We start from the raw sequence: 54,192 nt of genomic DNA, 5'->3' as shown, positions 1-54,192 counted from the left end.
ACCCAGAGAGAAAAGTTTCCTCCCACAGCCTGGGCTAGAGTTCCAGCTTCTAGGCATCCATCTGAGGATGGAGTCAGATGGAGACTGTGGGAAGCCAACTGTAGTGTGTCTGAGGTCTCAAGGCTGAGGCAACTTGCTAAGCAAATGACAAAGTGTGGAGAGGTTGCTAAGGCTGGATGGTGCCATGCCAATGGTTCCTATGAGCTCTGACCACTGGGCCAGGGCCATCAGCTTGCCCAGCCACAGGGAAGCTGGCCTCCCTTGGCCAAGTCCAGGAGCCAGAACCTCATGGGGCTCGTTCACATTTTATTGTGAAGTAGCTTGTGCTAACCACTGGAGCAGCCAGGTGAACAGAAAGGGGGTAGGAAGGGACAGATGAGCCTGGGTAGGCCTCTAGCTTCCTCACCTGCAATACTCTCTCTCACCACCTTTTTGTTTTTGTTTTTCAAGTTTATTTTTTAGTAATCTCTACACCCCACATGGGGCTTGAACTCACAACTCTGAGATCAAGAGTCACATGCTCTTCTAACTGAGCCAGTCAGGTGCCCCTTTCCCTACCTTTTAAAATATTTTCATTTTGAAATGATTTCAACTTAACTAAAACCTTGAAAAAATAGAACAAAATATTCCAGTGTCCTTCACCCCAGTCCCCCAACTATTAACACCCTATCACTAGCTCTAGTAATATGATTACGACCAGGAAATTAGTGTTGATATAATACCACCAGCTACCACCTACTTTGAATTTTTTTGTTTTTAATTTGAGAGAGAGGAGAGAGAGAGAGAGAGAGAGAGAGAGAGAGAGAGAGAGAGGGAGGGAGGGAGGGAGAGGGAGAGAGAGAGAGAAAGGGCAGAGGGAGAGGAAGAGAATCTTAAGCAGGATCCACCCTGGGATCATGACCTGAGCTGAAATCAAGAGTCAAATGCTCAACAGACTGAGCCACCCGGGTGCCCCAGATCTTATTTGAATTTTACCGGTTGTTCCACTTATATCCCTTTCCTGAGTCAGGTTCCAATGCAGGGTCATGATCCCACATCACACTTAGTTGTGTCTCCTGTAATTGAAGACAGCTTCTCAGCGTATCTTTGACTTGAATGATCCTGACACGTGAAAAGCACCTGCCAATTTTTTTGTAGAATGTACCTCATTTGGGTCTGATCTTTCTTCATTCAGGTTTTGTCTTTTGGGTAGAAATACCCACAAGTCAGTCATGCGTGTCCCTTCAAGAGGCCCACGATATGTCCCTTTGCTGGTGCTGACTTTTGTCTTTATTTTTATTGAGGTTTCATTAGTATACCACAGAAGGTACATTTTAAAAAATGTTTTATTTATTTTTGAGAGACAGAGAGAGAGAGAGAAAAAAAAATGCAAGTGGGGGAGGGGCAGAGAGAGAGGGAGACAGAATCTGAGGCAGGCTCCAGGCTCCGACTCTCAGCAGAGAGCCCTACCTGGGGCTTGAACCCACGAACCATGAGATCATGACCTGAGCTGAAATCCTAAGCTGAAGTCGGATTTAACGGACTGGGCTACCCAGGAGCCCTTAGAAGGTACATCTTTAAAGTGTAAATTTTATGTTTGGAAGTGTATACATTTGCTGGTGATCTCTTTCATTTGGCTAGGTGGTGTCTCAGGTTTTTCTCCACTGCAGTTACTATTTTACCTTTGAAATTAGTGTCTCGGGGAGAAACTTTGCAGCTCCGTAAAACAACAAAAAAAGTCCGTGCCAGTTCTCACACTTTTGCCTGCTATTTTTAGCATCCATGACTTTTGTCTGCAGGTTTGTGCAGGCTGCCAAAAGGGAGATGTTCTATTTCCATTTATTCACTGGAATTCTGGTCTAAGGATAAACTGTCTCTTCTCCCATTTTACTCATACCCTCCCTTTTCTTAAGTTTCTGAAACGGTGTGTGTTATTACCGAGTGGAAAAATGCCGGGCAGTTTAGCATATGTCTTTTTTTTTTTTTTTTTTTTTTCCTAATGATTATGTTTAATGGTTTTAATTGGAGACGTGTAATGCCGGTCTGTGTACTGTGTCGTCCGCATTATCTAACAAAAAATTTTTAACGTCTATTTATCTTTGAGAGAAACAGAGTGAAAGCGGGGGAAGGGCAGAGAGAGAGAGACACACACACACACAGAATCCTAAGCGGGGTCCAGGCTCCGAGCTGTCAGCATAGAGGTCCACGCGGGGCTCGAACCCACGAACCGTGAGATCATGACCTGAGCTGAAGTCCGAGGCTTAACCGACTGAGCCACCCAGGCGCCCCCATTTTTTTTTTTTCGAATGTTTTCCTCCTCAGGATCTAAAGCAGCTAGGCGCCCTGTGCTCCCGGCGCTTCCCGCGCTCTCCCGTTCCCGGCATCCTCTGTGCTCCTCCTTCCCCCGGCATTCCCTGCGCTTCCCGCGCTCTCCTGTTCCCGGCATTCCCCGCGCTCCCCGTTCCCGGCGCTCCTCGCGGCCGCCGCCCTCCGCACGGCGAGCCCCGCCCAGGAGGCGACCGTTAGCGCGGCCGGGGCCTGAGCGCCTGGTTCCGCCCACGCGGCCGCGCTATTGGGCCTAACGCCGTGGCCGCTAGCGCTGCGCTTCGCAGATTGGCAGCCTCCGCAGCCCGCTCGGCGGTCCCCCCAATGCGGGGTGGCCGCGCGCAGGGATTGGCCGCGAGCCGCCAAGGCCCTCCCTCTGCTCGCCCCGCGCGGCAGGCGGGTCCCGCCGACCGGAGAGAGCTTGGGCGGCCTTTCTAGATAGCGGTATCCGTGGCGGTAGCGGCCAGGCCGTGAGGGTCTCCCTGCTTTGGTCGGGCTGCGGGCAGCTCGGGCAGGCCGCGGGTGCTGGAGGTAGGTGCGGGGCGCGAGGGGCGCCCCGCGGGGTCGGGGCGGGCGCTGCGGCCTGCGCGAGGGCGCGCCCTTCCCCTCCCTCCTTCTCGGGCCGAGGGCTAAGGGCCCGGGCAGCGAGGCGGGGCGGGGCGGGAGGGCGCGAGGCGGGGCAGCCACGCGGAGTCCCAGCCTTTGTGAAGCATCATGGCCGCGGGCCTCAGAACGCGAGGCGGAGGTCCCGCCGTTGGGGGTGGAGGGGGGGCGGGCCCCAGGCCCAGGTGACGCCGACTCCGGTCGCTCTCCCGCGCGGGTAAACAGCCCGAATGAAAAGAGGCCCCTTGCCCTGTGGGCCCGAAGGTGTAGCGTCGCTTTCAGGCGGGAAAGGGATGAACAAGAGTAGTGTTCGCCCAGGACCCTGCCGGGTGTAACAGTTTGGGAAATCTGAAAAGTCGCCCAAGTCTTTTTCTCCACCAAATGCTCATGGATTGAGTGTCACGTAGATGGACGGATTGTGGTTGTGTTTTAACAATGGTCGTGGTAAAAATAAACGGAGCGGGGCAACCTGTTGATAGTGATACCTGTCAAGTATCATTCGATGGACTTGGGTTGCTCATGGTAGGAATTTGATTTGCTGTTCTGCATGCTTGCATGTACCTTGTTATCTGATGCACGGCAGTCCAGGCTAGGGCTGGTGACTGTGAGGACAACCACCAGGTGGAGACCCTCTGTTTCCTGGCCGCAGACTGGACTCCCAGTCACGGGGCTTTTGGCAGACTGGCCCAAACCCTGCCGCAGGCTGTCACTCACCAAAGAGAGTGAATGGCCAGTCAGCGGTGCGCCTGTGAGTACAGGATGTGAGGTCTGTTAGAGGATGACAAAAGGAATGGATGAGGTCATACTGCTGCTGGGTTGGGCGGGAGGCTGCAGTGTGAGAGGCTTGACCGAAAGGCAGCAGCCCCAGCATTGTACATCATAGCTGCTGCCTCGATGGCCACCCCAGCAAGTGGACTTCAGTGAAGGGTGTTATCCAAGCCTGTTGGTTTTACCCTATGTGCCAGGGATCCAGGGGAGTCTGCTGCGAGTCTCCTGATGGCTCACAGTCCACTTGGCAAGCAAGGTTTACGTCCATGTGTTCAGTCAGCTGAAGCAGTAGTGGGGCCGATGGCAGGAGTCACTCTTTGAGCCCCTTTACGGCCAGGCACTCTGTAGGGCACTTCCTGGGGATGATTTTATAATCTGACCATGACCTTGGGGGTAGGAAGCCTGAATTTCACTGGTTTGCCTGGTCTTGGTCCCTCATAGTAGTTGCCCTCCCCTTTTTGGTGGTCTCATCCAGGTTCCTGGCATTAATGCCCTCTTCCTGACATCTCCCATTGCCTTCTCCAGCCCAGGCCTCCCTTCTGAGCTGCTGCCTCTTCCATGTCTCCATGTATTACTTTGATGTCAAGTAGCCACGTCCAAAAACCAAACCCTGATCTTCACCCACCCCACAACATTTCTCATGCTGCCTTCATCTCCTCAATGCATGACAGCTTTGTTCTTGAGTTTAGAGTCACCTGGATTCCTCTCTTAGGCTTCCGTGCAACACTCAGGACCATTTCTTAACACCTCCAGCTTATCATGCTACTCTGAACTGCCTGGTGAGCCTCTTAGTTCTTCTCTTTGCTCTCACCCTTGCTCTTCCCTCTACTCACCCATGGTAGTTTTTCTGGACACAGAATGGTACTTTTAAACTGTAAGATAGTGTAAAACCAAGGAAGTGAGGAGGGGAGCCACCTAGCCTGGGTGGTAAAGCAGCTTCACTACTTTCTAGCTGTGTGACCTTGAGCAAGTTGCTTAACCTTTCTGTCTAACCTCTCTCCGTGCTTTGTGAGAATGCCTAACACTCTTAGAACAGGGCCTGGCTGAGGGTTGGCTGCCACTGCTGTCCTTGGATCATGTGACCTCACTGCTTGGACCCTCCTGTCCAGTAGCCCATCTCTCAAGATAAGGGCTACAGTTCTTGTCTCACTCCACCCTTCAGCACACTGCTTTTACCTGCACTTCTGCCCCAGGGCCTTTGTTCTTCTCTGTTACCTGGAACATCCCCTCCTCCCACCCACCTAGCTCACTCTCTTCTGCCTACAGATGGACTCTGGCTGTGCAGCCTTCAGTCTGCCCTTTCTGAAACTGCTTCCCCTCCCCCAACTCCTTGCTTTGTTTTCTCTGGAATACTTCTCACGTTTTCTTGGTTGTTTGTCCATCTCTCCTGCTAAAATGTGAGCTCTGTGGGGCAGAGATTTTGTCCATTGTGTCCTTAGCATCTAGAATGGTTACATGTGCCACATGGAAAGCATTCAGCAAACACTTGTTGAATGAGTAGAACAAGCTTACTAGAGGAAAGTAAGGAACTTACCCAAGACTGCTCCATTGTGAGCTCTGAACCTTGAGCTGCTGCCCGCCCCCTCCCTCCCCGCCCCCCCCCCCCAAGGGCTGGGCAGGCTATCCTGATCTCCCAGGGAAAAAAACGGTCTCTTTCTCTACAGCTCTCTGACTCCACCTTCTGTACGTCTTCCAGGGTCATTATCATCTTTGCTTTGTGCTTTGATCCTGGCAGCTGCTTGGCCTTATAACATGGTGGCAGGTGTCCTCGTCCTGTACCACCCATTGTTTTCAACCCCCCTCCCCCCGCCATTTTCAGCCCCGAGAAGCACAGATTGGTTCTTGATCTGTGTTCTGTAGTACTGAACATGCTGACCTGTCTGTCCTTCTCTGAAATGATCTTTGTTGGTTGCCAGGAGACTGGCCTTATTACACTTGGTGCTCCTCCTGCCTGTTCGGTTGTAGCCTCCTTAGCGTTTACCGCAGGTCTGTGTCTTGTTATCCACATGCTGTATTCCCTTGATCTTTAGCACCTTTAACAGATACACCTTTGGGGGAAGTATCATTAAATTTCCATTGAATTCAGAAATGTAAGGACATCTTGGAATGTAGGAAACAAGAGTGACAGCTCAGTGGTCATGGCCCTTCCAACTGCATCCAGGCGGTGGGGACCTTGTTTCTTGTTCGTGGTAGTACATCCCTTAGAGTAGATGGCCAGTGAATATTGATTGAATGAATTAATTAAATCTGAACAAATCTCTGGTTTTTACGTTGCATCACCTTGAAACTACAACCACCACGCTCTAGTCCTTCACTGTAAACTTCTTAAATGTGTGATGTCTGCTGTCTTCTGTTCTATCTGTGCAGCCAGTCAAGCTGCCCTGGGTGGGCATGGGCATGCATGTGCATATCTGCACCCATATGCATGGCATGTTCATGCGTGTGTGTGTCAGCATGGCGTGGGAGTGTGTGTGCATACACATTTGCGTCTGCACGTGCTTCTCCTGCTTTGATGTCTGGCCCTCCCGCGGACCTCTGGGTTTTTGGATTGTCCCTCTGACCTGCCTTTTCATGTCATCCGTTTTGTTGTCCTTTCTCTGAAGGGAAGCTTCCCAGAGTGGCATCCTCAACCCTCTTCTTGGTCTATGTTGCTTCTCTGGGCAGCCTCTCTCCTGTGATTTTGGCAACTACCACCTCGCTGATGTGTTCTGTCTGGCCTTCTGTTTCTGGGCCAGTCACAGTTGCAGAGCTGCCTCCTCAGACCTGTTGGACAGGTCTGCCTGGAGGCTCCGTCCATTCTCCTCTGCAGGCTTCTGCCTGAATACTGGAACACAGGGGACCCTCCAGGGGAGAAGCCTCATTCACCTTCAGTTCCCTCTTGTCTCTGCTCTCCACCTCTGCACGGTCAGCAGTGTGGTCAGTTCTGTGTCTTCACTGTTCTTGAGGGCTCCAGCCCTGTCAGCAGAGCCTCTTTCACACCTTTGTCCTCTGGCTTGGAGGACTGCCTTGTATGCCTTGGGCATAGGCACTGGGCCTGGCACAGCAGTCAGTCCTCTTTTTCAAATAGGGACTGAGTTGTGGTGTGTGAATCACTTGACCCTTGGTGGCTCCTTATTGCCCCCAGGATGGAGCCAGGCCCCAGATGGCACCCAGGACTTCCTGTGCCTTGGCTCCAGCTGTCTCCTGAGGCTCCCCCGACCGACCCTGGCCAGGTTCCCTTCCCCACAGCCACCACCCCCTCCTCTACTGGGAACAGAACCATGCCACCTCTGGCGACCTCAGCACGCTGCATCACTGTCCCGGTCCACGTGCCACCTTGTGGGCCCAGGAGAGCCCTGGGGTCCCTGGGTAGCAGAGCGCCTGGCCGTATCTCTGAGGCCCTAGTGCCGCAGAGTTGAGCTGAGGGTCTCGCACTCGCCCTCTGACTGACCCAGCCCTAGCAGGTGAGTGGATCCATGTCGCTCTGATGGCCAGAGGGAGGCCACACACCTTATGTGTATTCTGGAAAGGGCAGCCTTGCACCGCGAGCTTGCTTACCTAATAAACTGAGTTAGGGGAATGCTGCGGTGAAGTTTAGCCTAGTTTTTTAAAATCTTTTTTGAGTGTTAAGATAATACTGTTTTTGTGCTTCTGAAGTAGGAATTACAGTGGACAATTAATATATTTAACTTTGGACTTAAATTATAATTTAGGTTTTGAAGGAAAAGCATAGAGCTAATTTGTTTCGAAGCCTAGAAGGTTCTCTAAGGCAGTAGTATTTTAAGTTCTTTACTACACTGTTAATAGCACTTGGTTCTCAGTGCCAGTGAAGCAGAAGGTTTCTGTCATTTTGTGACGATGTTTTTAAATCTCTTTGCAGGTGGAAGAAGAAAGGTGCCATTTTGGCATGAAGACAGACTCGCTTAGTCGTCAGTCATTTAAGCTGAGTGCATTGTGATTTCCAATAATTGAGGCAGTGGTTCTAAAAGCTGTCTACATTAATGAAAAGAGCAATGTGGCCAGCTTGACTAAGCCGCCAGCGTGTGCAGCGCGGGCAGGACGGTACCCGGGTCTCAACGGACTTGTGCATGTTAGCTGTATAGATTTATGTAAGGTTTTTTAAAACTCTGGTCTTTTAAAATAGTCTTAACCACTTTTACTATGGAGACATATGAGAGTCCCTCTCCTCTCCCGCGTGAGCCCGCAGGAGAAGCAGTGATGGAGAACCGAGCTTGCCCCCTCCAAGCGCTGCCCCGTGAACAGTCTCCACCACCTCCCCTGCAAACGTCCAGTGATGCAGAGGTAATGGACGTTGGCTCTGGTGGTGATGGACAGGCCGAATCCCCTGCTGAGGACCCGCTCAACTTCTACGGAGCTTCTCTTCTCTCCAAAGGATCCTACTCTAAGGCCCGCCTACTCATAGACCCGAACTGTAGTGGCCACAGCCCGCGCACCGCCCGGCACGCACCTGCGGTCCGGAAGTTCTCCCCTGACCTTAAGTTGCTTAAGGATGTAAAGATTAGCGTGAGCTTTACCGAGAGCTGCAGGAGTAAGGACAGGAAGGTGCTGTACACAGGAGTGGAGCGCGACGCTCGCGCAGATTGCGGTCTGGCCCTTAGCCCTGTCAGTGGAGACGTGCATGCTTGTCCTTTTGGCGGGAGTGTTGGGAACGGGGTAGGCGTAGGGGGTGAGAGTGCTGATAAGAAGGATGAGGAGAATGAGCTGGATCAGGAAAAGAGAGTGGAGTACGCAGTGCTCGATGAGTTAGAAGATTTTACTGACAATTTGGAGCTAGATGAAGAAGGAGCAGGCGGGTTCACGGCTAAAGCAATCGTGCAGAGAGACAGAGTGGATGAAGAGGCCTTGAACTTCTCCTATGAGGTATGTCGGCGACCCCTCCTTTGGAGCACTCTTAGCAAAACCCAAAGAGAGGTGTTGGGAACTGCAGCATCTTTTGAAAGCTGATGTTGCAGAGAAAAAAAAACAAAACCCGTATGAGGTGGAATGACGTTAATGTGGAAAAGAAAAAGCCGTAAGAAGTCCAGGTTTTTAAGTTTTCCAAAGGTTTGGCTGAGCAGTCGACCTTGTACTCTATGCAACCTGAGTTGGAAGGTGCTGCTGAGAAGCACTTCCTGGTGGGATGTGTACCTGTATCAAGCATCAAGCATGTTGGTTGCAGTTGTCAGTTTCATCCTGTTTGTTTTTCAGATGATCACGCAACATAAAGGCATACCGAGGCCCCACTTGGGAGTGCCTCATTTCTGTGTCTGTTCTCACTAATGCTGTTAAATTTGCCTACGGTACAGGAACGCGGGCTCCGGGGGCCATGGTGTCTGAACAGCATGTTTTGCAGGATGATTTTGACAACGATGTCGATGCTTTGCTGGAAGAGGGCCTTTGTGCTCCCAAAAAGAGGCGAATGGAAGAGAAATATGGAGGAGACAGTGACCATCCGTCTGATGGAGAGACAAGTGTGCAGCCAATGATGACCAAGATTAAAACAGTGCTAAAAAGTAAGTCAGCCGGTTAGAAAGTAGTGTGTTTGCGGGACAGCAGAAGTGTAGGTTTGAGAGCCCTCGGGTGCCAGGTGGTGGTCTGGGCAGTGGGCACTTATTTGATGGAGGACGGCCATGTCTGATGAAGGGGAAACAGATAAGACACAAGGATGTAACAGATGCATGACAACCCAGGGGCAGGTTGGGGTGTCTGCTGTGGATACACACCACAGAGCGGCTGGTGTTGTGGAGAGGAATGGGGAGGGCACTTCTGATGGGGTGAGGAGGAGGGAATGTTGTATGCTGGGAGATGACAAGATAGGCAACTAGAGGGTGTGGAGGCCAAGGCCAGAGGCAGGTACAGCACCACGGCAGGGGATGGTTGCAGTCTGGGTTCTGGATTCAGTAGAGGCAAAGGTATTCCGAAGCCGCACTTGGTTTTTGAGGGTGGTGGAGGGAGTTGGGAGGCACCCAGTGACATGCTTGTGCTGCTGCTTTGCCAGTGTGGTATAGGTATAAGAGAAGTCGGTGTCAGTTTCTAGCTTTCCTGGCCTGGAGGTACCTGTGAGTGTCCAGGTGGAGATCAGGCAGTGGAAAGGGGCTGAACAGATGAGTGGGGACTTGGGCACACAGTTGAGACCTTAGGCTGGGGGCTGGGTTGCAGAAAGTGGCCTGGTGTGATAGGAGGAAATTGAGGGGTCGGTGGTGTCCTGTCTCTGACTACAGAGTGGACGTGTCCGCAGTGCTGGCTGCTGGCACGTGTCTGCCTGGGTTAGCTAGTGGTTGGAACAGGATGGGTGTTGGGTTTATCAGCTGTAGATGGGGATAAGCCTAGGGCCTCAGCTTCTGGGAAGAAGGGGTGTGGGGGCAGTCTTTACTTCGGTGCCTCCGGAGATTTGCTTTGTACTCTTACTGTGGTTTCAGCAATCTGAGCAGACAAAGTCCTGTTCATCCTGAGTGGCCCACAGGTTCACAATATGCCTGTGACTGCAGGCATGCCACTTGGCCTGCCTGCACTGGGCAGTCCTGTACCTTTCTCTCTGCAGCCTTCTCCACCTCACCCACCTGGCAGCCTGCCCCATAGTGCAGCCTCCCAGGAGCTGCAGCATGGGCCTCATGCTCACAGGCGGCGTGTGAGCTGCATGTGAGCTCTTCAGATGGCTGGGCCAACTTTATGACTGCTGGTTGTCACAGATGAGTGATCCAGGTGCACCTGCCAGTAGTGCCATGTATTGCCATGTTCTGGTATCAGGTCAGGGGTTAGCACTGCCGGGTGGGGACCTGGCACTGGGATACCACTCCCTTTACCATGAGAGTCCCTGGTGCCATTTTATTGTATGTATATTTTTTAGATTTCATTTGCTTTTTTCCTTTTGTTTCTAAATTTCTTACTTGCACCCAGTACCTGTAAGATAATTAAGTTTCCGTTGAATCTTTGTGCTTTTCCCAGTAACCAGGCCTGTCAGTGGCAGATGTCAAGTGGGTAACAAGTCTTGAGTCTTTTTCTATGACTGCATGTTTACATGCTTTAGCAAGAACTGATTTAGAAATTTATGAATTGTGTTTCACATGCTAGTGAGAGCATGCAGCTTAGGTACAATGAAGGCATGTTATCCAGTCACAGGGAGCAGTGGTCGACAGACATGTAATTTATTAGCAAAGCTAACCCAGTCCCTGGGGTGCCTCTGGCCACAGCCAAGGCAGGCAGTGAGGAATTAATGCCCTTGATGCCCACAGCTGTGCAAGCAGCAGCTGAGGCTATGACTTGTGTCTTATAGAATCTCATCCCAGGCTCCTTCATGCACCACATGCTGTTCTAGGTCTAAGAGTACAGCAGTGAACAAAGTGGACAGCTTCCTGTGTTGAGGAGGAACTTAGGTTCTATGGGTTAGAGCTATGTAAACACAACAATTGAGAGCGGAGTTTCATGCATAGGAGGTGCTGAGCAGCAGATGGGGCTGGGACAGGCTCTGAGGAGGGCAGGGTACTCCCCTACTCTCCTAGTTCTTAGAGGTTTTTTTCAATACTTGGTTGGCTTTACTGTTCTCATCTGCTTGTAATTTTGAAGACTTCCATAACTCGGAGAGTTTTTGAAGTGATTGTGGGATGTTCTTGTCTTTATGTAGGTCGTGGCCGTCCTCCTACGGAACCGTTGCCTGATGGATGGATCATGACATTCCATAACTCTGGAGTCCCCGTGTACCTACACAGAGAGTCTCGGGTGGTCACCTGGTCCAGGCCGTACTTCCTGGGAACGGGAAGCATACGGGTAGGGGATGCATCAGTCATGAATTTAGTCTTGTAAGTTTGCAGACTGAACACACACACGTTGCACTTGCATCGTAGCCAAGCAGAGGCAGGTGGAAGGCATCGGATGTTCAGACCTTTGGGGTCATCCTTGTAATCTGTGTTGCAATTTCACTATCCGCAGAAACATGATCCTCCTCTGAGTAGCATTCCCTGTCTGCATTATAAGAAAATGAAGGATAATGAGGAAAGAGAGCAAAGCAGTGAGCTTGCCCCCAGTGGGGAAGTGTCCCCTGTCAAGCCGCTGAGCCGATCTGCAGAGCTGGAGTTCCCCCTGGAAGAGCCTGACTCCATGGGAGCTGACTCAGGGCCCCCTGATGAGAAGGACCCGCTGGGGGCTGAGGCTGCCCCTGGGGCCCTGGGGCAGGTGAAGGCAAAGGTCGAGGTGTGCAAGGATGAATCAGTTGGTAAGTTTCCTTCCTTCCTTGTTGGTTGGGACCCATCTGCAGGGATGTGGCTATATTCCGCGCCTTCCCTTCAATTACATTCCTACTGCTGAAGGCCACTTGTTCCTAGTTATGTTTGTGAGAAAGGGGCTTCTGGGGACCTGTGTCCACTCTTATGTGGCTAGAAAGGTGCGTCTCCCTGATCTTAGAACCCACCTGGTCTGCAGGCCCCACATGGCCAGTGCTGCCACAGAGGTGGCTACAGTCAGTGCAGATCGGCCTTTTTCTCCAGTCACTTTTGTGACCTTTCCTGAAATTCTGGTTTTCCAGCAGGATGTGCTCTCCTGGCATTGTTTTGATTTACCTTGATGGGCTCAGAGTGAGCTTCATCAATCCATGGACTCAGCACTGGGGGATGACCACTATTCTGTGGACATTTCCTGCTTCAATCCCACTATTGTTTTTGGCTGTGTTGGTGTTTCTCTTCTTTTTTTGTGTGTTTTTTAGCCTAGGCCTCCCCATTCAGTTTCTTTTTTTTTTTTAATGTTTATTTTAGAGAGAGAGAGAGAGACAGAGAGAGAGAGACAAAGTGAGAATGGGGAAGAGGGAGAGAGAGAAGGAGTCATAGAATCTGAAGGAGGCTCCAGGCCCTGAGCTGTCAGTGTAGAGCCTGACGCGGGGCTCGAACTCATGAACTGAGAGATCATGATCTGAGCCAAAGTTGGCCGTTCAACCAACTGAGCCACTTAGGCGCCCCTAGGCTTCCTCATTCAACTCTTAGTTTGTCTCTATAGTGGTGGCAGATCTGTTTCAGCCCACCTGCTGAATCTCATTTCAAGGAGGACTTTGTGTTTTTGAGGATTTTTGGTAATTGCTGTTTGGATATTGTCAGTATTGCTGCCCAGCCTGTCTTGTAACTCTTATGTATGAGGAGCCTAGAAGAGCTGGGGTCAGGGGAGCACCACTGCTGAAGAAGGGGAGGGTGTCTCAGAGAGGGGTGGCCTCTGTGGAGAGAGGTGTCTGGGGAAAGGCAGGGTGTGTCACTAGCCCCCAGCTTCCCCAGTGGACAGACTGCGTTCTCCCCACACCTGCCTGCTTGCTGTCTCCCTCCTTATCCACGTCAGCCTCCCGTGTCTTCTGTCCGGGTGCTGGAGCTTTTCTCAGGACCTGGCTGAAGGGAGCTTTTGCTTTCAGCCTTTATCATAGAGGTTTTTTTCTTCATACTATCTTTTAGGCACACATAACACCTGAATGTGTTCCTGTTTTTTTGAAAACACCTGCCTTTCATTTCTAATTTCATTCCCATGGGAGAGGTTGACCACTTGTACTTGTTGGCCGACTCACTTCCCTGCATTCACATGTAAAGAAATATGTGGTTGTGGTGCATAATTAAGTAGGTGCAGGTACGTTGTTTCACAGCTTTGTGTTTTAACCGTATATTCCTCAGTCTTCACACATGGAACTCCTCCCTCCGCTTCCACCAGCACTGCTCTTTGGGCTGGCCATGAGCCATGACAGTCCCTGCCTCAGGGCTTACACTTGAGTAAGAAACCAGTTAGGCTGACGTGATTCTCTAGGATGTCCTGGGAAGGAGAGGGGTAGTGGGTGCAACAGTAAAAGCAGGAGGCCCCTGGGAACTTCACTGAGTGGGGTGGGTGGTGAACAGTGGGGATGGGCCAGGGACTGTGTGGGGCGAGGCATGACCAGTGCCAAGGCCCAAGCCACCTGCTTGTGTTGCTGAGTGTGCTTGGGGCCAGGGTGCCGGAGGGGAGAGTGCAAGGTGTGCACTGGGTGCATAGCGCTTTGGCTGCTGTGGTACCTGTTTTGATACAGGGAAAAAAGGCTTGAAGGCCATCTGATTTTTTGTTTTTAAAACTTTTTCTTTTTCTCCTTTTTTCTTATTGTTCTTGTTCCAAATAAACTAAAAGAGCATCCTAGAGGTTTGTAACTTGAGTAATTTGAGGAGCTGCCAGAGTGAAGGGACCTGATCCTTTGCTTTCTTTGCTCTTTGAAAGGAAAAGTGAAAGAATGGGGATGGTGTGGTGGGACCTGTTTGATGGGCAGCCCGTTGCTGCCCTACTCAGTGGGCAGAGAAAACATGACTCTTATGTTGGAAATTAGCAGTTTTGTTCTCTGGTAAATCCACACAGATCTTGAGGAATTTCGGAGCTACTTGGAAAAGCGTTTTGACTTTGAGCAAGTCACTGTGAAGAAATTCAGGACTTGGGCTGAGCGGCGGCAGTTTAACCGAGAAATGAAACGGAAACAGGCAGAGTCTGAGAGGCCCATCTTGCCAGCCAATCAAAAACTCATCACTCTGTCTGTGCAGGATGCACCCACAAAGAAAGGTGAGTTGGGGCTTGTAAATTTTATCATTGGCAGATTGATTATACTGTTGTTTTTCACTTGATGGTCTTAGAACATATGCTTTGTGTGTGAATTGCGTTTACTTCAAAGCTTATGTTTACCCTATGAATGCAGAGGTGCACTGTGTTCATGGTGGTGAGCCCCTAATTGTGAGTGAGTCGCTAACTTGGTGGTGCCAGGTCCCAAGTGCTAGCTTGCGGCAGGTCCTCATGCTGTTGCTGAGATAGGCCTTCTTGTCACAGAGTTTGTCATTAACCCCAACGGGAAGTCCGAGGTCTGCATCCTGCACGAGTACATGCAGCGAGTTCTCAAGGTCCGCCCTGTTTATAATTTCTTTGAATGTGGTAAGTTTGACCTCCCCCATCTCAACCCCGAAGAATCCTACACCTTGCTGGGGTCATGGCTGGGAGGCGGGAACCGACCGTTAGCCCCACTCTTTGGGATAGGAGTGAAAAGGCAGGGCAGGGAGAAGGGCACTGCAGGTGGGCAGGTCATTTTCACAGTAGTGTGCCCCTTCTGAGGGCCAGTGCTTCTGCTTCCCCTTCCGTTATCCATGCTCCCTCCACCCCCACCTTCCGTTCATTCCTTGCTCCAAGGAAGGCCTCCCTTGCTGTGTTTCCACCTGCCCCCAGGTGGATGGAGTGGCCTTAGGCCTGCACTTCCCGCCAGCTGTCTCCTGTGGCCATCCTCATCACGCCTTTGTGAAAACCAGTTTGTCCTTGGAAGTCTGAACCCAGGAGTCACGCATTATTTTTCATGTTGTTTCTTTGACTTAACTGCATCTGTGTGTCTCCGCTGCTCACAGCCCTCTGTCCATCTTTCATAGACATTGATCCCTATCCCGGCTTGGCCTCTGGCCTCCTATTTCCCCTCCAGCTTACGAACCCGTAGTCTCCCATTTCCCAAAATTTTCCTGGCATGCTCTTTTTCTGCTGACCAACCCTTGGCCCTGTCTCCATGCCTCGGGAGCCCCTGTCTCTGCCCTCCAGCAGCAGCCCTGACCCTGCCTTGTCTTTTGGTGCCAGCAAATTGTATGTATACGTGCGTGCATGCTTTTAATGTCTTGGCAAGTGTTTTTAAAGCAATAATTTTAATTTTAAGAGAACCCAAGTGAGCCTTTTGGTGCCTCGGTGACCATTGATGGTGTGACCTATGGATCCGGAACTGCAAGCAGCAAAAAACTTGCGAAGAATAAAGCTGGTAATGTGCCTATTTGGGTGTCAGAGACCTATGCTACCTACTGTGTCTGCCTCTCCCCTTAGCTGGGGAGGGCTGGGGGTAGAGCAAATCCATTTTATTTATGTAATCATCTACCTTGGTTTTTTAAAAGTATGTGCTCTTTGGAAAAGACTCAAGTAGAGGAAGTAAAGTGTGAGAAATAAAAGTAGAAAATGCAAACCTCTGCTCGGTGGAGGCTGGGCCAGAATCTTCCAACCTTGTCCCCACCACTCACAGAGCTGACTAGGCTGTGCCTAGCACGCATACTAGAGCGGGTTTGTATTTAAACTGAGCAAAACGTGGGCATCTTAGGAGATGACAAACAGGTGGAAACATATGCAGTCAGCATTCTCCTTGAGTGGTTTTGACATGTGCGAGGACGATTTCCTGAGTCCTTCAAACCGCCATTCATTGAACATAGCCTGTCAGATCCCTGGGAAGGCCTATGTTTCTGGTTAAAATGGAAACCGTTCTGCCTCACCATTAGGATTACTTGACCTCTTCTTGGGAGTAGAGCACATTGCATGGTACATGTTGGGTGTACCCAGACACTGGCGCCCACAATTCCATTCTTGAGGTTTCTCTGTTGTGTCTTCCAAAGCATGAAGCATGTTGGTTTATCACATTCTCACCAGGTCTCGAGGGTGGTGAAAGTGCTTTTGCTCACGTGACTCAGAATTTCCTTTGGAGTTGCTTTCTTTGGTGATGTATGCTGAGGATGATTGGGAGAATACGTTACTTTCTATCCTTTCGTCACGGGTTCTCCCTCAAGGCCTGCTGTCCATTTTAGGCGGAAAACTGACAAAAGCCTTTTTCAGCTCAACAAACTGGTGCTGCTAAGGTCATGGGGCACATAACCAGCAGAGTGGGGCTCATTGTGGGAGTGGAAACGTCCTGGCAGTGGGGCTCTGCTCTCCCCATGTGCAAGGATCCACTTCTCTGCCCAGACCCCAGCTGCTCTCTTGATACCTCACTCAGATGTCTTGCCAGCACCTACAACTCTACAGGGTCAGACTTTTGCCCCTCCCCTGTTCTGCAGCACCCCCCACTTCCCCACCCCAGTGGTGAGTGGCAGCCTTGCTCACGCAGAAACCTGTGCTCAGCATTGAGTCATCCCTCTGCTCCATCCTGCAGATGCTTTCTCCAAAGTATCTGTCCAATCGCTCTGCTTTTCCCTGCCACACTCAGCAGCCTGCTCACTCCTCAGGCCTCGCTGCCTGGCCTGCTACAAGTACCTCAGGGAAAGAGTACACACAGCTCGGTGTGGCTTACAAGGCTGCCCACAGTCTTAACGCTTGTCCCACGGCCTCCTTTGTTTAGGATGTGCACCTCCCGTCCTCTGCTCTCCCTGCCTGTGAAGTGCTGCTTGCTGTTCTCCAGGGCCCTTGCTTTCCTCTGAGGCGTGGGTACTCTGGCCCTACACAGGAGTCAGCATGTAGCTTGCTCTGGAGTTAGGAAGCAAGCTGGGCCTGAGCCCTCACCCTTGGGGTTTTTCTTTTCATAGCCCGAGCTACGCTGGAGATCCTTATCCCTGACTTTGTCAAACAAACCTCTGAGGAAAAGCCCAAAGACAGTGAAGAGCTTGAGGTGAGTGTTGTGATCCTGCCCTGTTTGGAGCTGTGGTCCCAGTGCGGTGTCCACACCCCACCCTCCTCACTAGTGCAGGTTATGCTTACGGATTTAGTCACCCAAGCTCTAGGTGATTTTGTTTTGTTCATATTTTATAAAAGGGGAAACTAGCTTGTCTTTGTGCAAACAGGGGGAAAGGTGTTATTTTTGTCAGAGATTTTTGTCCCGTGTCTTGCAGTGAGTGGTAAAGAATGTGCATAATAAGTGTATACGGGAGTTCGTCAGCTCTACCCTGACTGGAGATCCATGGTGAGAATGAAACTTTGAGACTGTCTGTAAAAGTTATGTCGTTCTTTGTATTAAGAACTACTTAAAACTACTTGTGAACTTTCTTGGGTAAATATGATAAAATGGATATTTGTAGTAAGGGCTTCTCAAATTCTGAGGAAGGTGTTCTTTTTTATAAGTTCATTAAAAATATTTTTTTTTAAGTTTATTTTAGAGAGAGAGGGCATGAGTGAGGGACAGAAAGGGAGAGAGAGAGAATCCCAAGCAGGCTCTGTGCTGTCAGTGCAGAGCCCAATGTGGGGCTCAGACTCAAACCATGAGATCATGACCTGAGCCAAGATCAAGAGTCGGATGCTTAAGCAACTGAGCCACTCAGAAGCCTCTCTAACAGTTTTATTGATATGTAATTTATATACCATGAATTTTGCTCTTTTAAACCGTACTGTTGAGTGGATTTTTGTGTATTCAGAGTTGTACAATCATCGCTTGCAGTGTTCTAATCTTAGAATATTTTCATCTCTCTGGGAGGAAACCCCATACCCATTAGCAGTCACTCCTAATTCTCCCTGTTCCTTGCCCCTCAACCCCTGGCGACCACTAATCTCCCTGTCTTGATGGATTTACTAGTTCTGGACACTTCATACCAATGGAATCATATGACATGTGGTCCTTTGTGACTGGCTTCTTTTATTTACCATGCTGTCTTAGCTGTAGGTTTTATCAGATTGAGGAAATTTCCTTCTGCTCTTGGTTTGCTGGGAGTTTTTTTTAGGAATGGATGTTGGATTTTGTCAGATGTTTTTCCTGCTTGTACTGAAATGATTGTCAGGTTTTTGTTTTTTACTTTAGTCATGTGGTATATTGCATAGGTTTTTGAATGTTAAACCAACCTTGGATTTCTGGGATAAATCCCACTTAGTCATGGTGCACGTAAGTTTGATGTGTTGCTGGATTTAGCATGCTGGTATTTTAAGGACTTTTGCAGCTATATTTATAAGGAATACTTGTCTGTAGTTTTCTTGTGATGTCTGGTGTTGGTGTTGGGGTAATACTGTCTTTACAGAATGAGGTGGAAAGTGTTCCTTTCTCTACTATTGGTGTGGAATATTTCGTGAAAGGTTGGTAGTAATTTTTTAAACATTTGATAGAATTCACCAGTGAAACCATCTGAGTCCAGACTTGAATTTGTCCGAGGTTAGTTAATTACTAATTCAATCTTTTCACTTTTACCTCTGTTCAAATATCCTATTCCTTTTTGAGCTGGTTTGGAAACTTTGGGTTTTTATAGGAATTTTTCATTTTGATCTAGACTAATTCTTTGGCATACATTTATTCATAGTGTTCCATTATGATCCACGTTGTTTTGGTAAGTTTGTGCTGCTCCTGCTTTCATTACTGATTTTAGTAGTTGAGTCCCTCTTTTTTTCTCTTGGTCAATTTAAAATTTGTCAGTGTTGTTGATCTTTCAAAGATCTAACTTCCGGTTTTGTTGATTCCCCCCCCCCCCCCGCCCCCCCAACACAATAGCGTTGTTACTGTCTGTTTCATTTATTTGTGCTGTAGCCTTTGTTTCCTTTCTTCTGCCAACCTTAGGTTTAGTTTGTTTTTCTTTTCTAGTGTCTTCAGAGTATTGATTGGAGATCTTTTCTTTTTATTTATTCCATTTAATTTTATTATTTATTTATTTATTTAGAGAGAGCGTACACACGAGTAGGGGAGAGGGGCAGAGGTAGAGAGTGTGAGAGAGATTCTTAAGCAGGCTCCATGCTCAGGGCTCAGTCCCACAACCCTGGGATCATGACCTGAGCTGAAATCAAGAGTCAGGTGCTTAACTGACTCAGCCACCCAGGTGCCCCCTGAGATCTTCTTTCTAAATATTGGAGCTTGGGCTATAAATTTTTTTCTATGTACTACTTTAACTGCGGCCCATAAGCTCTAGTGTGTGTTCTATTTTTTGTTCACCTCAAAGTGTTTTTCTCATTTCTCTTGTGGTTTCTTCTTGAACCATTGGTTATTTTAGGAATGTCTACTTTCCATCTATTTGTGAATTTCCCAAATTTCCTTTAGTTATTGATCTTTAATTCCAGTGCGGTTCAAAAACATAGTTTGTATGATTTCAGTCAGTCTTTTAAATTCATTGAAGTTTGTTTTATGACCTAACATACGATTTGCCCTAGAGAATGTTTTATATGCAAGTGTACTATGGAGTGAACCAGATGCCTGTTAAGTCTAGTTGGTGTATAGTGTTATCTTCCTTTGTTGGTCTTCTGCCTAGTTCTTCTATCCGTTCTTGAATGTGGGTATTGGAGTCTTCTGCTGTTGTTATTGAATTATAGCTTCTTTCAATTCTGTTTTTGCTTCATGTATTTTGGGGCTGTTGGTAGCTACATATATGTTGGTGGTATTGGGAGGTAATTAGAAATGTATGTTTGGTCTTTGTTCTTGGTTCCTGGTGCAGAGCTTCTAATGTAATACAGTACATTAATGTGTTTTTTGTCCCCATTTTTTTAAAAAGCTGCAGGTTGATAAAGGTGAATGTTTTTTGTTATTTTTAACAGACTCCTTTTTTTAAGATTTTTTTCCTATTTATTTATTTATGAGAGAGAGGGAGAGAGAGAATCTCATGAGGGGCAGAGAGAAAGGGAATCCCACACAACAATAACAGTGCAGAGCCCGAAGTGGGGCTCGAATTTGCCTGAAGCTGCGCTCAAACTCACGAACTGTGAAATCATGACCTGAGCCTAAGTCAGATGCTTAACTGACTGAGCCACTCGGGCACCCTTTAACAGGCCCCTTTCAACCACATCTGAGTTTATGTTAATGAAGTAGCTTTTGGACCATTCCTTTGGGTGGGAGCTGGTTGCCCAGGGAATTTACCATCTAATTAGAGGGTTGGGACTTTCAGGGACCTCCCCCTCCTGTGTGTTTGGGGGGAGGCACTGGATGTTGAGCTAATTGCTAATGGCCAATGAGGTAATCAGTTACGCCTGTATAGTGAAGCCTCCATTAAAAAACTCTTAACTGAAGGGGTTCAGAGAGCTTCTTGGTTGATGAACACATTGAGATGCTGAAAAGATGGCAGGCTCAGAGAAGGCATGGAAGCTCTGTACCCCTTCTTTTATACTTGCCCTATTTATCTTTTCCATCTGGCTGTTTCTAAGTTATATCCTTTTGTAATAAAGCAGGGCTCTAGGAAGTAAAACGGAGGAAGGGTTGGCAACCGCCAGTATATAGCTGCTCAGTCAGAAGCACAGGTGACAACCTGGACTTGAGGTTAGTGGCAAGTGGTGGCAATAGTCTTGTAGGACTGAGCCCTTAATCTGCAGGATCTGCTCTAACTCCTGGCAGTTAGAATTAGAACGGCTTGGTGTGGAAACACATTCATTTGGTGTCACAAGTGTTCAAACCAGAAGTCAGTTCTATTTAATGTTTATAATGGTTATGTCACCTTGATGGATGGACTCTTTGTCATTATTAAATATCCTTTATCTTTAGTAACAGGTTTTGTCTTAGTGTCTTAGAGTCAGTTTTCTCTGATACAGTCATTCCTACGTTTTTTTTTTTTTTAATTTTTAATATTTGTTTATTTTTGAGAGAGAGACAGAGTGTTAGCAGGGAGGGGCAGAGAGAGAGGGAGACACAGAATCCAAAGCAGGCTCCAGGCTCTGAGCTGCCAGCACAGAGCCCAGTGTGGGGCTTGAACTCACGAACCATCAGATCATGACCTGAGCTGAAGTCAGACGTTAACTGACTGAGCCACCCAGGCGCCCAGTCATTCCTACTTTCTGATAATGTCTTTCCATCCTTTTACCTTTAACCCGTCTGTGTGTTTGAACCTAAATTGTGTTTCTTCTACACAGCATAAAACTGGGTTTTGTTTCTATGCATTCTGTCAAATCTCTGCCTTTTGATCAGAGTTTAATCAATTTTTTTTTGAAAGATTTTATTTTTAAGTAATCTCTGCACCCAATGCAGGGCTTGAATTTACAAGCGTAAGATCAAAAGTCACATGCCCCACCGACTAAGCCAGCCAGGTGCCCCTTTTAAATAAAGTTAATCAACTTTTTTTTCTTTTTTTTTTTCTTTTTGGAGGGACCTTAGTCAATTGAAATGTAATTACTGATAAGGTAGAATTGATATATACCATTACACTGTTTGCTTTCTGTTTTATGTCTTTTTGTTCCTCAGTTCCTTCGTTACTGCCTCTTCTGTTTTAAATACTTTCTAATGTACCACTTTAATTCTCTTGTTTCTTTCACTGTATATACATATATTTTTAAATTTTTTTAACATTTATTTATTTTTGAGAGACAGCGTGAGCAGGGTAGGGGCAAGAGAGAGAGGGAGACACAGAATCTGAAGCAGGCTCCAGGCTCTGGAGCCTGACGTGGGGCTTGAACTCACAAGCCGTGTGATCATGACCTGAGCCGAAGTCGGACGCTTAACCAACTGAGCCACCCAGGCGCCCCTCCCTGTATATTTTTAAGTTATTTTCTTGGTGATTGTCATAGGGTATAACAGTAACATCTAAACTGAAAACAATCTAGTTTGGACTAATGCCAACTAACTTCAGTTGTATATAAAAATTTTGCTCCTATAGCTCTATTCACCGTCACCTTTATGGTTATGTTGTCACAAATTACCTCTCTGTATGTTGTGTGTCCACAAACATGGATTTATAATTATTGTTTTACGTAGTTGTCTTTAAATCTTTTTTTTTTTTTTTAATGTTTATTTTTGAGAGAGACAGACCGTGAGTAAGGGAGGGTCAGAGAGAGAGGGAGACACAGAATCCGAAGTAGGCTCCGGGCTCTGAGCTGCCAGCACAGAACCTGACACAGGGCTCGAACCCACGAACCGTGAGATCATGCCGTGAGCTGAAGTTGGATGCTTAACCGATGGAGCCACCCAGGCGCCCCTAAATCTATTTTTTTTAATGTTGGTTTATTTTTTTCTTTTCTCTTTTTTTTTTTTAATGTTTATTTATTTTTGAGACAGAGACAGAGCATGAATGGGGGAGGGGCAGAGAGAGAGGGAGACACAGAATTGGAAGCAGGCTCCAGGCTCTGAGCCATCAGCCCAGAGCCCAACGCGGGGCTCAAACTCACGGACCGCGAGATCGTGACCTGAGCTGAAGTCGGACCCTTAACCGACTGAGCCACCCAGGCGCCCCAATGTTGGTTTATTTTTGATAGAGACAGACTGCTAACGGGGGAGGGGGAGAGAGAGGGAGACACAGAATCCAAAGCAGGCTTCAGGCAGAACCTGATGTTGGGCTTGAACTGACAAGTTGTGAGATCATGGCCTAAGTCAAAATTGGACTCTGAGTCAACTGAGCCACCCAGACGCCTCTATATAGTTGTCCTTTAATTCAGAAAGGAAAAACAGAATTAGTAACAATGTATGTTTATATTGTCTTTTATTTACCGTAGTTAGCTTTATTTTTTGTAATGTCCTCAATTTGTTTATGGTCTACAGTGTCCTTTTATTTTGGCCTGAAGGCTCTTCAGTATTTCTTGGAGGGCAGTTCTACTACCTGTGGTTTCTCTCAATTTTTGTTTATCTGAGAATGTCTTAACAATTCCCTTTAAAAAAAATTTTTTTTTAAATGGTAATTTTTTGAGAGAGAGAGAGAGTATGAGTGGGTGAGGGGCAGAGAGAGAGGGGGAGACAGAATCTGAAGCAGGTGCCAGGCTCTGAGCTGTCGGGACAGAGCCTGATGTGGGTGCTCAAACCCATGAACCATGAGATCGTGACCTGAGCTGCAGCTGGACGCTTAACTGACTGAGCCACCCAGGTGTCCCTTAATGATTCTCTTTTTGAAGCATAGTTTTGCTGGCTGGGCATAGAATTTTTTTTCAGTTTATTTATTTACTTTGAGAGAGAACCAGGGAGGGGCAAAGAGAGAGGGAGAGAGAGCAAGAATCCCAAGCAGGCTCCACACTCAGTGCAGAGCCCTGTGCGGGGCTCAAAGTTAACAACCGTGAGATCATGACCTGAGCCAAAATCAAGAGTTGGACGCTTAACTCACTGAGCCACCCAGGCACCTCTGCATATAGAATTCTTAGTTGACATTGTTTTTCTTCATAGTGGTGATCTGTCTGCCTTCTGGCCTCTATAAGGAATGAGAAATCGGCTGTTAATCTTACTGAGAATCATGTTATTGATGAGTTGTTTCTCGTACTGTTTTCAGATTTTGTCTTTGGCCTTTGACAGAAATGTGTAGGTATAGATTTCTTTAGTTTATTCTTTTTGGAATTTGTTGAGCTTCTTGGATACATAATGTTTTCCATCTTTAAGAAGTTTCAGCCTTTATTTTCTCATAATTTTTTTTGCCCTTTAGTATCCTCTTTTTCTGGGAATCCCATTATAGGTAACCTAGTACACTCATGGTATCCCACAGGTCTATGGGGCACTGTTATTTATTTACTTATTTTCTTTGTCTTAATTGATAGTCTGGTGAGATACTGTTCTTATGCTTTCCTTTAATTCTTAGATGTGGTTGTTTGTTTTAGTTTTTTGAGCATATTATAGCTGGTTTATTTTATTTATTTTTTAATGTTTATCTTGAGAGAGTGTGCAAGCATATGCATGAGCACTTGAGCGGGGGAGGGGCAGAGAGAGAAGGAGAGAATCCCAAGCAGGCTCCAAGCTGTCAGCACAGAGCCTGATGTGGGGCTTGATCCCACGAACTGTGAGATCATGACCTGAGCCAAAATCAAGAGTTGGACCCTTAACTGACCAAGCCACCCAGGTGCCCCTCCTTAAGGATGGTTTGTATTGACTACTTTTCTTCATCTTGTACGGCATATACATTTGTGTTTTAGTTCATGTCTCGTTAAACCTGGGCATTTTATTTTTTAAAAAAAAATTTTTTTTTTTATGTTTATTTTATTTTTGAGACAGAGAGAGACAAAGCATGAACGGGGGAGGGTCAGAGAGAGAGGGAGACACAGAATCTGAAACAGGCTCCAGGCTCTGAGCTGTCAGCACAGAGCCCGACGCGGGGCTCGAACTCACGGACTGCGAGACTGTGACCTGGGCCAAAGTTGGCCGCTTAACCGACTGAGCCACCCAGGCGCCCCAAACCTGGGCATTTTAAATAATGTGGCAACTGTGGATATCAAGATTACCAGTTAGAGGACAATTTTTTAAAAAAAATATTTATCATTTTTGAGAGAGCACAAGCAGGGGAGGGGCAGAGAGAGAGGGGGAGACATAGAGTCTGAAGCAGGCTACAGGCTCTGAACTGTTAGCACAGAGCCTGATGCAGTACTCAAACCCACTAACCACAAGATCATGCCCTGAACTGAAGTCAGACCCTTAACCGACTGAACCACCCAGACATCCCAAGGACATATTTCTTGCCTCACAGCTCTGGAGACTGGACATCTAAACTCAAGGTGTCAGCAAGGTTGGTTTCTTCTGAAGGCTAGGAGAGAAAGATCTCTTTCAGGCCTCTCTCTGTTTGGAGATAACAGTTGGAGATAACTGATAACAGTCCTTCTCCTTATACTGTGTGTTTGTTTCTGAATCTGTTTATAGGGACAGTAGTCATATTGGATTAGGGTTATGTCTGTAAGGACCTTATCTGCAAAAAAGGTTATATAATGAGGTACTGGAAGTTAGGATTTCAGCCTATCAATATGTGGGTGGACAGAATTCAACCCATAATAGTGTGACTTTCCTAGACTATTTTGTGAAATCCAAGTCAGAGATTTCCTGACCTAAATCAGTAAGTCTCCCAGCCTTTGCTAGGGGGCTCTTTATGCATGTTGGGGTCACCTTTAATGCTCTAGTAGTTGACATTGTGCCTTAGCCTTTACTTCCTTCCCACTTGCAGAGAGCTTCTGAGTCAATCAGGAGATTTGGGCCTTCCCAGGTCTTTCCTGGGCATGCAAGTGGCCACCTAGATCTCCAGACAAGTTGGAGCTTTTCAAAGCCTCTTAAGGGCATCTCATTCTCTAGCTTTTCCTTTTATGTTTTCTGACCTGCCTCTTGCTTGCCAGCTGGTATCCCAGCCTCAGGCAACTGCAGTATGAAACAGTTGCCACTGATTATTTTTGATAGATTTCCTGGGGAATTGGGCTGTTTTCACCGAATGAACTCTGAGTTGGGTCGCATAAAGGCAAGTTTTACAATGAGCTTTTCTGTAGAGCTGCCACATGGACCAGACAGCAGTGGTTCTCTGGGCTTGGGGTGTTGGGGAACCAGTTTGCCTTCTTCAGTGAACCAGCCTTGCTGGTTCCCAAGGCTACCACAGAGCTGGGAAGAGAAGACAGGAATGGGCCAAATTTTATAAATAAAATGCTACAAAGCTCATTGTTTTTAGCAAAATTCAGCCATTTTTTTCTTGAATAAATGCTCCCCAGATTGTTGTCTTTAATTTCCAGAATTCTGAAAAAGTTGATTTTGACAGTTTTAGTCAGTGTTCTTGTTGATCCTGTGGAGGAGCAAAATTTGGAGGTTTTTTTTATTCTGTCACCCTAGAACTGGTATAGGCTGCGTTTAAAACTTTTTTTCAACAACAAAAAAGACAAAATATAAAACAGTATTCACCTGGGTGACTCAGTTGGTTAAGTCTGACTTCAGCTCAGGTCATGATCTCATGGTTTCAAGCCCCACATTGGGCTCTCCTATCAGCGAGGAGCCTTTTTCTGATCCTCTGTCCTTTCTCTCTGCCCCTCCCCTACTCGTATGCGTGCACACTCTCTCGAAAATAAATTGACATTAAAAAAACTAAACATTTTTTCCAATCTTTTTAGACTGAGACTATTCTAAAATATGGTAAAGTGCCCATGGCAGTTTAAATTGCACTCGGGTGTCTATTTTTTGTGCTTTATTGTCATAGATGGGCCATAGACAGATCACAGAGCCCACTCAGCAAACAAAATCTCAAAAAGGCTAGCTCCTCCAGGAAAAATCACATTTTCAACTTTATTTCTCAATAACCTAACTATGGAACAGTGGTTGTTCAGGGAGGCTTCCAAGGCATGTTGGAGAACTTGTTACCTACACCTCTACCCATAGCCTGCCAAGGCCCTTAGGATTGGTTGTTGCAGTTGATGATGCATGGGCTATATAGGTTGCACGCCACCATTCTCTGATACGGGGTAGCAGAAACTGGAAGGGGTAGCTATGGTTCTGGTGCTGGGAGTCAGCTTGGCCTAGGCAAGCAGGGGATGTGCGGCTCCAGCAGCCTTTTTGGAAGATGGAGCTTTGCTTTGTCATAGCAGCTCATCTGAGTAGCCTCTGCTGTTGCCCAATGCGGTGGGGTTGTGTGTCTTACCTGTCTAAGAATGCAGCACCCACACCCCACTGCCTGTGGCTATTGTGGTAAAGTTTAAAGTAACTCAGTAAATTATAGTTGATTTAAGAAATTTTTGACATGTTGAGATAATGGAAAATTCTCCAGGGTTAGTACAGCAAGTGTTAGGAACACCTGGTTTCAAGATAAGATCCAAGATGGTCTCCATTTAGTGTTGTGGCCTCTAAGATACCAGCATCTGGCTTGGTTGGTTATTAACTGAATGAATTAGCATTTCAGTCCAGTTTTTAATCTGAAAGTCTCTGTGCTTACTGTTGGCTTTAGTTCACTTTTGTATTTGGCACCATTGTAGTTCCCTAAGCAGGGACCTCCCAGTTTCATTCTGGCCAGCTTAGGGACCCAGGGGTATTCATGGCTCTCCCAGCCTTGTGTGTTGAAGAGTGGTCTGTCGCTCCAGTTACCTGCTCTGTCCCAGCTGCTTTTTGCAGTCCCACCACCTGCATGTGGCCTCATATGTGGCTGTCTGGTGGTATACACTCTTGGAGGGCTACAAGCTTGCCCCAGACTGTGATGTCAACCCTGTCTCTACCTCATGCTTGGTGGTCAGAGACTGGTGGTTACCTCTTCTCTAGAGTGCATGGTTTTGATGATGACCAGCTGGCGTCTTTGTGCTCAGTTCTTTCATTTTCCACCTTTCCTCCTGCCCTGTACAGTCTGTAAGGTCATTGTGGCTGCACCCTTGTCCCTGGAGCCTTTTACATCAGCACCTCTAGTGAGGCATCTGCTGTGACAGAGACTGCAGGTTTCTGGAATTTGTGCCTCAGGTTGTGCTGGATAGTAGGAAGATTCAGGATCTGGCCATGTACTCTGGGGCTCTTCTGGAAAGTGAGGGATCTTTCCAGAAATAACATCAGAAAGTAGCCTGAGAGGGGTGCCTGGGTGGCTCAGTTGGTTGGGTGTCCAACTTCAGCCTAGGTCATGATCTCCTGGTCCAGAGTTCTGGCCCCACAGCAGGCTCTGTACTGACAGATCGGAGCCTGGAGCCTGTTTCAGATTCTAGGTCTCCCTCTCTTTCTCTGCTCCTACCCCACTCATACTCTGTCTCTCTAAAAAATAAATAAACATTAAAAAATTAAAAAAAAAAAAGAAAAGGCAAGCTTGAGAGAGGAGGTCTTCCCAGGTAGAGGAGGCTATGTGGGCAGCTCGGAAATCCCAGGTATAAAAGTTCCCTTGTACACACAAGGGACTTTTCATGTTGGTTCTCCAATTCTCTGACACAAGCTAGGTGTCTGCAACTTTGCTCAGTTCTTACACTATTTACATGGAGTTGGCTCAGTTCCAAAAGACTGCCCACACTTCACATTCCAGCCACAAATGGGGTGCGCAGGCCACCCACATTGACCAGCCAACTACAGATTCAGGGGTTTCCATGACTTCCCTTGGGTTCATTAATTTGCTTGAATGAGAACTTTTTTAGAATTTGCTCTCAGAACTCAGGGAAACTCCTTACATTTACTGGTTTATTATTAAGAATACAAATGGACAGCCAGATGAAGAGGTGCTTAATCATGGTTGGTCTTTCTGGTGACCAGCTCCCTCATGAAGCTGTCTAGGCTCTGCCCCCCACCATGCCTAATTAGCATAAACTCAGATGAGGTCCAGAGGGACTCCTTTGAATAACAAAAGATACTCCTATTAGGAAATTCTAAAGTTTTAGGCGCTCCCTGAACTGGATACAAGGACCAGATATGTGTCTGATGACCAAAAATGTCCTCATCCTCTGGAGAGGTTTTTCTTCACACTTAGAATTTAATTGTATATGTGTGTACTTATTTCCCTTTTTAAAATTTTTCAGAGAAGAAAGTAGCTTTTCTGTCAGGTTGAAGGTACTAGAGCAGCACAATCATGACTGATAGGAATTGCTGTCTTGCTCCTGAAAAATTGTGACAGTGTTTCTGTCACATCCTTGTCAGTAGCTTGGTGGGTGGGTGGTGGTGCCCTTGTGGAGGTGTGGCTCCAGAGTTCCAGCTGTGGGGGCAGGATGCCAAGGTTGGCTGGGCAGGCCCTGGTTCTTTGGGAGCTCTCACTATGCACTGCTGTCCTTGAGGTACAGTGGCACAAAGTCCACATGCAATGGTGGTGTGGATATAGAATATCCAGAATTCTAGAATTGCCATGGAAGCAGAGGCTCAGGGCATAGCATGTTTGGTGTTGATTAACAGATGAGCAGAACTGGTACTGAGCCTTTTCACAAGACCTGGGGTGATTTCTTCTTAGTATTTTATAGCTTTTTAGGTAACTGTGGGTTGTGGTTGGTTCATGCTTGTTCTAGAATTTAGGCATTAGTGACTTGGTTTTTTTTGGTTCCCTTCCCCCGCCCCCGACCAATTTAGGTTTTAATAGAGAGTTCGGGGCACTTAAGTGGCTCGATTGGTTAAGTGTCCGACTCTTAATTTTGGCTCAGGTCATGAGATTGAGCCCTCCATCAGGCTCAATACTGATAGTGTGGAGCCTGCTTGGGATTCTCTCTCTCTCTCTCTCCCTCTCCCTGTGTCCCTCCCCTGCTCGTGTGTGTTCACAGTTGCTCACTTTCTCAAAAAATTTAAAAAAATTATAGAGTGGTAAATGCACTTTTTGGTACACTTCTGTGAATTTTGAAACGTGTAGTTTTGTCATGTAACCAACAGCACAATCAAGACATTTTCAAATGTTCTCCCCCTCCCAGTTTTCTTAAACTGCCCCTTGTGCCCCTTTGTAGTCAAAACTTTCTTTTTACCCTGGTAGTCACTGAGCTATCTCTGTAGGTTAGCCAATTCCCAAATGTCTTATCAGTGGAGTCACAGGGGAGGTAGCCTTAGAACCAAGCTCCAACTCAGTGATGCACTTGAGAATCATTTGTGTTGGTGCTGGTGTCGATGGTTGGGTAATTTTTGCTGCTGAGTGTGCCTATTGCAGGGCAGTGCCTAGTATGTTCTTCTCACTTGAGGGGTGTTGAGTGCATTTCCATTTTTGGATGATTAGTATTTGGCTGCTGTGAGGCTCTCCGGTTTTCCACGTGAGTGTAGCTAAGCACCCAAGATGGCCTTGCTGGGCTGTATGATAAATATATGTCCAACTGGGTGCCTTTGCATGTCTGTCGAGCCAGATGAGCATGTGTGTGGGGGTCTATCTCTGTACTCTGTCTCCTTGATCTGTGTGACCTTTCACCAATGCCATACCTTCTTGATGACATGAATTCTTGGAATCCGTGCGAACCCTCAAACTTTGTTCTTTTTCAAAAGCACTTTTTGGTTACTCCAGCTGCTTTTCCCTTCCGTATAGAAACAGTATGTTAGTACAAAAAGTTCTGTTGAGATTTTGATTGGAATTGTGTTACATCTGTAGATAAATTTGGAGAGAATGGACTTCCTAACAGTATTGAGTCTTTCAGTTCACAAACCCAGTGTATCTCTCCATTTATTGAAGTCTTTGATGTCTTTTATTAGTGTTTGGTCATTTTTAGTATGCAGATCTTTCACATGTTTTACTAGATTTGGACTTGAGTATTTCACATGTGTTTTGGAGCTGTTGTGAGTAGCACTTTAGTTTCAGTTCTGTTGATTGCTAGTGTATAGCAATCTCATTTACTGTCGTATATTGATCGTATGTCTTGTGGCTTTGCTGAACTGCTTTATTAGTTCCAGTAGTTTTTCTGTAGATTTCTTTGGGATTTCTGTGTACAGACCAGGTTGACTGTGATGGTCTAGATGCCTTTTGTTTCTTTTTCTTGCCTTACTACTCTGACTAGAAGCTCCATTACATGTTGAGTAGCAGTGGGAAGAGTGGACATCCTTGTCTTGTTCCTGATCTTGGGGTGAAGCATACAGTCTCTGACCATTAAATATGATGTTAGGTGTTAGTTGTTTGTTGATGCCCTCTATCAGGTTGAGGAAGGATTCTTCTATTCCTTACCAATTGATATTACAGACTTTTTCCTCCTTAATTTGTTGATATAATGTATTATGTTGATTGATTTTTTTTTTTTAATTTATTTTTTCAACGTTTATTTATTTTTAAGACAGAGAGAGACAGCATGAACGGGGGAGGGGCAGAGAGAGAGGGAGACACAGAATCGGAAGCAGACTCCAGGCTCTGAGCCATCAGCCCAGAGCCTGACGCGGGGCTCGAACTCATGGACCGTGAGATCGTGACCTGGCTGAAGTCGGACGCTTAACCGACTGCGCCACCCAGGCACCCCGATTTTTTTTTTTTTTTTTTTTTTTTTTTTTTTTTAATGCATTCCTGGGCTAAGTCCTTTCTTGGGCATGGCATAGATTTGTTTTTATGTGTTAATGGTTACAAATTGCTAATACTCTATGTAGGATTTTTACACCTGTGTTTATGAGGATTATTAGTTTGTAGTTCTCTTTGGTGTTAATAAGGGTACTGCTAACATCATAAAATGAATTGGCAATTGTCCCTCCTCTTGTGGTGTTTTGAAAGATTGTCTAGAATTGGTATCATTTTTTTTTTTTTTCTTAAATATTTGGTAGTTGTTGCCAATGAAACGATCTGAGTGTGGAGTTTTCTTTGAAGGGACCTTTTAACTACAAGTTCAACTTCTTGAATAGAGCAGTTTGGGTAATTTGCACTTTTCAAGGAATTGGTCCATTTTATTTAAATTGTTGGATTTATGGGTGCTGGTCTGTCTGTGGTGCTCTCTCAGGGTCTTTCAGTATCTGTTGGGCACCAGTGATCCAAACTTCTTCTGTACTGTTGTCATTGGGCCACTTCTGCCCTTTGTACTATAGTCTCTATATGCTCCTTGCAGGTTAACCTGCAACATGTGACTGTGGCTCTTGGTGCAGGTAATTGTGGTATGGGCCTTTGCCAGCGTCTGTTGGATATCTTTGGGCTTCTTAGTGTGTGTTCTTCTGCCATGTGTGTATCTGCCTCGGCTCTGTCAGGGAGGATCGTGGGTACACAGGTGGTCTTGCTCAGTCTGACCACAGGTCCACAGCCCAGGTGCCGACTGCTGGTTAGAGACTGGGTTATCAAAAGGCTGAAATGAGAGAGCCAGCCACCATGGATGGGTCGGCTGCCTGGCTAGCCACTAAGGTCTAGGGCCTGATGTCTTGGTGAATAACTTTCCCTGGAAACTGATCCATGCTGATGCAGATGCTCGTAAGTGGAGGTATCTTGTGGGGACCTGTTGGAAACTGTAGCCAAATGAGAGTAGGGAGATTTCTAGCTCACCAGAATCAGCAATTCCCTTTAGAAATGGCACCTTGCTTTCCTTGACTCAGTCACAGTCCGCTGAGAGAGGAACCCCTGCCTCCCTGCCCAGAGTAGTGTTCTTATAAGTGTTGTGTTCTTGTAAGAAGAGGGAGGGAAGTGGAGAGAGGGCTGGGTGGAGTTGGGAGTGATGCTAAAGAAAGCTTGGTGCTGCCAAAACCTGGGAAGGTCCAGAAAGAATCTCTCATAGAGGTTTCAAAGGGAATATGGCCTGCTGACACCTTGCTTTGGGACTTCTGGCCTCCAGAATTGTGAAAAAATAAATAAGCCACCCACTTGGTGGTACCTTGCTATGGCAACCCCAGAAGCCCGGCAATCCCCACCAGGGAGGTGGGCTGTGCTGAGTGAACTAGGCCACATCCTCCGTTCACAGAGGGCGGCTCAGCAGAGGCCCAAGTCTGGTTGAGGTCAACGCTGCCTCCTGGCTGCTGCCTGCCACTGTTGTGCAGAACTTCTCTTTTTTCCCCTCAACTGGTTAAGTGGTTTCCCATTAACCCTTTAGTTGTTCTGTTCTCTGGGCATAGCAGTTGGTCTCAGAGCTAGGACAGGATGACTCTGTGTTTGAAACAGGAGCCAGGCCAGGCCCTTCACAGCCTTCAGAGAGCTTGGCCTTTTTAGAGTGCATCTCTTTTGTCTGATTTACCTTTTGTCTTCTATAATCTCACTTATGATGATCTTCAAAATTTTTTTCTAAGGTTGTCTGTCTTTAGATTTCTAATTGATCAGACTCAGATTCAGAAAAGGCTCCCAGGCAGCACCAGGCTTTGCCACCCCGTTGTAGCATACTCTCCAACCTAGCACAGCACTGCTTGTCCTGTCTCAGAGGGGCCGCTGGACAATGAGGTGGGGGCGCAATGTGCTCTTCAAGGCAGTAAAGATGACAGGAAGCTTCTGGGGGAAGCAGACAGCATGGGGAACAGCTCCGTGAGGCCAGCAGGCTCGGTCCAGCACTTAGGAGTGGCTGCTTTGTTTTGTAGTATTTTAACCACATCAGTATCGAGGACTCACGGGTCTACGAGCTGACCAGCAAGGCCGGACTGTTGTCTCCCTATCAAATCCTTCACGAGTGCCTTAAAAGGTAGGGCGGGTGCTTCCCCTTCTGAGTAGGGTTGTGTGGGGGCTTTTCTTTTGGTGCCCAATGTCTTTACTAGCTGTTTATCCTGGTTCAAGAGGTGATGCTAAAGGCCAAGCCATTGCAAGTATTCCCTGTGTGCACAGGAGCCCCTGTGCCTGCTGGTCAGTCAGAGCCTGTGAGATCGGATCAGGAGAATCCCCTCCTTTTCAGCTGAGATGTGCGGTTTGGGGAAAGGGTTGGCATTGTCTTCATTGAGCCTTTAAAGCCTATCCTGAAGCTGTCATTTCTTCGTCCTCAGCTGATGGCACTGGTTGTCTATGTTTTTCCTTTAAGAAACCATGGAATGGGTGATACATCCATCAAGTTTGAAGTGGTTCCTGGTAAAAACCAGAAGAGTGAATATGTCATGGCGTGCGGCAAACACACAGTGCGCGGCTGGTGTAAGGACTGCCTCCCTCCTCCCTGTCACCCCACTGCAATTTCCCTTGACCACTGGGGAGGTTGCACACTGCCATGTGGCCTGTCTGGGAGCCCTGAGCCTCTGGGGCTTAGTCTCAGGCCACTACCCTGGCATCACTCCCAAGCTCCTGCCTTGTGTGCTGACCACCCGCAGTCCTCCGTGTCCACTGGCATCTCCTATCGACCTCTGTCTGAAAGCCTGTCAGTCTGAGGTGGGACTGTGGTAGTCCTGCCTGTACCAACCCTATCCTCCTAGTTCCTGGGCTTGGGCTGGTCACTTTGGCTAGGCCATGTTTTCCCCCTCCCTGCCACTAGTGCCCCATCCAGCCCATGGTCCCTGTGGCAGGAGGAGGGATGTCCTAGAATGGCAGCAGAGCCCTTGCCCTGCCCTACTCTGTGTCCCTGTGCTGGGTGATGTGCCTGCCCCATTTCTGGTCTTTGTGTACACCACCTGCAGTATTTACCAAATTTGGTTGGTTATTTATTTTTAACTTCTTTATTTAAAAAAAATTTTTTTATGTTTATTTTTGAGAGAGAGAGAGAGTGTGTGAGCAGGGGAGGGACAGAGAGAGAGGGAGACACAGAATCTGAAGACAGGCTCCAGGCTCTGAGCTAGCTGTCAACATAGAGCCTGATCCAGGACTCGAACTCACAAACCATGAGATCGTGACCTGAGCCAGTGGATGCTTAACTGGCTGAGCCACCCAGGCGCCCCACTGAATTTGGTTTTTGAAATAACTACATTTTATTTTATCTTATCTTTTAAATTTTTTTTTTTCAACGTTTATTTATTTTTGGGACAGAGAGAGACAGAGCATGAACGGGGGAGGGGCAGAGAGAGAGGGAGACACAGAATCGGAAACAGGCTCCAGGCTCCGAGGCATCAGCCCAGAGCCTGACGCGGGGCTCGAACTCACGGACCGCGAGATCGTGACCTGGCTGAAGTCGGACGCTTAACCGACTGCGCCACCCAGGCGCCCCAATTTTATCTTATCTTTTAATGTTTATTTTTGAGAGAGTGTGCCATGTATGAGTGGGGGGAAGGGCAGAGAAAGAGGGAGACAGAGAATCCCAAGCAGGCTTTGCACTGTCAGTGCAGAATCTGACGTGGGGCTCAAACTCACACACTGAGGTCATGACCTGAACTGAAATCAAGAGTCAGATGCTTAATTGACTGAGCCATCCAGGCACCCCTAAAGTAACCACTTCTGAAAACAACTTTATTTTAAAAGAAAACTTTGTATGACTACTATAAACACAAAACCAGTGCTATGTAAATTAGAAAGTAACACACAAGTTGGCCTTGGGAAAATCACAGAACTCACAGACCTGGGTGTCCCCTGTGATTCATCAGATATTAGTCCTCACTGAGACACCTTCTGGAGCAGGCAGGTGTGGCATAGAAGGAGTGCTGGCACCATTGACCTCCCTATCTGGGAAGTGTGGCCACCTTGGTCTGTCTGGCCATAGGCATCTCCTGGCACTCAGACCCACTCTGCTCCCTGGCCCCACCTTCCCTCTGCATACATAGAAACTCCTCTTTCAGAGTTCATACACCCTCTGGAAACTCCTCTGGGCTTTCTGGCAGAGCCTCCCTCCCCTGTGCCTGTCCCCAAGGAGCCTTGGGCTATGTGCTTCATGGTACTCGTTTTGCTTGTCTGTATCTCTGGAAGTGTAGGGTGTGGTGGGAGGGAGGCCTTGTAAGTTATGACCTTGGGCCCATTCTGATTTTCTGAAGCCTTTGAGGGAGCTGTTCTGCTAAATGGGGTTAGGGTGGGTCCTGGTCTCAGCTTTGTAAGACTCCAGTGCCCACTGCAGTGGTGGAAAACGTCTGTACCCCCTCCTGTAGAACATGCCGTTTGCTGGGTGGGGGAATGGCAGGTGTGTCTCCTCTCTAGGCAAGGTGGCCATGTTGACAGCTGAATGTTCTAGTGACTCCCTCTCCACATTTCCTCTTCCTTCCTCACAGGTAAGAATAAGAGAGTTGGAAAACAGTTAGCCTCTCAGAAAATCCTTCAGCTGCTGCATCCACATGTCAAGAATTGGGGGTCTTTATTGCGCATGTATGGTCGCGAAAGCAGCAAGATGGTCAAGCAGGTAACCAGGCTCCTCCCCAGGACCTAGGGCAGCCTCTGTGCTTATCATCCTCCCTCCACCGTGGCACACCTGTTTGAGGTCCTGCTGTCACCGGAGATAGTGTTGGGCAGCTCTGCTCTTGTTCAAGGCTGCTTCTCAGGCGCTCTGCTGGGCCATGTCTGTGACCTTGGGGGTGGGAGGTGGTCATTCATGCTGTGTCTCCCTCCCTGAGGAGCCTGGGCCTGGCTCTGGCTGTGTGGGGTGAGCCTGCCCAGCAGGAGGTACAGGTGGTGAGTGCTGCCAGCCCCAGTGGAGAGGAAGCTTCTGAGCTGAGACCTGGTGTCTCCCCTTCCCCCACACCGGAACTGCAAGCCCTTGGATTAATTTGAGGACCCCTAGAAGCTTAAGGGAGAGTAAGAGATGCAGGCCACCTCTTCCTGCTTATGAACACCAGTTTTTTTTAACTAAACACCTGTGCACGTCATGTGTTTAGTTTCTGATGTTTTGCCGAGATCGAGAGATTTAAACCAGTACCCTTAGGTTTGTATGTTTTGTGGGGTGGAGGGAAGTCCTGGGAGGTGTTTACGTGTATTTTTACCCTGATGTTTCCAGAAATAGTCTGGGTTACCTGCATCCCAGTGAGGGGAGGGGTGGCCATGTGGCATCTAAGGAGGTGACACTGGGCCCCCAGGGTACTTAGAGAGGAACCTCCAGATATGTGTTGCTGAGAAAACTCCAATGACTGCAGATGAGGCTGATTTCTGCCTTCATGTGCCTTTACTTTTGTGCTGTATCTTGTTTGGGCTAAGATTGAGAAAAGCCTGCTTTGGCCTGTGAGTGGGAACTCTCCCTAAGTTGGAGGATGAGCGTCCAGTCTAGGCACAGCCTCAGCCTGTATCTTTTGGAGGACAGGTGGAGTCTGACACTCGAAGGCACGGCAGGCGGCCTCAGAGATGGCCTTTTCAGACAGGAAGGGCCTCAGGACAGCTTGATCCTGTTCTCAAAGTTGGAGGGTTTGCAGATATGCAGAGAGCGCAGTGTCTAGGGCTGATGGGCTCCCAGCTGGGCCCCAGTGCCAGGGTTTATCCCATCGGGCAGCATGCTGTCCCTGCTGGCGGAGGCCGTACTCTGATCGTTCCACTCTGAGGGTCTGGGCAGTACGAGTGCCCAGCCGATGGCAGGAGTGGAGGCAGCTGGGTGCCAGGATGCCTTTGCCCCATGAAGGGAAGAGGCTGTGGCTTCTGCCTGCTCAGGGTGAGGCAGAAGTGGGGGTAGTATGGTCAGAAAGTGAGCTGGGCAGCTGTGGACTGGTCTGCGTTCTCTGTGGCTGTGTCAGCTGCCAGGTGTGGGTTGGGAGTGCAGCTCTGGCTGCTGGCCGTAATATGTCTGTGGGGCTTGCCCCAGGCAGTCCTGAGAGCAAGGTGCTGTGCTCCCCAGGAGACCTCGGACAAAAGTGTGATTGAGCTGCAGCAATATGCCAAGAAGAACAAGCCAAACCTGCACATCCTGAGCAAACTACAGGAGGAGATGAAGAGGCTTGCTGAGGAGAGGGTGAGTGTGCAGGCCCGGCCAGCACCAAAGGCCCCTCCGCACCCTCATCCTCTTGCCCTCAAGGGAGGGGAGGGGCACCTAGCACAGCCACGTTGGCAGCTGTGGGAGGGAAGTCAGCCTCAACACTTCTAGGGTAGATGTGCTTTTCCTTGCGTTTCAGCATTCATGACATTTGCATCAGATCAATTCACTTTTTAGTTACATTATAGAACTCTCAGCCCTGGCCTGTGGTTGTGAAGGACCTGCCTTCTGGGTATTTCCACTCAGTACTCAGTTTGAAGGCAGGGACGTTATACCAGCCAGGCCTCCCATTCTCAGGGTCTTGTGGGACACAGACTACCATCCTGGGCCGCCTCTTCTTTGGGTCCTTGTCATTTCTGTGAGGGAGGAGCATGGTTCACACAACATTGAACCTGGGTAAGGCTCAGTCCCGATGAAGCTTCCTAAAACCACTTGCCTGAGGGTCTTCTAGGCTAGGACCTTGTGAAGCTGTGGTATTTGCCTGGAGGCCTATATAAAACCCTGGGGAGAGGGAGGTGGGGAATGAGAATCTGTTGTATGTTTGGCCTTTCTGGTCCAGGAGATACCTCAAGTTGGGGCGGGGAGAGAGAACCTGCCCTCAAGTTGGGATGGGGAGAGAGAACCACCTACGTGATTGTCCCTGGTGGCTGTAACTTCCTTGGCCCTTCACTTCTGGGTGTGTGGTCTGCTTCCCAGGGAAGCACCAGCACACAGTTCTCTGAGATGGCATCCAGGGAGACCCAGCCAGCCCCCTGTCTGGTCCACTCCTCAGACCTTCCTTCCTTCTCATGTGGTGTAGTGCAAAGCAGTGGTGCCCTCCTACTCCAGAGGCTACCTGGTACCACTGTGCTGAGCTTGCCCCCTCACATATCCACCCTGCCTCAGGGGCCTCTTGCCTGAAGTTGCGCTTGGCCACACGTTCCTACTTTGTTGGCATCCCTGACCTTTGTTGTTCTTTCAGGAGGAGACACGAAAGAAACCCAAGATGTCTATTGTGGCGTCTGCCCAGCCTGGTGGCGAGCCCCTGTGCACTGTGGACGTATGAGGGAGGCAGCAGGGTCAGGCGCGGGGACTGCCAGCTCTGCTGCCAGGGAGACCTCACGCCACTCACTCTGCAGCCTCGGGCCTCCGATCTGAGTTCCTCCCCTGCGGCCAGGCTTCTGCCGTCAGGGCCAGAGGGGTGGGGCTCTGGTGCATGGGGACAACAGGGCCATGAAGCTCTTCCTTGGGGGCCGCCCACAGGTCTGAGTGGGCGTGTTCAAGGATGGACTCTGCTTGTCCACACAGGTGGAAGCCAAGAGCTTGACAATAACTGTGGATAACCTCTGCTTATGTGGACTTGCTGCAGACTGGTTTGATGAAGGTTTTCATGTGTGTCAGTACATAACATGCACTGACAAATGTCAGATAAAATGAGAAAGTGGTGGCAAAGTTCTGTGGTACCCTGTGCCCAGGGTTCCCGCAGACCACTGCAGGGACCTGGTCAGAAGGCGCACGCTGGGACCCCCATCCCCTTCCCTGCCTCTTGTGTTTTCCCTTTTTCTCTGAAAAGGTTACAACAGGAAGGAGTATTTCAGACCTTTTTGGTTTAAAATAAACACAATTTTAGAATCAGAACTATTTTTCAGAGATTGTAGGCAAACCCTCAAGGTGATTATTTGCCATCCTTGAAATGCATTGCCAGTGTATGCCTGGCTTGTTGCCCTGGTCCTGGGTTGGCGTGCGGTCCATTTTTCTGAGTAAGTCTTAATGTCCTAAAAACACGCCTTCTTAAGACACTGAGGCCCCTCACCTTCACTGGCCTCTGGCAACTTTTTACTAATGATTTTTGCACAGTCAAGTCCATCTGTCCACCCATCAATTTTTAAAGCTTTTATGAAATTTTAGCATTTGGAAAGAAACTTTTACAGTGAGAGTAGAAGGTAGATTTGGAGTCACGTAGCAGATATAAACAAGTTAATGCATTTTAGCACGGGGATTTTAAAAGAGGAAATAAGGACCCTCAGTGCAATCCATCCGTGATCACAAAGTGGCGCTCTTCTCCAGACCTGGCATAAACACATGGACGGTGGCTGTCTTCCCTGTGACAATGGCTTCACTGGATTTCAAGGGCAGTTGCCCTATGCATCCATCCAGGCCTGGTGGCCAGCCTGTTACTTTGACCAGCAGCCTGTGTTTTCCAAGTGGCTCCTGTGGACCAGTGCAGGGATAAGTGTGTTCCTGCCCTGAACCCCAGAGGATGTGGGTGTGCTTAGGGCCCTTGGTTGTCCCCATGTGCAAGGTACAGGTAGTCATCAGTTCCCTGTCACCAGGGCCTGCTCAGGGTGCTGTGTGCTCATGGTGCACTGTCAGCTGCAGGAGCCCAGTGCTGGGTTGCATTGTCACATTCCACGGGTGTGCCTGTTCTCCATCATGTCCCCCGTGGTTGGTATTGATGGCATTTGTTTTCAGGAAGACAATGTTGGGTCTTGTGTGCCACTCACAGTGTATCCCTCCCTTGCCACCTATGTGACTGAGGTTGGCTTCTGTGTTGACGTTTATAAACAAAACCTTTAAATCAAGTTGCTGTAATTAGACACTTGCTTCTGTCTTGCCTCCTGTCTGCAGCTGTGAATAATCATTTGACTGTGTTTGCTCTCAGAACAGCCAGATGCGCCATTGTGAACCAAAGCTTCGTGCACACGTTAATAGAGGCAGCGAGCTTTGCTGCAGCCTCCCCGTGTCATTCCTCTGTCCCTTCTATGTGGGTGTGAGTGTTGTGTGCACACAGCCATGCTGTGGCTGCAGAGGGCAGGTAGAGCCTGTACTGATGCCACCTCCATGTGGCCACTGCCTGTTGTGTATCTTTCAGGTGGTGGCTAAGCTGTGGCTTTAAGGGTGAGCCTTGATTGTCTGAATGCATAAAGCAAAACTGTCCCAAAAGGGAATGACTGGCGTTTGTTTCTTCTAACCATGTGAGGCTATGGGGCTTTGTGGACCCTCAGCTGGCCAGTATCCCCCTCTTTAGCCTGTCTCACAGGGCTGAGGCATTTGCCTGGGGACACTGCTTTTGCAACATCTGAGCAGTGTCCCAGCCTGGCCTTTGGTCATAACAGTGGCCTCCCTTCAGAGCTCAGGGCCAGATTGGGGATGGAACCTCCCCTCGGGGTGCAGGAAGAGTGGTGCAGCCTGCTGGGCTGACCTGTAGCAGATAGGCCTGGCCCCCTGCCATGTCTCCACCCCACATGCACAACTGGCTCTGAGCCATGAGCTCCCAGTTTCTTCTCTTAAGGATAATAAGCAGGAGACCTGGCACTGTTGGCACACTTTCTGTGACTCCCGGCCATGTGGAGGGACTGGCAGCTGGGGGCTCAGACTTAGTCTTGGCAGGGTGCTCAAGGGGCCCTGCTGGCTTCTCCCCGCCCCCCCACCCGCAGTAGGGGATAAAGTAAGGGCAGGCCCCATCTGCCAACCTTGAATGCTCATCAGTCATGCCAGTAGTTCAGCAATGGTTTATTCTGACCCTGTGCCCCAGCTAGCCCAAAAGGAACTTGGGAAGAGGAGGGGGGGGGGTGGTAGGGGACAAGAGCCTAGGGTCCATGGGGACAGGCTGACCCTGGTTGGGGCAGCTGTGTCTCATGCTCTCTAGGTGCTTGCCTGAGCATCCTGAGGTGAGGACTTGGGGAGCCCCTTGGCTTCTGCCCCGGTGATGAAGACCGGGCCCTATTCTGAAAGGGCAAGTTTCTAGTGCTCCAGGGACCTAGGAAGAGGTGGAAGCCCCAGTTTCCTGCAGGGTATCATCTGGGGACCCTGGTGGGGGCTGGGCTGGAGGGTCCTGGGGCTCCAGGGCCCCTGTGCCATTGGGGTACTCCACCCTCTCAAACAGGATGAGCATCTCACAATGCGGGGTCTGCGGGAACAGGTCCACGGCCACAGCCTTGACAGGCCGGAAGGGAGTGCCCTTCACCCGATTAGATGGGGCCCTGCAGAGGCTGTGGTGAGAAAGGAGTGTCAAGATCAGCCACGTGAGTCTGGAAGGGGCTCCTGTGGAGGAGGGGGAGGTTGTGTGCAGGGCCCCAATCCACCCCAGATCCCCCCACCTCACACTCACTCGACAAAGTTGCCCATGGCTGCCCGGGGGTTGCAAGAGACGTACAGGAGCCGTTTGAGGTTCTCGGCTCTTCGGACAGCCAGGATCACTTTGGAATCTGAGGAGACCCAGATGGGATGGGCATCAGGTCTGAGGCTGCACAGCTTGGTGTGCCATCCCAACATCCCTGCCCACCATCTTCCCCTTAACAACCCCCAAATGGAGACCACTTACGCAGGCCAGCACGAGGAGGGTCCAGGATGGCAACGAGCTGCTGGGAGGCCAGTCTGCTCACCAGAGCGGGCACTAGGTCCTCGGCTCTCCCACAATGGAACTCAACATTGCTCAACTCTGGACATGGCATGACAGCCCTGTCAGGGGACAAAGGACACTCTCCCCCACAGGGCTTTGCCTGGTGTCCTGAAGTCCCTGGCCAGAGATGCATTAGGAAAGCCTGTTGTCTAGGGAGGCTGCTCACCTTCCCCCATCAGGCAGCCTCAGGCATCCTGGACGTGTTAAGTCCACGTAATAGGAGCCCTCCTGTACTCTCTGCCCTCACCCCACCCACCATGGGCCCTAAGAACCACCTGGTGGGTCCCAGGTGCTGTGCTGAGGGTATGCAGCAGAGGCATCTGCTGCCCACCTTTGTGGGGCACTGGCTCTCACCATTGTCTTGGGCATTCACCCGGGCATCTTCCACAGCCTCCTGGCACAGCTCAATTCCTACAACTCTCTTCACCTTCTGAAACCAGTAAAGGACAGACTCATGGCATTCTGACCCATCCTGGGGGCTTCTTAGGGAAGGGAACAGCAGGAGGCATTTGGAGAGTGGAAGAGAATCTGGCAGACTACGGTTAACCTTAGTCTTCGGGCTGGGGATCACGGAGGATCATAAGGCAGGTGACAACATGGGTGGTGTGGGGAGGGTATCCACAGGCAGGGCAGGAGGGCTCACCGGGGCCAGTGCCAGGCCAATGGTGCCAGTGCCGCAGCACACGTCTAGCACTGTGCTCCCTGTGTCCAGCTGGGCCCAGTCCTGGATGACTGTGTAGAGCACCTCGGCTGCCGGGGTGTTCACCTGGAGGGTGAGCCGGCAGTGTCAAGGATGTCAGGGGAGCCCTGCTGCCCAAGTTGGCTTCCCCTCCTGCCCACCTCCCCCACTGCCCCATGCCAAGCACTTGCATTCCCTGGGCATCTTTCCCGCCTCTGTGGCCCAATTCCTGGCTCGCTCACTTTCTTCCTAGGTCTCCTGATCCTACCCGCCCCCCTACGTCTAACCATCAGGGAGCCAGAAGCCTAGTCCTCAGACTGACCCTCAATCCCATGAGGGTTGCCTGGCAACCTCAGTCTCCTAGCTTTAAAAGGCAACGATGCTGATATCACCACCCCTCGATCAATTATGAAGCTCTTTTCTGAGTACTAGAGCTCACACCAGAGCCCTGGCATTACTCCAGCTCCTGTTCTCACACCCCACATATGGCTCTCCAAGAGGGTTGTCAAAGAATCTAATGGCAAATGATCTTTCATCTACCTTACAATCCTTGTGGCTCCCCTGCCTGGACATTATCCCCAGGTCTCTTGCCAGGCTAATCCTTTGTCACTGCCCTAGCCCACTGTCTCCATCACATCTTGATATCATGTCAGGTCTCCCTCCATGTGTCCTCATGATCCTAAGAAATTTGGGGCTACCTGAAAGAAGGCATGAGGGGAGATCCGGAAGGTCAACCCCAGCAGGTCCTCGTGGATGCATCGGTCTCCAGCCACGTGCTCCAGGGGCAGGCCCTCCAGACTGGGAGTCTTTCTGTGGATGGTAGGGTAAGGTCCATCAGTATCACTAGCCCTTGCAGGGACCCACCCCATCCCTACCCAGGGTCCTCACCGCTGTCCCTCCTCTACAAAGTAGAGGCAGGTCACCCCAGTGGCCTTGCCTGGCCCTGCCATGAAGTGCTGTGCCAAGGAGGCCTTCAGCCCAGCCAGTTCCTCAGGGCTCAGCTTCTGGGTAAGCAGTAGAAAAGGCCTTGTAAAGTTGCATCACAACTCACTGTGGCCCAGACACCCTCCCCCAGCAGGGCCTCCTTGCCTGAGACCTGGGGGTGGAAGTAAACAATGGCCATGGCTTGGCCACGGCGGCTGGTGCGCACAGTCAGCTGCTTCCAGTGGCCTGAGTATGTCTCTGGGTTGTACGCTGAGTATGGAGTGGACCTGTGGTGGGAGCCATGAGCGGCCCTGAGTCCTCAATATCTGCCAACCAGGACTGGGCAAGCAGTCTCCCTGCTCTCCCCTTCAGCCCCACCCACCAGATCACAATCCCAGGATCCCCCAGGCAGGCCCTCTGCTCCCAGACCACCTCAGGACTTCTTGGGGCCCCTAGCCCAGCCATAAGCCCTCACCGGATGAACTCCTGGAAAGCCTTCACCACCTGCTTGGTGGCCCCAGGGATGTGCACGGTGTCAAAGGGGGCTGCCACAGCACATGTCCCGCCCTTGTACTTGCCAAGCCGACAGCCGACTGTGTTGTCCTCCCCGTCCACCCCGACGCCAACCAGAAACTCACACTTATTACGATATTCGGTCTGCAGGGAGGGTAGAGGGAGGCAGAGAGACATGCCTGACCTTACCCTGGCCATCCAGCACTTGTGAGTGGACAGAACAGCTCATCAAGTGAGAGATGGTGGTGAGCAAGAGGCTCTAGTTCCCCCACAGTGCCTGGCAGTCCAGGAGATGGGGCTGACAACAAGTAACAGTCATGTGAGAAATAGGAAAAATAAATACAAAGCATGAAAAGGGATGGCAAAGATAAGTGAGAAGAGCTCCTTTAAGAACATGAGGTGAGTTTCTGGCCACACCAGCCGGGCCTGACCTGCTGGGGTGATGGCCTAACCCCCTCCAGCGGGCAGCAGGCCTTGTTGTGCTTGTGCCTCTGTGAGAGCAGCCAGGGCAGCAGGGCGCGGTTGGTGCTCCCAATTTCCCTGCAGGATGAGGTGGGGCCAAGGTTGGACTCAGCCCGCTGCCCCTGCAACCCTCCCCAGCTACTCTCCAAATACCCAGGTCTTCTGGGCCCCTCCCTTGGGATCTCAGTGTCCCCACTGGTTACACATGGGTCTCAGTGGTTAGCTACCCAAGAGACCATGCAGGACCTAAGGATGTCTATACAGAACACGGGATGGCTGAACAAGCATACAGCTGAGCAAAGTTCCAGGGCCAAGAGGGTGATCACCCGCACTCACTTGGCGAGCTTCTGTAGCACCTGCTCGCACTCCAACCGCTTTCGCTCAAGCTGCTCAGCATAGGGCACGGTCCAAAGTGGGGTCACTACATCTGCGATGCATGTGGCCGTGGGCTCACCCTCATCCTCACGCCGCCTCTTTCTGGCCATGGGATCAGCCTTGGGTCGGGCCAAGCGCACGCTGAGTGGACGGCCCTTCCAGAGGGCACCGTGCAGCACGCGCAGGGCCTTGTCCCGCTCAGCGGCGCTACGGAATGTCACAAAGGCGCAGGGAGGTTGCCCAAAGAGTTTGGTCTTATGAGGCTGTAGGCCAAAGCGGCCCAGAAAGCGTCGGACATCACTGAAGCTGGCGTGGCGAGGCACATTCTGCAGCTCCAACTTGAAGATCTCCGAGGTAAACAAGTCGTCCCTGATGTAGCTGTAGAGCCCAGGCTGAGGTACAGACTCTGCAGCCACCCCAGCCCCACCTTCCTCCTCCTCCTCTTCCTCCTGAGGGGCTAGGGCTTCAGGGCTGCCCTGGGCACTGTTGCTGTCCTGGCTGCAGCCTTCCATGGGCACAGGGCCCTGTGTGGAGACAGGCAGGGGCTGGGCTGCGGGCTGCACCCTAGAACCTGAACGCCCCAGTTCGCTAGCCCCACATCCAGACCTCCATTAGTGCACCCTATGCCCAGCCTCACCCCCATTCCCTTCCCTCCTCTCCCAACTCACCTCCGATCCCACTTTTCTCCCAGGGGTTTCCCCCTCCGCCCCCATCTCCATCCCTTCCCACCCGGTCTCCCATCAGAATCTCCCTTCATTTTACTTCACTGTCGAGTTTATCACTCATCGTCCGCCCGTCCGCTGCCCGTACTGGGGGCTCCACGAGAGCTGCCTCCGCCACCTGGTCCTGGTCCTGGCAAAGGGAGGCAGGCGCTCAGAGGGCGGGTGCGACGCCGCGAGGTCTATCCCCGGCTCCACCCCGGACAAGGCGGGACTCGAACCCTCCGTGCTCAGGTTCGGGTCTCGGGCATGGGGTGTGCCGCCTGCCCGCCAGGGGCCTGCGCCGGCCGCTCACTTAGCCGGCCGCTCTCCCGCCGCCAGCGAGTGCAGCCGAGGCCGCGCGTCTCTATCATCCTGGCTTCCGGTGACATCATCACCACGCGTCACCTCCTACCCCCAGCCCTTTTCTCGTGCTCGAGGGGCACGCGCTGCGGTGGGGCGGAAGCGCGCGCGAGGGCCGCCGGGAGTACCCACTCCCCTGGCTGCCGGGCGGGCCGGGCATGCGCCGCGGGCGTTTTGGCGGGAAGCGCGGGGCGGGCTGGACAATGAGAATGTCCGCCGTGTGAGCCAATAAAGCTGCACTGGTTTTGAATCGCGTCGCGTTTCCCGCCGCCGGGGTCAGGGGTCGGGGTTCGGGTCGCGGGGCGGAGGGAAGAGCGGGAGGGCGGGAGGCGCCGGCGCCAGACGCGGAGGAAAGGAGCCACGACTAGCCGCCGAGAGGCCGCGGAGCCAGCGACGACCGAGCCAGCCGAGCCGCCGCCGCCGCGTCCCCATGGCGGCCGCCAAGGTGCGGCCGGGCTCGGGTGGGGACTGGGCGGGGGCCGGGAGGCCGAGGCCGCTATCGGCGGCCACGTGGGCGGCCCGCGCCGCCGTTGCCAACCCCCGCTGGCCTGTGGGCTTGGCTCCTGTGGGGCCTCGGTGGCGCGGGGTCGGAACTTTGGGGAGCGCGGCCTGGGGGCTCGAGGCCTTCGGAGCCAGGTCGCACGATGGCTCCGCGGGCTCGGGGGCTGCCTGGCGCCCGCGTGACCTTGGGGCGGTCCCAAGTGGGGCCGGGAAGCTCCATCCAGGCGTGGGGCGGCCCGCTGCCCCGACTCCTCGGTCTCGAGTTTACTTCGCCGCTCGCCTGAGAAGTGGGGCGGGTGGCGGGTTTCCCCTGGCTCGGCCCACTTGCAGGCTTCCCACCAAAACCGTGCGTCCCTTCCTCCCGTCGCCTACGCAGTACTTCATTCATTCTGTTCTCACGTCTTGAGCCGCCACAGGCCTCTGTGGCAGAAACTCACGTTTCAGCGGGGTGGACGGGTCCTGGTCGAACCGACCCAGAGTGGGGGTGGCTTTGTTGACCGAGGGCATCTGCTCGGGTGAGCTGACCCTGGTGGAGCCGCAGTGCTTATCCAACCAAGGAAAGCAATGAAAGCTTCTATATTTTCCTTTTTTGGCTCGAGTCTGGTAGGGAGGTCTCCCAGCTTACGGATTTATAAATCATCAAGCCACGTGTTCTGTGAGACTTGAACCTCAAATATGATTCTTTGTGCCCTGTAGTTTAATAAATTGCATCAGAATCTTAGGGCTCATTGTACGATTTCTGTTGACACATCAACTTTCTGATTTAAGATCAAATTGCCGACAGAACTGTGAATTGCGTGTAAGCACTAGCCATCCTGTAGCGACCTTTTTCCTTTCTGCTAAGCAAGAGCACAGATTTTTCTCAACCAGTAAAAACCCAAATGGTTGCTTTTTGATTAAAGGGTGACAACTCTACTTGAGACCCTCTTCTGTCATTGCATCTTTTAATCATTTGCCCTTGTGATTATCCACATTTTACAGATGAGGAAACTGAGGTTCAAGTGATGAGGCAGTTTCTCATCTGCCAGTAGGTGGCTCAATTTAGGAGCCCCAGTATGTGCACAGATGTGATTGATGCATCTGGGGAGGGTGCTGAAATTCAGCATCTTGTTGCACTCTGTGCGTGCAAACCCTTATGTGAAAGACTGTGGGCTTAATCTCTTGTTTGGGGATGAGGCCGTTCACTAGGAGGGGTGCCCACTGCTGAGCTCTGGGTGAGGGGCACGCTCTGGCGCCAGCAGAGTCACCTCTCTGCACCTCACTCCACAGGACACCCATGAGGACCATGACACCTCCACCGAGAATGCAGATGAGTCCAACCATGACCCCCAGTTTGAGCCTATAGTTTCTCTTCCTGAGCAAGAAATTAAAACGCTGGAAGAAGATGAAGAAGAGCTTTTTAAAATGTAAGTAAGCTCATGTTGCTCCAGAAACCTGTATCTTTTTTTTTTTTTTATGTTTATTTGTTTTTTGAGGGACAGAGTGTGAGCAGGGGAGGGGCAGAGAGAGAGGCAGACAGAATTTGAAGCAGGCTCCAGGCTCAGAGGTGTCAGCACAGAGCCCGACGCAGGGTTCGAACCCATGAACCATGAGATCATGACCTGAGTCAAAGTTGGAGGCTTAACCAACTGAGCCACCCAGGCATCCTGAGAAACATGTATCTTTTAATGTAAGATTGAAGTTACAGTTTTTACAGGTGTCAAGGTCTTGGCCTGACCTTAAATAGGACTGGGGCTGAAGAAAGGGCTTGGAATTGTATGATGACTAATCCTACGTGGAAAATCAGGGCTGCTGTTAGAATCTACTCTTTGGATAACTCTTCACTGGGTGCCCCTGTTTCCCGGTGGCCAGTGCTGTGGAGAGCACAGGTGCTCCCTGGTGTCCTGTCCCTGCTGCTCTGCCCACCAAGGTGCATCTCCACAGCCTCCTGTTCATGTCACCTTACAGGCTTGCTACCTCCCAAACTCCCATGGCCCCCTTCTTCTGGTTGAATAGGGAGTCTCTACCATTATTAATATTATTTTTCTTTTGCATGCCAGACTTTGGCATCCTGAAGTTTGTGAACTCCCAATTCAGCGTTTTTAATGCACAAAATAATGCCTGGAATTACAAAAGAAAATGGATGTGTTATGCTTATCGAGATTACTTTCTAAATATTATCCTGCATGTGTTTGACACCTTCAGTGTGAGGCTATGACGGCATGTGTCGTTTTTAAGTAGTACTGGCACCAGCCATGTGTTGAGATGTCTGCGACAAAATCCACACTGCTGAGACTGACCCGTTGTCTGTACTCAGAATCACAGGAAACGTTAGACTCAGTCACAAGTTAATGGAAACAGGCTGGAGCGTTTTTCCTGTCCAAGTGGAGTTCCTCCACCGTCTTCAGATTCTAACTAAGAAGCCAGATGAGGATTTGAGTGCTTTGCTGTGAGTGGGGGGCAGGGAACAGTGATCCCTCCCTCTAAGGAAGGCAGACTGGGGAGACCAGCCCTTTCCCACCACCCCCAAAGGCCTGGGGAAGGAGAGTCATATACATCCTCTTGGTCTCAGAGTGGTAGGTGAGTCCCTGAAGATACTGGTTTTCCACGTCTCTGGTTTGCCCAGAAATGGTGCTGCAGCCAGGGGCTGGCTCCTCCCAGCAGCTGGTGCTGCTGTTCTTACCCTCTTCAGCCCTCACAGGGCCGAGAACTGCTTTCAGTGTCCTGGACACAGGCCTTTCCTGAGGGAAGTGAGGCCAGCAGGTCAGGCCTTTGCGTCTGGGCCCTTGGGCTCCAGGTGAAAGCTCTGCGGGCATCCTTGTGAGGGCACTGTCTCCTGTAACGGAATTGAGTTTGGGAGAGAGAGCAGAGTGTGGTGCAGGAAATGGACCAGCAAGGCTGGGGTCCTGTGGGTAAGGAAATGGAGGACATCAGCCTGAAGTCCTAAAGGCAGGACTGCTGGGCTCACCATGGGAGCCCATCTGGGTGGGAGCCTTGGCTGGGCCCAGTGTGAGGTGCTATTCAGAGCAAAAAGGCAAGACGTTGGGCCAGAGCCTCGTGGCCTGAACAGAGAGGTCTGCAGAGGTCTCTCTGGGTTGGGGGGCCTGGGAAGCACAGGGTGCATCTCACAGCAGAGGGAAGGGCTGGCCCTGTGGAGGGCAGGGGTCCTCAACCTCCATCTGCTTCCTTGCTACCCTCTGCAGCCCTATGGGACACCAGGGGCTCCCCTGCACTACGATCACAGGCAAGCCCAGCATATTCAGGAGGTGTCTTTGTTGAGAAGTTGTGTCTTTCTGTTGGGAAGTTCTGTGGTTGTTGTACTCGATTCGGCAGCACATATACTAAAATTGGAAAGTTCTGTGGTTGTAGAAATCCCTTTTCTTTTTCACTTCATTATTCCAAGTAAATACTAGGAATGTTGTTTTGCTTTTTTGGTAATTTTTTGACTTAATCGTCCTAGAAGTACAAAGAAAGGGAGGGGTGTCCGTGGAGACGCCAGGTACAGGAAATAAGTGTTGTTTGCCAGCAAACGTTTGACTGTTTATTCTGTCTTCACACACATTTAAGCTCTCTTGTAATGGCTTTTCTTGAAGGCGGGCAAAGCTATTCCGATTTGCTTCAGAGAACGATCTCCCAGAATGGAAGGAACGAGGCACAGGTGATGTCAAGCTTCTGAAGCATAAGGAGAAAGGGACCATCCGCCTCCTCATGAGGAGGGACAAGACCCTGAAGATATGCGCCAACCACTACAGTAGGTGGCCTCTTGGGAGTGTGTTTTCACTCTAAGTTCCAGCGCTGCACATGAGGATACCTTCAGATCTTTGGGCAGGTTGCTTTCAGTGCTGGGCTAGGAATCTGGGAGTGCATTATGACATAGAGTGCATATTTGCAGTGTGTTTTGAACTTAAAATAGGAAATGAAGTTTTCCAGCATGCTCTGAACTCAGAGCAGACCTGCAGAGAAGCTTATAGCACACAAGATGTGGAGCCCAAGCAGACAGGACATGATGGGGTGGAAGCAGAGCCCCAGTGTGGGCTTAGGTCCGTGGAGCACCTGCCCAAGGGTTGGGCAGTGCTGTGAGGATGTGTGCTCCCATTTGTATTTTGATGTGCCCAGTAGGCAGCCTTCCCACTCTTTGGTGTGTTCTGTCCCTGCCGGGTGTTCCCTGGTGAGAACACAGAGGGGAAGGGCTGCAGAGAGAAGGTGGCTGCCTCATCTTTAGGTGTCTGTGAGACCAAACAGATAGTGGGTGGTGACAGGTTGAGGCCCTTGAACACGTGTGATGCATTAACCCTGGGCTCAACATGGTTGGGGGATGGGAGGGTCTGGGGAAAGCCACACCAGGCCTGGCCTGTGAAGGGGTGACAGTGAGTCCCCGCCATATCAGTCTTTTGGCTGCTAGGTTGTTCTGCAGTGCTATGTGTGTTTGGAAGTAGATGTGTCTTGGGCTCCATTCCTGATCTGGTGCCGTGTCTGTGTTACTGGGTAGAATGCATGTCTGGCAAGGGAGGGCCTCTCTTCTGGACACCTGGGGTGACCTGGCAGGAACCTGAGCAGAGCAGCTCTTGAGGGTGATGTGGAAGGATGGGCGGGTTTGCAGAAATCCTCCTGAGAGGTGGCAGGGAGGGGCTTTCTTGCCTTCCTTAGGGGCCATTCTGGTAGTCCTCTTGTGTCTCTCCCTCTTCCCCCACCTGTCTGCTCTGGCCCCTGGCCTCCACTCCAATTTGAATCGCTCCCCAGGGGACTTCCTGACACCCTATGTTTCTTCAGGAGCCTTGTCAGATCACTGGGTTGTTTCTGAGTTGCAGGTGTGTTTTGGGACCCCTACATACCATAGACCCTTAATGTGCTAGGTGGGTGGTGGCAGCAGGAGGCCATGGCATCTCTGTGCTCTGTAGAGGTCAAGGGCTCGCCAGGTGTCTGCATGGGGATGGTGTGACTGTTCCCGGTTCAGGCAGTCAATATATGCTCAGGTCCCTGGAGACCTCTGCCAGGGGCACAGGGGTGCACAAGTGTGCTCTTGTTCTTTTTTTTTTTTTTTTTTTTTTTTCAACGTTTATTTATTTTTGGGACAGAGAGAGACAGAGCATGAACGGGGGAGGGGCAGAGAGAGAGGGAGACACAGAATCGGAAACAGGCTCCAGGCTCTGAGCCATCAGCCCACAGCCCGACGCGGGGCTCGAACTCACGGACCACGAGATCGTGACCTGGCTGAAGTCGGACGCTTAACCGACTGCGCCACCCAGGCGCCCCTAGTGTGCTCTTGTTCTTTGCGCAGTCAGTTTCTCCTTTTGGGTCTGTGCAGAGCGTGAGGACATGGGTGTATCTGCTTATTCCAGATTCCTACTTATTCCAGATTCCTACTTATTCCATGGTGTATGTGCATGTCACCAGGGCCCATGGTGTCTACTTGTGGTGGCCTTGTCTCCTAGGGACCCTGGCAAGTGCAAAGCTGACTCCATGTCCTCCTGGATGATTACCCCACTTATGGCTTCTGTCCCCCACTTCCCAATGGGCCAGCTACCTGATGGTGTGGTTGAGCAAGGACATAGCTACATGATGGGTGCTCCACAGGAAGGGCTGGGCATGAGTGGCTCTGTTGGCATTGGAGCCCTTGTTCCAGTGGGATTGGAGATCCTTTCTGAGGTGTTCTCCTCGTCAGGGAGCAGGTCACCCTGTTCCCAGATTTAGGACAGTCCTGTGGTTTTTTTTTTTTTTTTCAATGTTTGTTTATTTTTGAGAGAGAGAAAGAGACAGCGCGTGAGCAGGGGAGGGGCAGAGAGAGAGGGATACACAGAATCAGAAGCAGGCTCCAGCCTCTGAGCTGTCAGCACAGAGCCCGATGTGGGACTCGAACTCACAAGCCTTCGAGCTGTGAGATCATGACCTGAGCCAAACTGGGCCGCTTAACTGACTGAGCCACCCAGGCACTCCAGGACAGTCCTGGTTTTAAGTGAACATGGGACATTTTCAAAGAGGTTTGAGTAAGATCCTGTATCCCACAGGAGTTTGTCTAGGCCTGGTTGGTGGACCCCAAGGCGGGACCTCCTGTTGCCCGGGGTGGTCTCGTAGCAGTTGTCAGGATCCTCACATGGCTCTTCTTCCCCAGTCACGCCAATGATGGAGCTGAAGCCGAACGCAGGCAGCGACCGTGCCTGGGTCTGGAACACCCACGCCGACTTTGCCGATGAGTGCCCCAAGCCAGAGCTGCTGGCCATCCGCTTCCTAAATGCTGAAAGTAAGCAGAAGAGCCACCAGGCCCTTGGGTACTGCTTTTCAGGAAGAACTGATAGTGCCTGTGAGAAGCTTGTGGGAGGGACCAGTCTCACTCTGCTGTCTGGTGCTCTCTCAGGGGCAGGAATGTGAGTGCTGCAGTCGACCTGTGTACCCTCGAGGCTTCATGTGGGCTCTGATGAGAGCAGTGCCTTTTCCCTTTTAACCTGAAAGGGAGCTGGGCATCCAGTCTACCCAGGGCAGGCATGTCCCTTCGCAGCCACCTGACTGCCAGCAGGTGCTGGGATCCCAGGCCCATGGTGACCTCTCCCCAGCTTGGATGTCTTTTCCAGCCCTGATTGTCAGAAGTGCCCAGTGGGCCTCATCTAGTAGCTACTCTGACATGAGTGGAGAGCAGAGTGTCTGGCCAGGAGGCTCCTGACCCCTTGGTTTTACATGGCCACCAGTGCTGTGTACCATTCTGCCCAAATTGTCACAGAGTCAGGTGGAGGGAGATGGGCCAACCTAGCTACCAGTCCCTGGAGGGACTTGAGAAACAGTCACTGCTTGGTCCAGGCAAGAGTGAGCCCAGGGCTGTGTCCTTAAGTCACCCATGGGACGAGCCCTTTGTGAATCTTGGCTCTTCAGACCTTTTAGGGCTCTTAGGAGGTCTCTTCTCTTCTTTCTGCAGATGCACAGAAATTTAAAACAAAGTTTGAAGAATGCAGGAAAGAGATCGAAGAGAGAGAAAAGAAAGGTGACGTGGAGTTGGGGGTGGGGACTGCCTCGCAGACTCACTCTGCACCTGGCTGCAGCCCCAGGCGGGTGCTTTTTCCGTCTGCCAGAGTAACATCCCAGGGTGCTGTGACCACCTTGACCTGTCATGGGTGATGCAGTTGTCTGGGGACACGGTGCTTCTGGGGAGTGAGGTAGCCATAGACGCCCCAAGCATGTGCTCACTGGCCTGGCCTCACAGCACCCAGACTAGCCGTCAAGTAAAATGACGTCTGGCTAGAGCCCACCAGAGGCCAAAGGGGCTTCAAGAGGTCCTCACAGTCACTTGCTTACTTGGGGCCCGACCAAGTACTGAGCTGCCTGACCATCGTCCTAGGTGTGAGCTCTTAATTTGGGTGACCCTGGAGGCTGCCTTGGCTGGCACATGGTGAAGTGGCCTGCCCTGTGGCCTTCGCCCAGGGTCACAGGAGGTGGGTGGGCTGGGAAGAGTGGTGCTTCTCAGTTTTCTTACTGTGTCCCCCTATGTCTTAGCAGGGTCAGGCAAAAACGACAATGCTGAGAAGGTGGCCGAGAAGCTAGAAGCTCTCTCGGTGAAGGAGAACAAGGAGTCGGAAGACGCCGAGACCAAGGATAGAGCGGAGGAGGAGCAATAAGCCGCCTTCCCTTGTTTTCTCTTCCTTCCATTCTTTTCCTCTTTTTTCTTTTTTAAAATTTTGCTCTGCCCCTTCTTTTCAGTTTGTTTTTATTCTGTTTTGTTTTTACAAGGGACTTTATATAAAGAACTGAATTCCAACATTCAGGTGGTTTTTTTCTAAGTTTTTGCCCTATTGAAGATGACTTCAGAAAATCCATTCCCCAGTCATGAAAATGTACTGTGCTAACTTTCTTTTCCATAGTGGAAACACTTATTTATAGTCATCAAAAATAGTGAATAAACAACACATTTGAAACCTGCGCGGAGGCAGGACCATGTGTGCGCCGGCCCTGTCCTGGGAGCAGTGTGGGTTCCTGCTGGCTCCAGGATGTTGGAGCAGCGCTGCGGGTCTCACTCATCGCCTCTGGCTCTGCTGTGGGCTCAGCGCAGCTGTTGGTCCCTGGGGCCATGATGCAGCTGAGGTGGGGCAGGTGTGCTGGTTGGGGGGGGGACTCATGCGCTTCTGCCCTGTGGCAAGGAATAGGCTTTTTTGTTGTTGTTTTGCCTCTGAGGTAGGGAAAGGAAGACTGCCAGAGTACCCTGGCCTTTGGTGCAAGACGGCCAAGTGTGTTTCCAGGCTTTGGTTGAGGCCGCGTTTGGTTGGCCCTCTGCCCTGGTGGAGGGAGAAGCCAGTCCCATAGCACACATGTCCAGTCTGGTGCACTGT

General features: G+C 50.2%; 3 protein-coding genes and 1 non-coding gene across 8 annotated transcripts; 3 read left to right on the top strand and 1 right to left on the bottom strand.

Moving 5' to 3' along the window:
• The first annotated feature begins 2,657 nt into the window (after nt 1-2,657).
• Nucleotides 2,658-39,935, top strand: DGCR8 (DGCR8 microprocessor complex subunit). Of its 2 annotated transcripts, none has more exons than XM_086682226.1 (14): nt 2,658-2,835; nt 7,535-8,535; nt 9,008-9,167; nt 11,276-11,418; nt 11,581-11,863; nt 13,993-14,190; nt 14,452-14,553; nt 15,311-15,409; nt 16,932-17,014; nt 32,804-32,904; nt 33,235-33,341; nt 35,330-35,457; nt 36,874-36,987; nt 37,970-39,935. In XM_086682226.1, the coding sequence occupies exons 2-14, from the start codon at nt 7,816-7,818 to the stop codon at nt 38,051-38,053; spliced, it is 2,322 nt and encodes a 773-aa protein (XP_086538352.1). In that variant the 5' UTR covers nt 2,658-2,835; nt 7,535-7,815; the 3' UTR covers nt 38,054-39,935. The 2 variants fall into 2 exon arrangements, with proteins under 2 accessions (XP_086538352.1, XP_086538353.1); XM_086682227.1 differs by having other exon boundaries at nt 6,800-8,535.
• Nucleotides 39,936-40,484: 549 nt separating this feature from the next.
• TRMT2A (tRNA methyltransferase 2A) lies at nt 40,485-45,507 on the bottom strand. Of its 3 annotated transcripts, XM_086682229.1 has the most exons (13): nt 45,357-45,507; nt 45,105-45,194; nt 44,304-44,866; nt 43,937-44,045; nt 43,468-43,649; nt 43,165-43,279; nt 42,957-43,072; nt 42,767-42,878; nt 42,033-42,155; nt 41,744-41,819; nt 41,312-41,506; nt 41,099-41,195; nt 40,485-40,979 (listed from the first exon to the last, which is right to left on the bottom strand). In XM_086682229.1, exons 2-13 carry the CDS (start codon nt 45,126-45,128, stop codon nt 40,748-40,750), a joined length of 1,944 nt encoding a protein of 647 aa, XP_086538355.1. In that variant the 5' UTR covers nt 45,129-45,194; nt 45,357-45,507; the 3' UTR covers nt 40,485-40,747. The 3 variants fall into 3 exon arrangements, with proteins under 3 accessions (XP_086538355.1, XP_086538354.1, XP_025788959.1); XM_086682228.1 differs by having other exon boundaries at nt 45,105-45,427; XM_025933174.2 differs by having other exon boundaries at nt 41,312-41,428; nt 45,105-45,425.
• Nucleotides 45,508-45,690: 183 nt separating this feature from the next.
• On the top strand, nt 45,691-53,785 carry RANBP1 (RAN binding protein 1). 2 transcript variants are annotated; one of them, XM_025933175.2, is made up of 6 exons: nt 45,691-45,848; nt 47,174-47,310; nt 49,477-49,634; nt 51,993-52,121; nt 52,788-52,853; nt 53,366-53,785. In XM_025933175.2, the coding sequence occupies exons 1-6, from the start codon at nt 45,834-45,836 to the stop codon at nt 53,482-53,484; spliced, it is 624 nt and encodes a 207-aa protein (XP_025788960.1). In that variant the 5' UTR covers nt 45,691-45,833; the 3' UTR covers nt 53,485-53,785. The 2 variants fall into 2 exon arrangements, with proteins under 2 accessions (XP_025788960.1, XP_025788961.1); XM_025933176.2 differs by having other exon boundaries at nt 53,363-53,785.
• On the top strand, nt 52,885-53,010 carry LOC112870547 (small nucleolar RNA SNORA77). The gene has a single exon (XR_003224501.1). It is a non-coding gene; the product is annotated as a small nucleolar RNA SNORA77 (small nucleolar RNA).
• Nucleotides 53,786-54,192: the final 407 nt, after the last annotated feature.

The sequence above is a fragment of the Puma concolor genome, chromosome D3 (genome assembly GCF_028749965.1).
Source record: "Puma concolor isolate L17-30 chromosome D3, mPumCon1.1.hap2, whole genome shotgun sequence".
NCBI lineage: Eukaryota > Metazoa > Chordata > Mammalia > Carnivora > Felidae > Puma > Puma concolor.
Note: the sequence above shows the minus strand (reverse complement) of the source record. Positions and strands in the feature narration are given on the sequence as shown.

Excerpts from the sequence above, each read along its gene's own strand:
- DGCR8 (XM_086682226.1), top strand. The coding sequence starts at position 7,816 with ATGGAGACATATGAGAGTCCCTCTCCTCTCCCGCGTGAGCCCGCAGGA. Across the intron at positions 9,168-11,275 it reads GATTAAAACAGTGCTAAAAA|GTCGTGGCCGTCCTCCTACG; the intron begins GTAAGTCAGCCG and ends GTCTTTATGTAG. Across the intron at positions 33,342-35,329 it reads ACACACAGTGCGCGGCTGGT|GTAAGAATAAGAGAGTTGGA; the intron begins GTAAGGACTGCC and ends CCTTCCTCACAG.
- TRMT2A (XM_086682229.1), bottom strand. The coding sequence starts at position 45,128 with ATGAGTGATAAACTCGACAGTGAA. Across the intron at positions 43,073-43,164 it reads TTGTTTACTTCCACCCCCAG|AAGCTGAGCCCTGAGGAACT; the intron begins GTCTCAGGCAAG and ends CTGCTTACCCAG. Across the intron at positions 42,156-42,766 it reads CCCCTCATGCCTTCTTTCAG|GTGAACACCCCGGCAGCCGA; the intron begins GTAGCCCCAAAT and ends CTCACCCTCCAG.
- RANBP1 (XM_025933176.2), top strand. Across the intron at positions 52,122-52,787 it reads CCGCTTCCTAAATGCTGAAA|ATGCACAGAAATTTAAAACA; the intron begins GTAAGCAGAAGA and ends TTCTTTCTGCAG. Across the intron at positions 52,854-53,362 it reads CGAAGAGAGAGAAAAGAAAG|CAGGGTCAGGCAAAAACGAC; the intron begins GTGACGTGGAGT and ends CCTATGTCTTAG.